We start from the raw sequence: 72,089 nt of genomic DNA, 5'->3' as shown, positions 1-72,089 counted from the left end.
GCAAAACGCAAGATTACAAGCATTCCTGTGCACTCCCAATACTCTTACAAAACCCTAAGATGGAATGTCTCGATTGGGTGTTTATCACATAATTCATAATTGGCTTGGTACCTAGTGTCCCAAATTTCACACTCGTACAACAGTATAAGCTTACTGACAGAACTGAAGATTTCTCGGTCACAATTTATTTGTTGTGTTGAATTAGTCTAATGATTTTCATAATAGAGTTTTTGTGCTTTGTCTGATTTGTTCAGTCTTCTATTGCTTCAAACAGGCTTGTAGATAAAACTGTAAATATAATAATAAAAAGGGTCATTATAATTTATATGTTCCCTTTATGTTTTTAATCATGACCTTGGATTTTTCTGTGATTATTGGCAGGTTTCAAGATTTGCAATATTTTTCAAAGAATCAAGAAAGAATAACAAATAATAACAAATCATTTTGTATTTGTCTCTGTCTTTGAAAAATGGGACAGTTGAACTTTATTTCTATAGGCTTTGTATTTCAGGAAAATGACTTTTAGTGGTATGTTAAGTGTTTAATGATTTTGGACTGCTGTGTTTTAAGGATTCATTTTCTATATCCCATCAGAGCCATATGCTTTTTATTGTCATTTTTGTTCAGTCAGAGCCATATGCTTTTTATAGTCATTTTTGTTCAGTTCTCTCTCTCTGTCAGTGTGTGTGTGTGTGTGTGTGTGTGTGTGTGTGTGTCGTGTGTGTGTGTGTGCGCGCGTGTGTGTGCACTTTCTCTCTCTCAGTGTTTTTCCCTGCTTCCCTCTTCCTTTCTCCAACCTCCCTCTCTCTCTCTGTCCGCCTTTCACTTTCTATTAAGCTCCCCCTCCGGTTGGTGCATGGTTATTGACAGAAGCCTGCTTTGTGGGCCCGTCAGACACTTAGAACATTTGTAATGTTTCCAGGCTGGTACTCCGCAGCATTGCTCCCAGACTTTATATTAGCATCAGCAGATAGAGAGAGATCCTGACCACAATTACTGAAGACAGAGCTATGGGCCATATAAATGTGTGTGTGTGTGTGTGTGTGTGCGTTTGTGCGTGTGTGTGGCTGTGTGTGTCTGGGTGATGGTTCAACAGATACGGATAGATAAAAAAAGAACATCTCAAGACAAACTCGTGTAGAGCAGGAAGATGTAGAAGAAAAAAAAGTTCCAGAGTAGCAGTGTATTTTTTCAGTAATTTCTGTGTATATTCGGTTGTTAAGTCTGACGTCACAGGCCCAAGAGCTTTTTGGTCAAAAAACATTTACTAGCGCAGCCAGCCAGTTTTTGCAACTTATAAACCTTGTCACCATCACCTCCGTTTTATTGAGGGTAAAACAAAACCGGTTAGCTTTAACAGAGCAATTACTACAGCTGTGCAGCCAGATGATACAATCAAGGGTTACGTGCAGGCTTCCGCGAAAAGTAGGATTTTATTAGGTTGAGGCACTAAGTGAGTAGTAGGATGACAATTTTCTTAAAGGCTACACTGAATAGCAGAAAAAACATAGTTTATTTTACTTTGTATGGAGAAATCCGAGCGGCTTTGAAAGCTGTTGGACCCGGAAAAAGATTTATTAGCCAATTATTGCATCATCACTTAATAACCGAATACCATTCAGGAAGGCACCACCACAAGTAGGGGCAGCCGTGGCCTACTGGCTAGCGCTTCGGACTTGTAACCGGAGGGTTGCCAGTTGACAAAGTGCCCTTGAGCAAGGCACCTAACCCCTCACTGCTCCCCGAGCGCCGCTGTTGTTGCAGGCAGCTCACTGCGCCAGGATTAGTGTGTGCTTCACCTCACTGTGTGTTCACTGTGTGCTGAGTGTGTTTCACTAATTCACGGATTGGGATAAATGCAGAGAACAAATTTCCCTCACGGGATCAAAAGAGTATATATACTATACTATACTTATACTTATACTAAGTAACATTAACATCTATTTGAAACAATACCAATGGGAGCTGAAGAGCACAATGGATTTAGTAGCCTGATACACAGCGTGGATATGACCCTTATATGGCACAGATATGACCCTAACGTGGCACAGATATGACCCTGATATGGCACAGATATGACCCTGACATGGCACAGATATGACCCTGACCTGGAACAGATATGACCCTGACATGGCACAGATATGACCCTGACCTGGAACAGATATGACCCTAACCTGGCACAGATATGACCCTGATACGGCACAGATAGACCTGATACGGCACAGATATAAACTGGAGACAGCTGCAATCTGGGTAATTTTGAGAGATTTACTAGTGAACAGCATTTGAGTTTGCCAAAGCTTTAAACAGCAGGTGTGGATCCCTAAGACTACAGCCCAGAAACATCTGCTTCCCCGAACACTGATAGGCCTGTCTAAGTGAGAGATAGAGAATCAATATTAACAGTATTAACCGGGTGTTGAATGCAAAATATGACTGTGCGTGGCAAATGCCGGGCTTCATTTGAGAATGCATTTGTGGTGATTGTGGTGGGGCAGTGAATTATAATAAATCATGAATAAGTCTGTTGGGCTGTGTGTGTGTGTGTGTGTGTGTGTGTGTGTGTGTGTGTGTGTGTGTGTGTGTGTGTGTGTGTGTGTGCGCAAGAGGGGGGAGAGAGAGAGAGAGAGAACTTGCCAAGGTTAAAACAACCAGCAAGATGCTGATGACGAGCCACTTGGCTCTGTGTGTGGACACTGCACAGCTTATTTGTGCAAAATTATGTTGTGGCAGACATGTGAGATACCAGCTCCTTTTCAGGATAGCTGCCCCATGTGTGTGTGTGTGTGTGTGTGTGTGCATGCACATGTGTGTGTGTTTGTGCGTGTAGTGTATGCATGTGTATCTGTGTGTGTTGTGTGTGTGTGTGTGTGTGTGTGTGTGTGTGTGTGTGTGTGTGTGAGAGAGAGAGTCTACAGGAGTCATTGAACAGTGTGGTAAGTAGGGTATTTTCATGGCGGTGCTTGTTGCCCCGGGGCCAAAGGAGGTCCAGTCTCACTCCCTGTCTGAGCTCATCTCTCACATTCCTGCCCTGTAACTTATCACCTGTCACTGACTGGCCATAACCCTGCAAGCCCCCCCCCCCACACACACACACACACACACACACACACACACACACACACACACCTCCACATACCTGATGGATCCATCTCTGTCTTTTACTCTTTTTTCTCTCCCTATCTCTCTCTCTCTCTCTTTCCTGTGCTCTCTCATTCTCTTGCCCCTTATAACTTTATTTTCCCTCTCTTTCTCTCTCACTCCTTTCTATCGCACACACTCCCTGTCTCTCTGTCTCCCTCTCTCTTATCCTCTCATTCACTTACTCTGTGTGTGTGTGTGTGTGTGTGTGTGTGTGTGTGTGTGTGTGTCTCTCTCTCTCATTCCCTCTCCCTCACCCTCTACTTTCTGTCTGCCCATCATCCAAGTCCTTCACTATCTCACTGACAGACAACTGGTAACACTTATATTCCCCCTGCGTTCTTCTCTCCCTTTTATTGATTACTGAAACAGTAAAATAAGGTCACTAAATTACTCCAGCTGTGCCCTCAACCCACCAACCAATGACCTCCAACAACCCCCCACACACACACACACACACCCCTCCCACCTGTTTTAAACATCTCCCTGCTCTGTTTCAGCGTGAAGTCATCTGCAGACTGTTCCTGTCTCTTTCCATTAATCCAGTCCAGGGCACCCCCCCCCCCCCTCCCCCCAATTTCTTCCCTTCACATGTCAGGAAGCCTCAAAGCAAGGCGTCTGTCTGTATTTTGCTGCTAAGTAGACACTAATCCCTCAGAGGAGTGTACAAACTTCCATAAACAACGTCGGTGCGCATCCTCCATCTGTCTGTCTGTCTCCATCCATCCCTCCGTGCTGGCTGTTGCTGGCAGATGACCACTTTTCAGGAGCAGCCGTGCATTTGTGGGCTACCTCACCCCAAAGGTCCATAACAGACAGTAGTCAAACTGTCGTCCCGACGCCATTTCTGTAGGTGCTAATTACCTCTAACACTGACCTGCGGCCAAATAGAACTCGACAGGAGTAGCCGAGCACTTCAGCTTTCTGTTTTTTTTATTTTTAATTTTTGTTGAAGGGCCTTAAAGATGGGTTTAGCTAAAAGATTTGGAATGTTGTGAAGCAACACGATCCGTCCATCAACACCTCTCTGCTTTCCTCCTACCTGCCTTTTTCAGCCAATGTGTGTGTGTGTGGGTGTGTGTGTGTCTGTGTGTGTGCGTCTGTGTGTGTGTGTCTGTGTGTGTGTGTGTGTGTGTGTGTGTGTGTGTGTCTGTGTGTGTGTGTGTGTGTGTGTGTTTTGTGTGTGTGTGTGTGTGTGTGTGTGTGTGTGTGTGTGTGTGTGTGTGTGTGTTGCCAATGTTTCATATTCCTGCCTCTGTCTTATTGATGGTACTGGGGCTGTGGTGGTATTTGACTGTTTGACTGTGATAGTGCTGTGTATTCTAATGTCATCCACTGTGTTCACTGAGCAATATATCAGGCATTTTTGCTGCCCAAAGACTAGATCTTATCCTTTGGCTTGTTGTAAGCCAGCAGTTTAAAGCAAAATCACATTTCTCAGGCTTAGTTAAGTACAGCTTCTACAAACACAATGATTTAAGCTACAATGAATCACATGACATGTTGCTACATGGCTGAACATTGCCAACACGGTCATAAAATCTTAAAGATAAGCTTTCACACTGTGAATTCAGCAAAAAGTAAGTCTTTTAATGCTGAGCAAACTTCAGCTCCACAGTGTAAGCTGTGGTTGAAATAAAGCAAAGTGTGGAAATCAACAGTATCCAATTCACATTGGAGTTCCTTCCCCAATTATCTCCTTCAAGTGAGTCATTGTGGGGGGGAAGAAAAAGCGCTTTGTAACGCAATTATAATCTAAATATATTGTTCAAGAAGACTCACATGGGCAAGGCCTCCTCATGACTTTAATCTGATGTGCCCCAGTGCCAACGAGAGAGAGAGAGCGGTTGCCAAGTCTGGAGCATAAGAAAGAAAAAAGAGAGTGAGGGGTCGGCTAGATTTATTTAAGATCATCTAGATGTGTTTTGCTTTGGGCGTGTGTTAAAACATGATGTAAAGTGTGTGTGTATTCAGTCTGGAGCTAGTTGCATAAACTCCCTCTCTTAGTGCAACTATTCTGCTTTTGAAGCAGTTATAGCCTAGAAACTTCTAGAGAAAAAGACCTTTAGGCTATTGATTTTGGTGGGGGCAGAAGTGTATCCTGCACTGCTGGTCTCAGTGCTAAAGACACACTCATTCGCATTACCCAGCGCGTGATGTATTGGACCGGCACAATAAAAGAGAAATATTTGTTCTCGGTGTGAACGGGCAGCATAAATAAGGTGAGGGGGTAAACTATGCCGAGCTATTTCAGTGTTGCCTCTGTTTTATATTTTCATTCCATCACTGGTGGACTGTAAAACAGATGCGTGATGAGGGAGCCAGGGAAATGCTGCCCCATTCACTTCACTTTAGGACCACTGATGGCGTGAGGGCAATAAAAGTTTTCCAACAGCCAGCCAGGGCAATCCACAGTAAACAGAAATGGACCTGCCTCACACACTTCATTTGTGTGTGCAACAACATGTATGCACACGCACGCACACACACACACACCACACATACACATACACATACACACACACACACACACACACACACACACACACACACACACACACACACACACACACACACATAAACACACACAATACTGTTCATAATATGACACCCGTGTAAGATGTTCGAAGGAGTCCTTTGAACATCTTACTTCCTTTCCCCCATCAGCAGTCTTAATCAGTCCCATGGTGCATTGCATCTGGCCTTTCTTTGTAATCACAAGTAATCATATCATACAGCAGTGCCTAATAGACACCACATCCACATGAGGCCCTTATCCACATTGAGGTATACTTATGTCAACTCACCCCCTTTGTTCTTTCCTTCCGTTCTACCCCAACTCCCCCCCTCTCACTCTCCCTCCTGCGGTCCTCTCAATGGCGCCCTGACATTAATCAAGACAAACCCCATTTGAACTTCTAAGGTGCTCACATCTCCACTTTGATCCAAGGTCAATCGATCCCTCTCTCTATCTCTCTCTCTTTCTCTCTTCTCTCACTCTTTTCTCTCTCTCTCTCTCACTCTCTTTTCACTGGTCTATAGTCTCACTTTTTCCCCCTTGCTTCCGTTATCCTCTCATCTTCTGCCCCTCATGTCATTTTACACACACACACACACACACACACACACACACACACACACACACACACACACTAATACACGTCTTAATGAAAAAAAATCAGCATCTTAGAGTTGCTAGGCAACATAAATGAGTGCAGAAAAGCAGAACGTTTAATTGATTCATTAACCCCTTGGTCAGTGCTAAGTGGCCCCCTAGATGAGATGGAGATACCCCTGCAGCATCGTCTCCTCTCCTTTGATTTCTCTGTCTTTCATTGTCCAGCTTTGAGCCAAGAGAGATGCAAATAAGAGTCCATGCAAGGGTGCATATAATAAGCAGGAAATAGCAAAGACAATGTGCAGGATATGAAGGGAAGCTTCGGACACACACACACACACGTCAGCCCACTAGCGCAGTGCCAGTGCTATGACTGGGACTAATCAGGTGGACACAAATGGACATGTGTCGGAAGCATCTTGCAAACTGTATCTGTTGCTTATCAATGTTGCTTCAAGGCATTTTCTGAGGTGTGAGTGGCCGCAGACACCTAATGTCTAATTTGCATGTCTATTCAAATCTAAGCAGTGAGTCAGGACAAGAATAATCAGCAACAGCAAACAAACCCTTTGCCGTGCTGCTGACGTTTCTTTTTTTCTCCTCTCTGGAAGCTTCGTCTTTTTCGCATGCACTCATTTCTTTTATCTCTCTGTCACCATTTTAAACGAGAGAAGAGAACATTCCTCGGCTTGGCGGCGGTGGAGGAAACAGCTGAGACATTTCTCTGGGGCTCAGAATGCTCTCTCTATCTCTGTCTCTCTCTCTATCTATGTCTCTCTCTCTATCTCTGTTTCTCTCTCTCTCTCTGTCTCTCTCTCTCTCTATCTATGTCTCTCTCTCTCTCTCCGCCTCTCTCCGTCTTTATTCATCATGGCTGCTCTGCCGCTCTCCTGCCCTTGTCTATCTCTGGCGGCCATGTGCACCTGCGGCGTGAGCCATCTGCCTTCTTAATGCCTCTCCGCAGGACCATCTCTTTTAATTAGTACTAGTCTCCTCACACTCCCCCTGTCCACATCATACACCTTCATTCACCACTACGGCCAGTATGGAGTAGGCTAAGTATAGTACGTTTGTAGAGAAATATCTTCTTTTTTCGCGATAAATAAAGTATCTATCTATCTATCTATCTATCTATCTATCTATCTATCTATCACCTGTCTATCTATCTGTCCATTGGTCTGTCTAAACAACTAACTTTTGATCCTCAGTGGTATAGGTACAGGGTGTTGATGTGGCAAACAGACATTTGCCCGATGACTTCAGTGTTGCTTTACAAGTGTACTGGCCCGTAGCCCAGACTGACCACCCCACGGATGACACTGCTTGTCTCATCTTTTATGCACGTGTAGTGGTTATTGATAGTCCGATGGTCCGGGGGTGAACCGCTCCTAGAAACTGCCAAAAAAGGCTACTGAAACCACTGATGCCGTTATCACCGGGAGATGAAAAATGAGCAGGTCTGGCGTCAGCGCAATGAGCCGGCTATGGGGTGGCAAGCCCAGCGCACAGACAGTGAGTGAAGACAGAACTGGGAATATAGCTCACTGCTGACACTGAGGCCTTATTAATTAACCTACGCTCCAGCTATGAATCACTCACCCGCTACTACGGCCCACTAACACCTATTAAAGCCCTTTGGCAGTGCCTTCGAATTAAGAGTCATTCAGGAAAAAGTATGTTTTTGTGTGCATATGTGTGTGCTCGTGTGTGTGTGTGTGTGTGTGTGTGTGTGTGTGTGTGTGTGTGTGTGTGTGTGTGTGTGTGTTTGCATGTGTGTGTGTGTGTGTGTTTGAGCGAAGGCATATGTGTAAGACAGAGAAGGAGAGAAAAACAGAGGAGAGACCATTTCTGTTATTATGAATGTGCATGCATGTTTGTTAGGGCATACATGTAAATGTGTGCATATCTCTCTGTGACCTTACAATGTATTTGTGGGGATGGAGAGACTGGCTTGGCCACTTCAAAGAGACTAAACCCAGGGATGACCGGAGCACTCAGAGAACTTTTTAACTTTTTATTGTGGTGCACAATCGACTGACGTTTCGACGCACTGCGTCTTCCTCAGAGTCAAACCATACTGGTAACATTGCACAGATAGTAAAGACCATTCTCCCCTCCCTTTCCCAAGACATTGGTTAGTAGTAAGGGGTGGGTATTAACAGCAATTACCAGTACGAGCACTCGTAGAAAGAAAAGTAAGCATCAAGTACATCTTTGGTCAGTGTGAATTAGAAATACAAAACAGTCAATAAATCAAAATAAAAGATGACATTGTTAGAGAAAACAAGACATAATACTTCATTTAAACCATGGGGGTCAACTGTGTTGAGTGTGTGGATCCAAAACACTTCTCTTTGAAGTAACATTTTGACAACGTATTTGTGGGGATGTGTGTGTGTGCGTGTGTGTGTTTGTGTGTGTGTGTGTCTGTGTGCATGCGTGTGTGTGTGCGTGCGCGTGCACGTGCGTGTGCGTGTGCGTGTGTGTCAGAGATGGGAAGTAACAAAGTACAAATACTTCGTTACTGTACTTAAGTAGATTTTTCAGATATTTTCACTTTACTTTATTATATATTTTTGAGGCGACTTTTTAATTTTACTCCTTACATTTGTAACACGAATATCGGTACTTTCTACTCCTAAACACAGTTTACAAGTGGCATTAAGTGGCTAAACACAGTTTACCCACCTCTGAAATTTTTAGAAATAGTTTATCCACCTCTTATTAAAGTTTATCCTCCTCTCAAAAGAGTTTATTCACAAATTACAACTGTTTACATTTAAGTCACACTGTATTATCCACAATAACAATATGTACAATACCCTATGAACCACTTAATGCCACTTGTATTGTTATAAACATTGGACAATAACCTCCACCATCATCAAACATGTTCTGAATGCCTTTAGATTGTTTTTTTTCACTAAAAATCTAACACCGCATGGTGCAGTCCACCTTACCGTGATCACAGAATTCATAGTTTAGTCATAGACTGGCACTCTAGCACTCTAGTAACATTGTGTGGTCCAGGTACCGTTGCATAAAAAATGGTTTTCATTCACAAGACTACTTTTACTTTTATACTTTAAGTACATTTCCAAGCCTGTACTTTGTTACTTTTACTTGAGTAAAGAAGTCAAATCAGTACTATTTTTTAACACAAGTATTTCTACTTCTACTTGAGTAAGGGAAGTGAGTACTTTTGCCATCTCTGGTGTGTGTGTGTGTGTGCCTGTGTGTATATGGCTCGATGGTGTTTTATGCTCCCAACGTCGTCTTCCAGGCAGCGCTGCCACCGCTGACTTAAAGGCACCTAATCCTAAACCTAACCTCAACCCTAACCCTAACCTTAACCCATGCCTAACCCTAGTGCCTTTCAGGCAGCTCTGCCTTGAAGACAATGTTGGGGGCATAAAACACCAAGAAACTGTGTATATGTGTGTGTGTGTGTGTGTGTGTGTGTGTGTGTGTGTGTGTGTGTGTGTGTGTGTGTGTGTGTGTGTGTGTGTGTGTGTGTGTGTGTGTGTGTGTGTGTGTGTGTGTATGTGTGTGTGTGTGTGTGTGTGTGTGTGTGTGCCTGTGTGTATTTTGGGTGTATGTGTGGGATTGAAAATAGATGTCCGGAGCAGAGGACGAACAGGACGAGGCTACAGAGGACTTGTGCGCGAGGGGGAGGCTGGTTGGGACTCCACGCCGAGGCTCTGTCACCTCCTGAGTTATGGGACTGGGCGCCCACAACAGGGAGAAGTCATGGCTGACTGATGGGCTCTGTATGCCCACAGGTGTATGCAGGTGTGTGTGTGTGTGTGTGTGTGTGTGTTTGTATGAAAGAGAGAGAGAGAAGGAGGGAGTGAGAGTTTGTGTGAGATTCTGTGTAAAGGCCATGCTTGTGCATGTGTGTGCAAGTGTGTGTGGTATACTGTTTTGTGTGTGTGTGTGTGTGTGTGTGTGTGTGTGTGTGTGTGTGTGTGTGTGTGTGTGTGTTTGTGTGTTTGTGTGTGTGTGTGTGTGTGTGTGTGTGTGTGTGTGTGTGTGTGTGTGTGTGTTGGTATGCAGGTGCTCCTTTACCATTGCAGAGGAAAAGCTCTTGAACACAATGTACCACTCAATGGCCATGAGTCAGTCCTGCAGTCCAGCATGAACTACAGTTTTAAACAGATTCATCAAGTAGCCCTGTATACACAAACAAAATATGAAAAGCATGAGGGGAAAAAAGAAAATGTCTGATCCTCGACCCCCTGTCAGTATGCTTTGCTTCTTAGGACGGTATTAACATCCAGGCTTTTTAGTTAAATTAAATGAGATTTCTAATAACAGTCTGTTATTAGTATGCTCTTGTGAAACAGCCCCTGGCTAACTTGGCAGCAGTCATTTTTACTTAGACAAACTTCCCTGTACTCCTCTTCAAAATATTTCTTGTTTTCCTCTGCTTTCTTACCTCCTGCTTTCAGTTTTAACTCGGAGAAAGAGCAACGACCGCAGTTAAATAAACTAGTCTGTAGTATTTCATCACGACTTTCTCTCACAGCCTCTCTGTTGTTGCAGAGCTTTGTCAGGTTCTTACAAGTGTTCAGTACTCGGACAGTACTGGCACCTTGAGCCAGCGGAGGTGAACATGCAGTTCACGTTGTACCGACAACAGACTATTATTCGCCCCCCTCTGAAATACATGTTCTTCTAAATTGAAGGTTGTGACTTTCTGTGTTGTGACTTTCATAGTTAATGAAGCTCTGACAATCACAGCCATCATTATGAACGCACTATAATGAAAAGCAGCTGACCGCCTCTTCCAGCTGCAATGGTTATCCGGTGACGAAGTAGGACTGGTGGTAAATTGTCTATGAAAATTCTTTCTTGGCCCATTTTAATAATTGCCATTACAGCACATGAGATGGTCATTAAGATGGTTCGCATGATCACAGAGCTCTGTGACTGTGCACCTATATCCCATTACACAAGCGCTGGAGCTAGCGGTGATGTAAGCTCAATTATGTCCTCTAGGCTAATCTTATGAAACGGTCCTGGCTTAACACAATTCTAACGCCACTCAAATAACTGATCTGTGTCTATACCCTTGACCTGGGTTTGACCATCTATTCCGGTACGTAATGATTAGATAAGGAACTATATTTTACTGAAACTACATTTACTTGATAAATTGGTACATTTTATATAATAAATGTGATAAATGAATGTTTAAAGCTATTAATTTGAATCGAAAGGGTCCATTTGGAGACTAGTGGGGTGAAAACATGTAGTTCCAATGAAGATTCCACGGGAATGAGACGACAGAGATTGTACTGAGTCTGGAAATAACACAGAGGCCAAACGGGGGAAAACAAGGCAAACCTTCATAAAGGCAGTCAAACATAGACAACTAAAAAAGCATAACAAATGAACCTGAAAAATGTTAGTGGAAACTCTCCAGTTGTAAGTTATGCTTGGGAAAGACAGAAACAAACAGAAATCCTCAGAGTGAGCATTGTGTCTCAAACCTCTTTCACCTCAGAGAGTTCTACACTTGACCTGCAGTCCCTGTTTGATCATTTGAACTTTTCACCAGGTTGCTGCAAAGACATTGAGAACTTGGAAGGAGCCACTTGTGCACACAGACGAACTTGACTCTCACGGCGACTCAAATGTCTCCAACACACCTCCAGGCTTCATGTCGGCCACAAAGGCCAAGGTCCAACAACCACAACCTGGGCCGAGACACGTTCCCTATCAAAACAAACAAAAGAATTTCTGTGACGACAGGGCATATTTTTCGGTCAATTCCTTTATCATATTTCACTACAACACTTAAGGGGGAAAGCTAAGCTGTGAGAGTGTGTGTGTCTGTGTGTGTGTATGTGTGTGTGTGTGTGTGGGGGGGTTCTGATTCTGCATAATATTAAAAGGAAGTTTAGAGAAAACTTTGGATCGGTCCTTTTCCAGGGAGCTTCGGAGGACACTTATGATGAGAACTGACACGGCCCCTGCACACATTGAGTGGGGGCTTGACACATTGCCAATACCCTGAGTAAGCTTGAGGGAATCGGCCATTCGTCAATCCGTTTTCCTTGAGCCAGAACCATGTGCACGCCAAATGCGGAGCGCTGCCGTCAGGGCAGAGAGAACCATAGTAAAATGCCTCTCCACTAAACGTTTTGTAAACGCTTGGACGCCACGTGTCTCGGGAGGACAGGCGCTCCGGGCTCTGGTCTCTACTGCGTACTGCATCCGCAGATGTTTTTCACTGCTGCTGGATGAACGCAGTCCCATGAAATAATAACAGTGTTTTTCTTCAAAAAATAAGGGGGTGGGGAAATCAAACAGCATCCCATTACAAATGGGGGTCCCTTGAAAGCTTCCCTTTTTAATCAGCAAACAGCGAACTAGGTGAAGCTGCTCTCAGGCCAATAAATCACTGTAAGCGCCTAATGTAACAAAGGGCTGTGATGGAGCTCTGTGCCCTGGCACTCTGGTTCCCTGGAGGTGGCTCTAGCTGTGGTGCTTCGCCTGCCTGCAGCTCTTCTAAAGAGACCAATGCAAAGGTAATTAGAACGGTCGAGACATTTCGACTCAGAGTGCTTGGAGTGGTGGTCTCCTTTGGTAATCTTAATCAGGTGAGAGGATGTGCTGCTCTGCTCTCGTGTCTGCAGCACCCACACTCACACGCACGCACACACGCACGCACACACACACACTCCCAGAGCACACACTCCCCCCGCACATGCGTGCAACATATACACTTGGCAGTCTGTACTGCGATTTTACTGCTGCAAAGCCTCTGTTGTTCTCTCTCTCTCTCTCTCCCTCATCTATCTCTCTCACACTCTGTCACTGGCCCACCATGTAACCTGGCTCTCTCCCTCTTTTTCTCTCCGTTCTCTCCCTCTGTCCTCCCAACACACTCCACTTTTTTCTTTCTGTTACCTCCCTCCCCTATACATACTCCCTTTCTCCTTCTCACCCTATACAACCCTGCCTATACAACTTTGTGTTTCTCTCTCTCTTTCTCTCTCTCTCTCTCTCTCTCTCTCTCCCTCTCTCTCTCACACTCTCTCTTTCTCTCTCTCTCTCTCTGTCATGGTTTTGTGTAAGCTGGACTTTGAAGTGGTAAAGAAGTGGCTTGATCAGCAGAACGGGAGACTGCACGGACAGACCCTCTCCGGAGCAGCGACAGCTTGAAAGGGACTGCCAGGCGTTCAGTTCACACACACACACACACACACACACACACACACACACACAAAGCGGCAAATACCAGCGTGCTTCAGGGGCACCACACACACTGCCCCGTGACAAACGATGGCATTTGGTGTGGAAAGGGACATGAGTTAGATAAGCCTGTTGATGCTGACCCGTTTACCCTCAACATCGTCCAGCACAATGGCTGCAAGCAATGCTCAATGAGAGCTCATTTCAGTGTGTGAACAGGGTTTCTCTATTAACAAGCACTTTATAGTGCTGTGCAGCTTTAGCATATGTGAACGTGCAATTTAGATGACTGCAAGGCACAAGGGTGGAAATGACTAAAACCCAACGGCATGTTTTCATTGGCTCTGATGACTGACTGGGGGCTAACACAGAGGTTCTCAAAATCTTTTTTTTTTTTTTTTTTTTGGGGGCAAAGGAAAATAGAACTGATCATTCTTTTCAAAATAAATAATTCTATCTATCCTGTCAAAATCACAGGTGTTTGAAACATGTTCACAGGCAGAGCAAGAAAATGTTTGTAATGTATATTCATGTCTGACAACGTACCCCTGGCAAACCTCCTGTATTTTTAAAGGGCTGCTAGAAATGATTCATTCTAGACCTCAGTGAGTGAACTAGCACTGCCACCACTGATTGCTGCTACACATAAGTTACAATAAAAACAAATGCACTTGTCTCTCAGTTGCTTTGGAACATTTGGATATTCAGTGATAAATGAACAGTATTCCATTAGTGATTCCGCTGTGATTTCTTGCTCTCTCTGCATCTTCTTCAGTCGTGTTTTCAATCAGTCTGGCTCTAATGAAACTTCTGAAAAGCAAAACCCCACACAGCAAACATCACAGGGGAAGGAGGTGGGGTGGCTATTGTTCTTCATCTCATGCTGGACCTTGGAGCTGGGATCACAGACACAGTATATAAATTGTGGCAGGCGCTGCAACCACCTGGAGAGTGGGCATGTTTGGGAGAAATATCTTACAGAGACTATTTTTCTACTAATGCTGGATACTCTGCATTACACATTAACAATCAATAAACAATCTGTCAGCATTCTGTTGACACTTATGAATAGATATTTGGGGTTAGGGTTGGGGCAAAGTTATGAAAAGAAATATCAGGTTCTGTTTGCTGCGAGCTGACAAATATAAACTTAATTTACAAAATGTTTGTCAGTGAATATGTGACATTGTGAGAACTCATTTTGCAGCTGGATTCCCAGCTGTGAGCATTTGGCATGACATCACCCATGTAACCAGACTAGTACTGTCAGCGCCTTCCATTACAGATGAATGATACATCTGACAAACAAACAGCCAAGATGGAACATTTAACATTTGGAACAACAGTAGGCCTATGTGGAAAAGTAAAGCCACCAAATAGTTCCCATCCAACAGACAGCTTTCTTCTTGCCTTCTCCTCTCTTAATCCTGCCAGTGAGAGGCTACTGGAGTGCTGCATAAAGCCGTGTCTGGACTCAGCCTGACGCAACAGCCTTTGACTTGACTAACGGGCATAGTCATGTGAGGTAGATTAGAATGTAAAAGCTGAAAAGAGAAGATGTGGATATGATGGTTGAGTTCATGCTGGCTGAAATGTCAGAATACCAGTTTGAAGTGGCCAGATACAAACCCCCCTGTATGGCCTCGTAAACAGATTCTGCAGAGGAGGGCAATCTGTGGTGTTTTGATTGCCTGATGAGAGACTAGCCATTGTTATGATGATGACCAGTTTATTTTTTCCTTCAGCTAATAATTATTTATTTATCATAAACTGCTGTCACACTTCAATTTTGTGTGTGTGTGTGTGTGTGTGTGTGTGTGTGTGTGTGTGCAAAGCTACATACTGTACTGTACTGCATGTCTGTAGATAACCTGTGTGTGTCAGTTGCTTGTAGCCAATATTTTGCAAGTGTGTGTGTTTAACATGTGGTAATCCAACATAAAGATGGTCACCATCTTTTTAATAAAAAAAATAATGCCCTCATTTTTCTAAATTGTGCTATGAGCGCGCAATATAGTAGGCTAACCTATAATGAGCGCACTGTTTACTAAAATGAGTGCACACTTAATAAGTAAAACGAGCACACAAATTTTTAAATAGAGCACATAATCTAGTAAAATGGGACCGTGATTTAGTAAAACCAGCACACAATTTAGTCAAATGAGCACATATTCTCTCAATATTAAAAAAACCTTGCTGTGACCATCCCGAGCTCCGTAAAAAATACTATTCTTGTGTTTTAAAGTATAGGCTAATTTATTCTCTCAGAAGCAGGAAATCTTGAAAGAATTTGTGAAGTGAAGTGAAGTAATAAAGTGTGACAATCTTTATTATTTTGAATTGTTGCAACTTTTGGAAAGCATCCATTGGACAAAAAGAGGGAGAGCAGTGTTTTCCTGAATAGGACATCTACTCTAGTGTCATTGATGTGTAGTTGAATGTAACGTGTGTAAACCTGTAGCATGTGTGTGTGTGTTTGTGTGTGTGTGTGTGTGTGTGGGGGCTGTGTCTGTGCTTTATGAGAGTGGGTGGATGTAGCCTAGCCTACCCCAGTCCTATCAACACACAAACCCCTGCACTTTTAGCGTATGGCGCATAGAGGGAGGTGATTCCGCGCTGATCGAGTCCAGTGGGGGAGGAGGCGGAGGAGGGAGGGGGAAGTAGGTTTACAGCAGTAGTGCCAGCGGTATGCGCTTACTCTGTTTAGTTCAGACCGGACTGTACAGAGTCAGAGTGTAGACCAGCACAGCCAGAAGACAGAGAGAAGGGGAGGAAGATGATGATGCTGTCGGATGTGTTTCTGGTTTAAACTCGCCTCTTTCTCTGCGAATGTGCCCCAGTACAGTTACATTCGCAGTCCCGCTTAGAGGCAAGGACACTCTTTATATTCCTGTGCCAAAATGTATGAACGACACTTGCTATTGTACATGCGTATCTATCCGACACAAAGTAAACCAACACAAGGTGACCAAGAGGATTGTAGAACCAATTCAACATTCTGGTAAAAAGATAAATTGACACAACGGGACTACTGTGCAGAATGGATGGACTTGCGTCTCTTTTGAACCACTCCAGAAATTGTGGATTATATTGTTAACCAAGGCGTGTGGTATTTCAGCAGCGAAACATTGTCTACAGGTAAGTTCGGGTTTCGATTTAGTTGTGTACCCATGCTTATTTTGTGACACACACTTTGCTCAAACAAATTGATGTCTATTAATAACAGAAGTCGATGTTGTGTGTGTGAGCAGGTGTGTGTATCCAATGTTTAGAGTCAGCCCTATCTAACATGTGATTTTAGGTGGTTGGCTTGGCAGGATATGGATATGAACGCAAGATTGTTTTATATGCCACTGATAAAATATGACACGGTGTTGTTTATCCATTAATTTATTAAACGGGGACGGGAGAAAAGACCTAAGGCAGCCAAGCAATATGCAAATGTGACTAATTAGGTCCCATTCACAAAAATATCTACATCTGATTAGTTAAATATTTAATAATGTCGTCTGCTGTGTGATTTAGCGTTTGCCAACTTCTGATCTGGTAGGCTATACGGATTTATTTTTCACGTTGCCGTAGTAGTTCAGTATCCATTAATGTTCAGCATGATGCAGGCTTCTTTGGCAAGATTCAAAGGGTAGCCTAATCCTGAATTTTAACACATTTTCTAAATAATCCTTTTAAAGTTCTGAACAACATAGCATAGCCATGTCATATATCGCAAATGTACCGTTTTGAATACAGAAAATATCCTTTAGCTGTCATTTATGGGGTCACTGTCAAGCGCATACCGACAATGGGTAGCAGCCAGGCAGGAACAGTTCAGTGGTCCAATTAATTACGGATTTGACTGCCCTGGTGGTAACGTTTTCAAACAGTGTCCAGCGAAACAAATAGAGCCCCTGCCCTGCGTTATGAGGGCAAACACATAAACGGGCGTATAATGGCTCATTTGGTGACTCAGAAAGCGTTGGGTCAGTCTGTCAACACAGCGGCAACTCTGCTGTGGCGCTGAATGAATGCCACTCCGGACGCGCTCGAAGGCGCAAATTGCGCATGACTGATGCCCTAATCGCAATTGGCAGTTTCCACTTTTCGTTTAATTAGGCAATTAAGCAGATTCCTTAAGCGTCCAGCGCCTTGATATTTATTTTCCAACGTGGGCCCTGCTTTTTGTTTTAATCACTTCACCGAACAGTTGTGTGAAATTGCATCATTGTCCCATATTGTGGTCGCCTCGGCGGGTTTCCCTGATGTACTTTGTATGGCCCAAAATAATAAATTCAGCATACTTAAATAAGGATACAATGATACACATTTTGAATGTCATCAAAATATTCAAAAGTGAAACCTGCTTTTGGCTTCGCCCATGCATGTAAATTCTTCGGTGGCTGCAGAACAGGTATGGCATGCATAACAATCTTTTGTCAGGATGTTGTTGTCCAATGAAAGCGAATGACAATGCGGCCTATCGTGCATTTAAATGCTCGTTGCCTGAACCACAAGCAGGTAATGAGTTTGTTTCCTTAACGGCATTACCCTCCAAGAGGAAAAAATAGAAATATATTTCGACAAGGAAATAATCAGCATCACAGTAATACCATCAGCAATTTAATTGCACAGTTTTCATGGTTTATGTTTGAAGACTCCTCAGTTTCGAGCAAGCTAGGTTGATGATTAATTTAGGTCAGAGCCAACCATAGACATTAAAAGGCGGCACAGCGTCGAGGTTGCGTCGTGGTGAAAATGTAAACCCTGAAATATGGCTATGGAGAAGTCATATATGTATGCCTCCTCCATCTTGGCTTGTAAAGGTTGTAGGCCTAGGTGTGCACTAGAATGCTAACAGATTTCCAAAGTCCACTCTTGGTTGAAGGACAAAGACAAAGAGCAACACCCTGCACACCCACACACTGGCCCCACCACGGACAAACCTGATTAATTACATTAAAGGAACATCACAACTTTTTGGGAAATTAGCTTTGCAGTCTACTCCAGAGTTAAACAACGTGATACCCTTCTCGTCTATGTGCGTCCAATAAGCCAGTCTGACACCCCCTCCCTTACTCTAGTTTAGCATCATTCACTGGAAGTGTGTTAGCCTACACCCAAAAGTGTCCGAATAGAACTCTAAAATGTTCTTATTTACATGCGGTGACTTTTAACCACGTGTAGAAATAAATATGTAAAATGAGACACAGCAATTGTAAGCAGATACATACTCTAAACTATATTCTCATGTTGCAAAGCACCATTAATGGCACAGTATCCTCTAATCTAACCCTCAGGTAAATGGCTTCCAAAGTTTCCCCAAAAGTTGGCATGTTCCTGTAAGGATAGGTGGGGATGTACTTTACTGATACTGGTGTTGCCTACAAACAAAATCATCATATATAGTTACTTAATAAAATGACTCTAGTTCAACTAAAGCAAACTGAATATATAGTTTCAAGAAATACACTGCATTGAATTCAACATTGTATAAAGACCATTGTGCTCTTTATGCCACACTAATGATTTAAAAATGCATTACAAAAAGGCATTTCTGTGTAAAGAGTCACTAGGCTGGGAAATTAATCCACAGATTTGGTTGTGTGGGAAATAGCTATTTTCCTCTGTGTTCCAGCAAGAGTTTTGGACAGATCCAAAGTCCATACTCGGATGAGTTCCTCTGCGTGTCCGTGTTCACGTGTGGAATGGAGTGAACCCAGGGACAGTCAACAGCAGTGTATAGCATTTGTTTGGTTAGTCCTTCAAGGGAAAATAATGTTGTTTTTATAGCTCATGAAGGCGTGTGCGTTGAGAGAGAGAGACAGAGAGAGAGACTGAGTGAGAGAAAGAGAGAGAATGAGGGAGAGAGAAAGAGAGAGAAAGAGCAATATATCTGATGTTGTAATCCCTCGGAAGCGTCAGAAAGAGCTTGTATGCGCAAGAGTGGTTTGTTTTTATAAAAAAGGTATGTCACTGGGTGTAATGTCTCCATTACCTTTGTGTAAATGGGGTCATTTGCAGCACTGAGTGTAACTGTCTGAGTACTTTACTATGTTCTCCAGCAGTTCTCCACACAATTAATTCTGATGTCCCGGCACACAGAATTCCACATTTGAACATATATGCACTCTCTCTTTCAAAGTCACAGGCACACACACACACACACATATACACATCCCTCACACTCAGGTACTCTCTTTTATACAGATACATAAGTCCCTTTTGCACTGTGGAACTTTTTGCAGTTCCTAGAACATACAATTCCTAGAACCCCTAATTTTGTGGATTCGGACAGCGTGGAACTGGGGAGTATTGAGTTCCTCTGACCGCAGTTCCTATAACTAGCTGCTCCCTTGGGGAGGGTCTTTTCCCTGCACATAGGAACCGTGAATGATGTACATGCCAACTTGGCCTGATACCATGAGCCTCGCTTGTCAATAAACTTCAGTAGCCAGTAACTAAATAGCAATGTTCTCTGTTTCATTGTACTATGTTCATGTAATAATTGAGTTGCTAACGTGTGTTAAGCAAGCTTGTGCAAAATTCCAGAATTGAATTGAAACTGGCTCTTAAATTCCAATTCAATTCTTGAATTTCACTTGCATTTCAATTGAGGTAGCAAACAGGAAGCAGAATTGAAATGCGAATTGTGCACAACCCTGGTGTTAAGTAATCTCAGTGTTCCTACTGTGTGCGAATGCAAACAGAAAAAAAGCCCTACAAACTGTGTATTTTTAGGGATAGCCTCTCCAGTTAGTAGTTAATAGAACTGTGTTCTTAGAATTATTGTGTCAGAATGCGCCTATGGACACACACACTTCTATAAACGGACACTCACAAAAACACCTATCCACCCACACACACATTCACACCCTCACACACCTCTATTCAGCGGTGCTCTCTCTCTAAAAGAGATACAGACACACGCACACACACCCAGAATGAGTCTTTCACAGATAAAACCAGACCAGGTGCTGCAATGACATGCCAAAGTTACTAACACTCACGAGGAACATCACCATGAAAACGCGTCCAGCGGCAGGAACCGACCAACCGACCACAGCCCCGAGGCCTGATGGTGTTACACCGCCTCCACGCTGACAGGCTGGCTGTCAGACGCAGTCCAAAGACCAACACAGATGTCAGGCTAATCCAGGGACCTTGAGTCCTAATGGGGGGAAAAATCAACTCTCAGAGCAGGACAGCTGAGGAGGGGATGTGACAGGAGGAAGCGTTCTCCTGCTGCTGCAGACGCAGGTGGGGAAACTGACCCAGATAACCACAGCCAACTCCAGGCCAGAACTACAGTACCTCAGATTTGGCACAAAACAGGCCCATGTTTGCTTTGTTGTTTATTGATTTGTTGATTTGTTTACTCTTCAGGTACTGATCTCATGATATAGAAAAGGCTTTTTAAACTATGTTTTATCATCCTCTGACCTGTGCTCATTGGGGACCTTGAATACATCGGTCTTCAATGACCGGTACATCGGTACATTGGACTGGTCTTTTTCATTTGGATGCTCTCCTGCCATTCAAGAGCACAAACTACTCACTTACTATCTACTACTACTACATAAACACAAACAGAGTGCTATTTGGTCATCACCTCTGGATGTTTCCAGGAAGGAGGAAAGAGGAGCGAAAAGGAGAAAGACAAGTTGAACATTAAAGAGGAGAACTGTGGAACTGGGTTAGGCAAACAGCGAGAAGTAACAGAGATAGAGTGTGAGAGATTGGTGGATCATTCATGTGGGTCTTTTGTGGAGAAATAAAACTCTCTCTCTCTCTCTCCCTCAAAAACACAGAGTATACAAAGTCAGCATTTATGTGTTGCCTCACAACACTCCTAAATTATCCAATGTGAAAATAAATAGGAGTCATGAGATAAAGCCATCTTTATCAGCTCTCTGATGCCGCAAGAGCCTTACACATCCGGTAAGTCTGGGCCTCTTCCAGACCGTACCAAACCGGTCCCTGTCTCAGCTATTTATTTGGTCTAGTGTTGCATTTTTCTGACATCAGTTAACATGTGCCTTTAGCCGGAGATATGACGGTGGTCCATTTTACCTCATCTATTTTACTTGTAGAGAGGTTTTGTGTGTGTGTGTTTGCATGTGTTTCTCATTAGTGGAAACATAGCCATCGTGTTTCGCACGCCATCGAAGTGACAACACAATCAAGCATTACATGGAAGCAGGGTAGGAGTTGGAGAGAAGAAAGCACCAGATGTTAGACAAGATGTTGTACAACCGGTCAAAAATCCTCCTCACATGCATGCATGCAGACATACACACACACACAAACTTAAACACAGTATACACACTCTCACGCATGTACAGTGTACACTACACACACACACACACACACACACACACACACACACACACACACACACACACACACACACACACACACACACACTCATTGTCCACCCCCTGCTTTCTTCTTTCTCCTCTCCCTCCATCCTCCCTGTTTAAAAGTGTCTGTTGTTGTTGTGGAGAGAGTTGTTGAGGTGTGATTTGCCCTGCTGTGATGCATTCCTGAAAAGTGTTTTCAGATGGAGGATTAGTCCCCCTCCTGCCGGGCCTACTTCCCCCAGCACACTCCCCCCCCCCCCACCCCCACCCCCAACATAGCATAGCTCATTGAGCAGCTTAGTCAGGTGGGGGGCTCCCTCTGCACTGTGATGACCTGGCCGAGCTGTCTCCTACCCAGATGTCTCACCCCAGTGCCCAGCTACCCTCCAGTGCCCATGCGTTATGTCACACACACACACACACACACACACACACACACACACACACACACACACACACACACACACACACACACACACACACACACACACACACACACACACACACACACACACACACACACACACACAGAGCTCTTCAGGTCCTAATCTATCACTCATATTTCAGGTCAAAGCAGGTGTGAAGGGAGGAGGAAAGATAGAATGTTTGTGAGGAGAATAACAGGAAGTCTTTTCTCGCTCTGGGGACTCGGAGGCAAAAACAAATGCGAAGTGTCTCTTGCAGAATGAGGAATCTTAGGGGTTGATATTCATTTGGAGTGTCATAAATGAGGAGTGTTAGTTGATATTCATGTTTGGAGTGTTGTGAATGAGGAATGGGGATGTCTAGGACTGGGAGGCAAAGAGAGATGCTGAGGCGTTGACGGATGTCCACTTTGGAGTGAGGCTGGCTGATCCAGCTGATTTAGAGATGAGCTCGGCTCTGGACGGTGCAGATTGTTTAAGTGGCTTGTCACTCTGCTGATGGATATGCATAAGCTGTAGTGGGTCTATAACAAGATGAATAGCTGAGGTTTGCATTTGTCTTTTTATTTGCATTTGACATTTATTATTTCTTGGAAATATTAACGTCTGCCTGTCTGTCTTCGTATCTAAAAACATTAATATATAGGTTATATATTTTACATATTTTAAAAGTTTAAATGGAAAGGAGCTTCCATAATAATCACAGGTGTTAGCAAAAAGCCAGTTGTATCAGTAAAAAATAAATGCGCAGAACATTAAACATTAAAAGCCCAATTATTATATTTTGTAAGTCTCCTTACTGTAAGAAATGCTGGATTTACTGGTTAGCGATTCGGACTTGTAACCGGAGGGTTGCCGGTTCCTGTAATTAGGAAGAAGGGAAAAGAGAGTAAGTGGAAAGGAGAGGAGTAGTGAGAGAAGGAGATGAGTAGTGAGAGAAGGAGAGGAGTAGTGAGAGAAGGAGAGGAGTAGTGAGAGAAGGAGATGAGTAGTGAGAGAAGGAGAGGAGTAGTGAGAGAAGGAGATGAGTAGTGAGAGAAGGAGAGGATTAGTGAGAGAAGGAGATGAGTAGTGAGAGAAGGAGAGGATTAGGGAAGGAGTGCAACAGAGAGAGAGAGAGAGAGAGAGAAGAGGGGGGTGAAAGACAGAGCAGCTTTTCACCATGGGGGCCTCATGCATCCCCCTCTCACATCTGAGCATCCGTCTGACTTCTGACCTGCAGGGAGGAAATCGTGACAGTCCTGCTTTTACAGTGCCCTGTGCTGACCCTGTGCTTCTGTTTGTGTGGGCGTGTGTGTGTGTGTGTGTGTGTGTGTGTGTGCATGCATGCGTGCGTGTGTGTGTGTGTGTGTGGATTTGTGTACATGGTGCATCTGTGTCTGTGTGTATGTACATTTCTGTTTGTATGTATGTGTAATTGTTTGTTTTTTTTATACACAAATGTTTGTGTGTGTGTGTGTGTGTGTGTGAGTTTATGCCAATTGCTCTGACAGAGTTAGAATTCAGAATAAATGGTCCTTGGTAGAGGCTGGGAACCGTGAAATCAGGTCAGGGTGCTGCAGTTGTTGCTGTTTTGTTTTCTTGGCCTTTTTTGCCTTAGATTAGTCATTATAAAAATCACATTGGTATCACAAGGTATTTTCAAGTTGCTAGAAAGCTCCCTGTAGGAGTTTCACTTTTTGCTCTGTTTAAACCTTTATTTATCTCAAGATGGAGCAACACGGGTCTGCGGTTGTCTGCAAGGGCCCAATAAAAAGTATTTTATTGTCTATAAATATACTTATATAATTCCTTTTGATCTCTTCTCCCAGCCTCCCTGTTCTTTTTTTTTTTTTTTTCAATAACTTTATTTAACTCATTCTAAAAATCAATGGCACTGTTTAACAAGGTAAAAGTGTGTGGATACACTGTCTTTTAACACAAATTTTGTGTCCGAAACCTCTTTTTTGTTTGGCTACTTGTCCCATTTATTTGCATATAATACTGAAATCTCTTTGCTCCATGCAGCACAGGGTTTGACTAGAATTCAGTTGCCGACCTCTTTGATTCCTTCCACACTGAGACATAGTCATGGCATTAAATCACATTAATGAGTGAGACCAATCTGTGTAATCAAGTACTTCAAGTGAGTACAGCATTAAAAAGCCCTCAGGATAAAAAAGTGTCTCATGATGCAGCGAGAATTTAGAGGGAAGGGGGATCGATCTAAGGCTAGATGGGAACTGTGTTAACAAGCAGTACACATATTTAGGCCCCAGAAATGGCGAGGCAATCAGTAATCTTTTCAAGTTGAACACACTTATCATCTGTTGCTGTAGGGACGTTGGGAAGGGAGTCAATGAGAATGACAGGAGGATTTACTGAAGACTCACAAAGAGAGACAGAAGGAAGTGGGAAGAGTGGACCACGCTTGTCCGAGCGCTGGTAATTAATGATGTTACTGTGAGCGATGAGGGAAAGTCATGGATCATGACAGATCTGGGGATGTAATGACCGGAACGAATTTGGATACAAACTAGAAAAGCATTTCCTGAAGGAAATACAGTGCATGAAAATGCAAAAATATTAGGTAAAATATCATACAGAGTAAAAACAAGCTATATTGGTTGCTAGGTAGATGAGGTTTAATATAGTTGGAATGACTGAACAGTTAAATAGGTGGATAGTTTATATGGTTAAATTATTTGCTAGGTAGATGAGGTTTAATATAGTTGGAATGACTGAACAGTTAAATAGGTGGATACTTTAAATGGTTAAATTATTTAGGTAGATAGTTGACGATAACTGACAGTTGGAATGGCTCTAATGTTTGCTAGCAGTTATGCTAACTATGTTAACAAAGATAATAATGCTAACCAAGTTACTATGCTAACTAGCATGATAACAAAGTTAAAATGCTAACTATGCTAACCATGTGACTTAGCTAACCTAGCTAATCATTTTTAGTAGTTATGCTAACTATGATAACTAGCATGCTAACATGCTAACTATGTTAAGCATGTGACTTAGCTAACTTAGCTAATCATTTTTAGCAGTTATATTAACTATGCTAACTAGCATAATACCAATGCTAACATGCTAACTATGCTAACCATCTTACTTAGCTAATCATTTTTAACAGTTTTGCTAAAAATGCTAGCAATGCTAACTATGCTAACCATGTTACTTAGTTAACTTAGCTAATAATCTTTAGCAGTTTTGTTAAAAATGCTAACAATTTTTGTAATGCTAACATGCTAACTATGCTAACCATGCTAACTAGCTACAGTGGGTAGGAGTCATAGTTGATGGTTATAATGGCTGAAACTTTTATTTTGAAACAGTTTTTGGCAGAGGAAGCAGTTGAACAGAATGTGTAGTCTTAGGGCCAGTTTGTATGCTTAAAGCCTGAGACTGGCAGTTGATCTAGGTGGCCGGAACACCTGGCATAGGATTCTAATTGCTTAACGGCTCTATTGTGATGTCATCAGCCCATGTTAAGTCTATGGGGAAATTTTGAGTAGTTTTTAATTAATAGTTTAAAAAGTATAAAAGTTACAAAGCTGAAAAATACATAGCCCACATGTCCTAAGTAAGCCCTACGTAACATAGTTTGAATGAAGTTTCTACGTTAAACGGTTGAAGCTGCATTAAATGTTAGAAGAAGAACTAGAAAACGCAATTCCAGGGAATTACCAGTAGCCTGGCGGGCCATCCTATATCATTGAAATGTATAGTCTGGAATCGAACCATTTACCTCGCTTAATCCAAGGGGCGGGCAGAGAATTGTCTTTCAAACTGCCTAGGCAAGCAATAAGCCAGCGCTACGACATATCCGTATCCGGTCGGCAAAACGGCAAATACATCCTTCTTCGATGTATTTGGGAATTACTTAAGTGCATTGTGTTGCTCAACTTTCAAAGAAAAGCACAAGTCCAACTCCTCCAAAGTTGACGCCAACGCCGATTCAAACAACCGCTCTTCGTTAGCCATAGCCACCTTCCTTGTTGTTCACCGTCACAGGACTGTCGTTATCCTGTTGCCTTTAAGACTCTCTAACAAAATAGAGCTGTGATTGGATGAAGTCCACGGCGTCAGCCAATAGAAATCCCTATGGTTTGATACTAGATGTACAGGCTGAGCAAATTAATTTGCCGCCGCTAGGGTGCGTCTAGATTTCTAGGCTAAATTACCAGTGCATGAAAATGCAAAACATATGGTGTGAATTGGCAACCAACATGATGAGGTTTAATATAGTTGAAATGACTGAACTAGGTAGATGAGGTTTAATATATTTGGAATGACTGAACTAGGTAGATGAGGTTTAATATAGTTGGAATGACTGAACAGATAGGTGGATAGTTTAAAAGGTTAAATTATTTGCTAGGTAGATCAGGTTTAATATAGTTGGAAATGACTGGACAGTTAAATAGGTGGATAGTTTAAATGGTTAAATTATTTGCTAGGTAGATGAGATTTAATATAGTTGGAAATGACTGAACTAGGTAGATGAGGTTTAATATAGTTGGAATGACTGAACAGTTAAATAGGTGAATAGTGTAAAAGGTTAAATTATTTGCTAGGTAGATGAGGTTTAATATAGTTGGAATGACTGAACTAGGTAGATAAGGTTTAATATAGTTGGAATGACTGAACAGTTAAATAGGTGGATAGTTTAAAAGGTTAAATTATTTGCTAGGTAGATGAGGTTTAATATAGCCTGGCCACCTGGCCTAGGATTCTAATTGCTTAACGGCAGTCTTAATAGAGCCATATTGTATGCTTAAAGCCTGAGACAGAGTATATAGTTTAAAAAATATAGATAGTGTAATGGATGTTGATAGACAGAAAGTGGAATGGATGTTGATAGGCAGATTGTTTAATGGATGTTGATGGATAGTTTAATGGGTGGATGAGTGAATGGTTTGAAGAGGATGAATGAATAGAAAGTTGGATGAAATGTGCCTTATATCCTTGTAGAATGGAGAGTCACAGAGAGAGTTGGCCTAGTTCAGCAGAAAGCAGTTGATACAGGTGCAATCAGTTGAACTGATTCTTTGATGGGGCCTAGATGAGCAGCTGGAAGTTGATACAGGTGCCAACTGTTAATTAGTCCATTGTGATGTCATCAGCCCAATGTTAAGTCTATGGGGAAATTTTGAGTAGTTTTTAATAAATAGTTTAAAAAAGTATAAAAGTTACAAAGATGAAAAATACATAGCCCAGATGTCCTAAGTAAGCCCCTCGTAACATAGTTTGAATGAAGTTTCTACTGCTAAACGGTTGAAGCTGCATTAAATGTTAGAAGAAGAACTAGAAAACGCAATTCCAGGGAATTACCAGTAGCCTGGCGGGCCATCCTATATCATTGAAATGTATAGTCTGAATCGAACCATTTACCTCGCTTTAATCCAAGGGCGGCAGAGAATTGTCTTTCAAACTGCCTGGACGAAGCAATAAGCCAGCGCTTCACGACATATCCGCGATCCGGTCGGCAAAAACGGCAAATACATCCTTCTTCGGATGTATTTGGGAATTACTTAAGTGCATTGTGTTGCTCAACTTTCAAAAAAAGCACAAGTCCAACTCCTCCAAAGTTGACGCCAACGCCGATTCAAACAACCGCTCTTAGTTAGCCATAGCCACCTTCCTTGTTGTTCACCGTCACAGGACTGTCGTTATCCTGTTAAGCCCGCCTTTAAGACTCTCTAACAAAATAGAGCTGTGATTGGATGAAGTCCACGGCCAGCCAATAGAAATCCCTATGGTTTGATACTAGATGTACAGGCTGAGCAAATTAATTTGCACGCTTTAGAATGTAGTCTAGATTTCTAGGCTAAATTACCAGTGCATGAAAATGCAAAACATATGGTGTGAATTGGCAACCAACATGATGAGGTTTAATATAGTTGAAATGACTGAACTAGGTAGATGAGGTTTAATATATTTGGAATGACTGAACTAGGTAGATGAGGTTTAATATAGTTGGAATGACTGAACAGATAGGTGGATAGTTTAAAAGGTTAAATTATTTGCTAGGTAGACGAGGTTTAATATAGTTGGAATGACTGGACAGTTAAATAGGTGGATAGTTTAAATGGTTAAATTATTTGCTAGGTAGATGAGATTTAATATAGTTGGAATGACTGAACTAGGTAGATGAGGTTTAATATAGTTGGAATGACTGAACAGTTAAATAGGTGAATAGTGTAAAAGGTTAAATTATTTTGCTAGGTAGATGAGGTTTAATATAGTTGGAATGACTGAACTAGGTAGATAAGGTTTAATATAGTTGGAATGACTGAACAGTTAAATAGGTGGATAGTTTAAAAGGTTAAATTATTTGCTAGGTAGATGAGGTTTAATATAGCCTGGCCACCTGGCCTAGGATTCTAATTGCTTAACGGCAGTCTTAATAGAGCCATATATTGTATGCCAAAAAGCCCGAGACAGAGTATATAGTTTAAAAAATATAGATAGTGTAATGGATGTTGATAGACAGAAAGTGGAATGGATGTTGATAGGCAGATTGTTTAATGGATGTTGATGGATAGTTTAATGGGTGGATGAGTGAATGGTTTTGAAGAGGATGAATGAATAGAAAAGTTGGATGAAATGTGCCTTATATCCTTGTAGAATGGAGAGTCACAGAGAGAGTTGGCCTAGTTCAGCAGAAAGCAGTTGATACAGGTGCAATCAGTTGAACTGATTCTTTGATGGGGCCTAGATGAGCAGCTGGAAGTTGATACAGGTGCCAATCAAGTTAATTAGTCCATTGTGATGTCATCAGCCTAATGTTAAGTCTATGGGGAAATTTTGAGTAGTTTTTAATAAATAGTTTAAAAAGTATAAAAGTTACAAAGATGAAAAATACATTGCCCAGATGTCCTAAGTAAGACCTACGTAACATAGTTTGAATGAAGTTTCTACGTTAAACGGTTGAAGCTGCATTAACTGCGTTAGAAGAAGAAGAAGAAGAAGAAGAAGAAGAAGAAGAAGAAGCCTAGGAAGAACAGTACAGTGCATTTTCATGCACTGTAATGACTCTGGCAAGCATGTGTTTCCTTTTTTTATATGTAATATATACAGAACAAAGGAACACGAGCAAGAGCACACAAATCCAGCCCTCACAGATTAATAAACACAGGAACAAACAGAGAGGGGAGAACACAAACACAGAGATGGCCCTCAATCATAAAGATAAACACAAATACACAAGAGCCACTTCACTGCTCTGCCTTATTGGCCCCATGCAGGAAGCTGACTGATTGGTGGTAGAGACATGCTTTTTTGGTTGTCAGAAATCAAAACCTTTTCAGACCAAATATAATGTAATGCTGTAATTTATTTGCTGACTTTTTTTCAAGGTTTTTCTCATCCAAAATAAAAGTTTTAAATGGTGCCTCAAACTTGTTCTGACAGAATTATCATTGCTAATAATTTTATTCTGACCGAACAATGAACAGATAATGTTTGCTATTGTCTTTAATTGTGCGCTCAGAGATATATTATTTTTGTAAAGCTGGTTACAAACCCACCTCAAGCCATTTTTATTCTTCACATTAAAAATAAAGACGGTTAACAATTTTTTTTCTCAGAACCGGTAAAGAAAAGAAAATAATCAATCCAATGATTCATGAGATAAAGAAAGTCTTGCAAGCTGTTTCCTCTCACTATCCTGTGAGGCGTTTGCATTGTAACAAATGTTATAACATTGTTCGCTGTCCACTCCAGTCCAGTCATCATCACTGGTCCCTCCCCTTAGAGGCCCGTCTCTCCACACCCGACCCCTCTCTCTCTGTTTCTCGGCCAGTCTCCACACCCTTCCTTCCTCTAACCTCGGACTTTGCTCTCTCCTTCCTCGCCCCCTCTCTCTCACACATAGACGTACACACACACATACACGCACACACACACACACACACACACCCTTCCCATTTTTCCCTTCTCCTGCTCATCCTATTCCCATTCCTCTCCACAGCCCCGACCCCCTTTATAACATTCCATCCCATCACTGCGTGTGACTTCATTCACGCAACTAGCGCTGTTGGCCTCCAGTAGGATCCCAAGGGGACAATTCTGGGATTTTCACTTTAATCGTTTTTTAATGATGCTTGTTTTTAAAGTGGACACTGGACGTTTGTCTCACATGAGAGAAAGAAAAAAAAACAGAACGTTATCTTGACGAGGGCCTTAGAAATGCAACAAAACGTGGGGTGGGTGGGCGGGTGCAAGAAGCAAGTCAACAACGGAAAATGAATTTAAGAAGGGAAGACAGGGTGACAGGGCAGAAATATGGGGGGGGGGGGGGAGTGAGAGCAACTTTGGAAAAGGAAGAAAAGGATAAGTATGGAATTTGATCACTTTGCAAAAAGAAAAGCATGAGAAGGGAAAGAAAAAGGAGAGGAGACAACGTCAGCAAGCGTTACGGCGAGATGCGCACAGACACAGGAGGGTGAGAGTGTGTCAACGGCACTGACATGCCAAGATAAGCTATGAGAAAATAACCACGGCACGATAAAGGGAATCTCATCACGTACACATTTATGCAAACTCCTTCCTGTTCATTGTATCACAGATAGAAACACACACACACACACACACACACGCACGCACGCACGCACGCACGCACGCACGCACGCACACACACACACACACACACACACACACACACACACATGCAGCAGCTATAGCTGCTTCAACAAATGCTGTGTAAGTTGCTTTTTGATCTCACAGAACTCTGAAAATGTTCAAGAGCAGATCACAAAGCTAATTAATTCACAGTTTGGTTGAGGAAACCCAGAATCGCTCTAATGACAGTTTAATGGGCAAAAACAGCAGCCTTTGTAAATACAAACCCAGCCGCAAGTCAAAAGTGGTCAAATATTTAACATTGTCTTGAGGATGGAGGAGATAGCCTCCTGGGGCTGTACCAGTTTCTTATCAGAATATGGCGCAGATATGGGGCAAATATGGGGCCAGGCCGTCCTATTCCTGTCCCCTGCTGTTGAGTCTGGCCAACACCAGCGCTGTGCTGTGCTGTGGGCATTTTTTGGAGTGGACCTGTCATTGTCTCTTCCTGCTTACTCATCCAGCCTCCACACACGCGCCCTTGTTCCCAGGCCACTGCCGTGACTGTCCCCGCGCCCTCTCCTGGGAAATGGATTTGGGTCGATCCAATCTCACCGGCGGGGGTGGCGACCCCCTGCTGCTGTCGGACCCCCTCTTCCAGGATCACACCAACCTGAGCAGCAGCTACGCAGGCGGAGGCGCCTTCTTCTGGCTGGTGCCGCCGGAGAACAGCACCTGGAGCACGGCCGGTCCCACGCTCCACCCCGTGGTGCCACCCAGGATGCGGGACCTGGCCCTGGCCCGGGCTGAGATTGGGGTGCTGGGGCTGGTTCTGGCGCTGACCACCCTGGGCAACGGCTTCGTCCTGTGGGTGCTGCTGCGGAGGAGGAAGCACCATGCGCCCATGCACGTGTTCATGGTCAACCTGTGCGTGGCCGACCTGGTAGTAGCCTTCTTCCAGGTGAGTCGACACAGTGAGCTCTCTGCCTGTGGAAAGAACTGGGTGTGTATGCCTGCGTATATGTACACACATGACACATACAGACACACACAATGTAACTAATTTCCCTTCTGTGTAAGTAATGGGCGTGCACATACACGCACACAGTCATTCATACACACACACACTCAGCTCGTCACTCATTTAAAAACATAGACATTGAAAATCAACATATTTGAGAAGGGTGGGACTCGTACATGTTAAGAGTCAGCTAAGCCTTATGTAATTGTAATGACCTAGTATACACGTCCTTTTCTGTTGTTACTATAAATAAGTCATACAAAAATACTGTATTACACAAGGTCATTTAGACAGTAGGACTGCATGTAACCAGTACCTTTTCACAGGTGGTAGAGATTCCCTGCACAAGTCTGAATCTCTGATACACCTGTGTGAAACTTCTTTGCACAATTCTTTAATCAGCAATCATGCATTATCCATAAGAGATGCCATGTCTGTTCTGTGTTGCTACAGTATTTGCAAGTAGGCTATGGATCTAAGGCACATTTAGAGAAATTATTGTATAGCCTATTTAGTGAAGAAAACAGTACAAAAGGTGTTCACTGTAGGTCTATTTTGATGAAAAATGACAAGTTGTAGTTACATCTTGGGAGGAATGAATACAATTATTTTTTATTCAGCAGTCTTTTCAGTTTTTTCTGATACCAGAAAAATGAGAAAGAAATGGAACAGACACAGCAAAAATGCTCATTTTGAGAACTATATTTTGCATTTTGTTGTCCAGTGTGTAATGATTGATTGGAATCACACAGTGATTTGACGACCGTATGATGACAGGACAGCAAAATGTGTCATTTTGGCCAGAGTGCTTTTGTTCAGACATGGGTGTTAACTGTTTTGAGAATGTCATGTCAGAGTTGACACAAGCATCAAAACGATCAAGAAAAACTGTAATAGACAACAAATAGACAACACAGTATGAGGTAATGCTATGAAACGGTCTTCTACCTCAAACCATACTGACACTGATTCTGTTGATCCTTTGTTTTAAGGGGTCCATATTATTTTATAACATCAACATCAAAGGATGAAATCCACCCTGATGTCTAGGTCATGGGTTTTAGTCCTATGAAGCACACCTGGTAATCTTCCCCTCATACTCGAAGTTGCTTCCATTGTATAATCCTAATTCAGTTTGCAGGGAATAAACGCATCAGGGCGATGGGATTGTGTACAGCCTTTTTCATTGTCTAATGTGCTCTTTGGCTTGGATCAGAAATGAGCTGAATCCAATAAGAAATGTGCGTAATTAAATGATTCCTCTGGCATTGTGCTCACTAAGTCTCCCACAACACACACACACACACACAACACCTGGGCGCAGAAGCCGGTCTCTCAGGTGCTGATTCTTGTGATCTTTCTCCCCCAATCCCCCCCCCCCCACACACACATCCACCCCAACCTCTCTCCAATCCCCCACACACACCCACCCCAACCTCTCCCCCCCCACACACACACACACACCCCAACCTCTCTCCAATCCCCACACACACACCCAACCCAACCTCTCTCCCCCACACACACCCACCCCACACACACACACCTCTCTCTCCCCCCCACACACACACACACACCCTCTCCTCCCCCCCCACACACACCCACCCCAACCTCTCTCCCCCCCCCCACACACACCCACCCCAACCCTCTCGAGACTCTCCCCCAAGCCCCCCCCCCTCCACCTCCTGTCTCCTAAAAACAGGTCCTTCCGCAGCTGGTATGGGACATAACGGAACGCTTCCAGGGCCCAGATGCCCTGTGCCGCTCGGTCAAGTATCTCCAGATCGTGGGCATGTTCGCCTCGTCTTACATGATCGTCGCCATGACGGTGGACAGGCACTACGCTATCTGCTGCCCTCTGCAGGCGTACCGTGGTGGCGCGCCCTCCAAATGGAACACCCCCATCATGGTGGCCTGGGGACTGTCCCTTGTGCTCAGTCTGCCCCAGGTAAGGCACATGCACTGTACTCTCTCAGCACTGGATGAGGCTGGAAGCTGCACTTAACAGCCTACACATGTATTTTAAGGATGTCACTTGAGTCGTTGTAATGTGCATTATCCCTAAGCCACCACATAGATGTCCTGGGTCCATGTTGTGTGGTAATAGCACACATCTCTTGTATAGTGACCCCAAGCCTCCTTCAGTTAACCAGAGTGGTTGTCCATGCCTTCCACTGTCAGAAAGGCAGTGGACTGAAGGAATTCAGCCGGCCTCTACATGTCTTGGCACGCTGACACACACACACACACACACACACACACACACCATAAATCTTGATGGAGGAGCACTTCAGTGGACAGCAGAGTGGCAGTGGTACCTTGCCATCTGGCAGACAGCCTGGAGCCATTGAGGTGACGATGGGACTCATTTCGAGATCACCACCACAGCAACCAGCGAGACGCCAGCACTCGGGGCATATGATTCCAATCAAAGCCGCCCTTTCAGCCGAGAAGAGGGATGTTTCTATCCCGGGGTTTTGGTGCGTCTGGCATCTGCGGTTTACCCTTGCTTATGACCAACTACTCTGTCTTCTCTTCACACGTCAGGTGTTCATCTTCTCACGATCAGAGGTGGCCCCAGGCAAGTTCGACTGCTGGGGAAACTTTGCCGAACCATGGGGGCTCAAGGCCTACGTCACCTGGATGACAATCGCCGTGTTCATCCTCCCTGCATGTATTATCACCGTTTGCCAGGTCTGAATGGGTGTCTCTCTCTCTCTCTCTCTCTCTCTCTATCTGTTTCTCTCTCTCTCTCTCTCTCTCTCTCTCTCTGAGGTTTTTATATGGGTTGTTTTTATTGCTTGTTCATTTTGACTGATAATAAGTCAAGTCTTTATCTCTCTCTCTCTCTCTCTCCCTCTCTCTATCTCTCTCTATCACATTCAGCCTTTCCTCTCCTTCACTACATAGTGACCTTGAATTTCCCCTGGGGATCAATAAAGTATCTATCTATCTATCTAGTGTTATCTAGTGTTATATAGTGAATAGCCACCATCACTAGCTAGCGGTTATTCACAGTATAGTTCACTGTGTAGTAAAGGAGGGGAAGATTCTCTCCCTTTCCCTCTCCACCCAACAGACACTTTTTTATTAAAAAAAGATTTCCTTAAATGAGATAGGGGTGGGTTGACCCCTCCTCCCCCAATGACCCACAGTCCATAAATAATCTGCATGTGACAGAGCTGGCTTTGCCCTAGGGGGAATTGGGGAGGCACCTCTTGCCACCATACCAGGCGCTGGTGTATTAAGTGGGCTATGCTGAACTGGTCTGTCCTAATTTTTCTCAGAGAAGCCTCGTTCAGATTCACAGCTATGCTCTGCTGTGGTGTCCATCTGGCTTACCAACTTACCATGGGGGCAACAGTTGGTGCTTAAGACTTTAACACTTTCGTTAACAGTTAACTCTCTTTTTCTCTTTCTTTCTCTCTTTCTTTCTCGCTCTTTCTTTCTCTCTCTAATAAACACCTGTTTAGAGCTCCCGCTGTATTGACATTGAGAGGTTTTAATGAGCCTGTCATTGATTTTAGCTTCTTGGGCTCTGTTTTTAAAAAAGAAAGTCAAAGACCCTGTGAGCCAGTGCAGAAGACAATCAAACAATCTAAATAGCAGGACGCCTAATGATGAATATTAATTATCATTAATGAGTAAAACGTTACCAATAATCCCTTTTCCCATAGGTCCGTATCTTCAGAGAGATCCATGACAACATCTATCTGAAGTCAGAGCGGGTGGTGACGGCGGAGTTCAAGAGGAACTCTGTGCTCTTTCACTTCCCCCATCGGGACACCCACAGGGCCAGGGTGTGTACCGCAGGAGGAGGAGGAGGAGGAAGGGAGGGGCGTGCGAGTCTCCCGTCACACCCCCGCTGCAGCCTCTCTCTCCCACCTCCGCCTGCTGCGGACCCTCGGAACTCTTACGACAACCCGCCTCCTTCCCCTCCCTACAGCAATGCTTGAGGTCAGCGACAGCCCCAGCCCCCGGCCCTCACCTCCTCCCTCCAGCTGATGCCAGACCCCGGCTCGCTGACCGATCCTCCGCCTCTAGCTCCTCCACACATCCCCTCCTCCTCCAGCACCACCGCCACCACCACCACCACTGCCTCCTACCCACTGCCCCCAAGCAGCCACTTCCCCCACCACCTCAGACAGGCCGCCCCTCACGCCGGGCACACCGGGCCCGCCATCCCCAACCCTGCCAGCTCCTCTGACCATTGGCCGGACGTGCTACCCGACCCAGTGCCCTTTGCCCTGCCCGCCGGTGGCGGCTACCCCCCGATGCCCCCTCCGCCGGGCGTCTCCAAGGCGATGTCGAAGACGGTGAGGATGACGCTAGTGATCGTGCTGGTCTACACGTTCTGCTGGTCACCCTTCTTCATCGTCCAGTTGTGGGCGGCTTGGGACCCTAACCCACCTGACCAAGGTGAGGGCATAGGTGAGGGCAAACACTTGTGCTCTTTACACCTGGCTGGGACTCAAATCTACTTACCTACACACACACACACACACACACACACACAATATATCCATTTATATGTGGATATACAATGGAAAGAAGGGATAGATGAGGATGAAATGTTCATGCTTTACTCCTGGGACTTATATATGCACTTACAAACACACACATATAGACATGTATACACACACACACACACACACACACACACACACAAATACTTACACGCATCAAGACCTTGCTGACACATTCTAATTCAGTATGCACAGTACTTGTAACATATGCACACCCACACACACACATATGGATCCACGACACAGGGACATAGCTGGTGGCAAGCATGAGCATTTTTCACACCTGGGACTTAGGCAGATGTTAAAAAACATGCATGCACACACACACACACACACACACACACACACACACACACACACACACACACACACACACACATGCACATATATACAGTATTCATACATGGACATATAAGGACAGGGGCATAGCTAAGGGCAAATGTTCTTCCATTCCACCTGGTCTATGCAAAATATATGAACAGACTCTGACAAGCACTTACATATACACTCACACACACATTAATGTACAGGTTGAAGACAGAGATTTATGCCTTACACCAGGGGCAGCCCACAGGGCCTGTCTCATTACAATGGCCCCTTCCTGCTCCACACTCCTGCTGGACAGCACTGGGACACAGACCAGTCCTAGGCATTAATATTCTCAGCTGAAGTTTTACCTCCCGTAATTTTCCAGAAGCTTCATTGTGCTACAAACTTAGTCAAGACACACACAGAGAGAGAGAGAGAGAGAGAGAGAGAGAGAGAGAGAGACAGTTCTTGTGTTCGGAGTATTCATTCATTTACTACATAGTGCACTACATAATGAATATCTGTATAGTGGTTAAAGTGGTTATTCATTATATATGGTGCTCTATGATGTGAATGCAGGCAGTATATAGTTTTCACCACACTATATGCATTTATTACAATGGGTGTAGCTCAACAGGAAACACAGTCCAGCGCTGCTTATTTTCAGTGCTAATCACACACACCTGAATCTAATGTGCAGATGTTTCCTGCGTCCTGATGGCTTGGTGATTTAAATCAGATGCTCTGATTTCTGCTGTAACTCATGTTCTGATGAGTGATATGCCATACGCATGGTTTGAGGAGTGAGGATTTCAATGTGAGGATCAGTGTGTGTGTGTGTGTGTGTGTGTGTGTGTGTGTGTGTGTGTGTGTGTGTGTGTGTGTATGTTTGTGTTCTCATCTGGGCTTAAAGCTCAGCTAGAATGCTTTCCCACTCTTCTGCACTGTCTGAATCCTATTGCCAGAGTCAAACAGCAACACATTTGAACAGGAATTTACAAACACACACACACTAAACAAAGGAGGGCAACACATTCCATACTCAAACACACTCGCATGCAAACACCATTTGCATAAACATAATATCAATGTCTGTAAACAGTTAAGTGCACAAACATTTGTGCAATGCCCATATAAGCACATGCAGAAACATTCAATTTGTCTCACCTACAGTATACAAACATTAAAGGTGCCATGTGTAAGAATTGAGGTAAAAATATCCAAAAAATGAGCTACACGCATCAAAAGAATGAGAAGAAATAAGGGCGATGATGTCATTAAAAAAAATGACAAGGTATAGTGCTGCAGAGATATCAACCTGAATTAGCATGCTAAATTACTAGCCACAGCCCGACAGGTGTCATAATTCCAGTTTCGGCCATGGGAGGCGGTATGCGGGCAACATAACCGCCAGCCAAAATGCAATACACGTGTCTTGGTTGTTACTCTAGGGTAGACCAACTTGCTTTCTGGAGGTTTACTGCCCCAATCTTTTATGGAATGTGGAGTATGAATAGATTTTTTGGCGGACATTACACATGGCACCTTTAAGCCTACACACACACACACACAAAGAGAGAGAGAGGGACACACACACACACACACACACACACACACACACACACACACAGTCAGCTGTTACCTAATTCCACTGTCTAAGCTGGAGAGGAGGGGAGCAGTGTCAACGCCTCTAAATTAACTAGGGACTCCTTGCTCAGTGTGACCTGCTGTTCGCACGCCAGTCATGGCGTGACCAGACAGATGGCCCGGCTCCGTCAAAGAGGAGGCGTGAAAATGACATTCTCCCTCTGTCTCTCGACACCTGACCCACTGCACAAATCTAGTCGCACGGACACATCCAAGAGCCAATCCATTCCCCCTCTTCTGCCACTGCTTGGGATAATGTTCGTCTCAACAGACCCTCCCCACGTGGCAGCTAATCCTGGAGTTGTTCTGGCCCAGATGTGTCCCAGATGAGGTCCTGATCTGGCAGACCCAATCCACACTACGCTTCTCTGTGGATCCTCTTTGGCCCCTGCAGGCCACCTTGTCCCAAGTGTGTTGGAGAAAAAGGCTGCAAACTGTAATTGCTGCCCCCACAAACACTTTCGTTTGACAATGTGTTCAAATGCAATGAATCTGTGTCACCTGTAGTGGACATTCACACAAATCCCCTCATGTTTTCTCATCCTGTCCCAACTGTGACATCTTTTGTGTCCTGCTCCCCCTACACCTCTGACAGTCGGGGTCGTCCATAATGGAGCTCTTTCCTTCCTCTCTCGGTCACTCTCTCCATTCTATATCTATGTCTTCTCTTAACTCTCTCCCTGTTCCCTCTCTCCACAGAACAGCAGATTTTCTCTTAATGGGGACACCCCCCTCCCTCCCCTCCCCTCCCCTCTTCAAGGTCTTCTGCTTGTTCGACACTCATTGATTTTGTTCTGTTGTGGGCAGCACTGCAGGGTATTTTATCTAAGGGGATATAAACTTGCCAAGTCTGAGCCTGTCCTCTGCCTTGGTCAGCATGCAGCCCACGTTTCACTATGTCCAGCTCTGGAATCTCTCTCCATTTTAATTCCACTTTAAAGATGCTCCATCCTGATTGCCCTACTTCACTGGGGATTCATTCAGGGACTTAAAATATGATGTAATATGGGAGATGGCTACTCAAAGGCCATAGCTACAAACCATAGTCATTAGCACTTTCCTTTTCTTTTCATTCATTCAGAATCCGATGATTTTTTTTATCCATTTTGACATACATTAACGGTACATACTGAACAGTGTTTCCCACAGAATTGAATTCCATTTGTGGTGGTTGGTTTGAAGAATTAACTTAAATACAACAGTTTTTAACAATTAGCACAGTGTGGTTATGATGCTAACCAGATATAAGCACAATTTAATACAACCTGGAAAATCATTGTGTGGTGGTCAATGTTGATATTGTGGTGGGCTGCCACAAATAAGTCAATGTATGGGAAACACTGCTGAATATATATTAACATTCATCACTGAGAGTATCATACCAACAACATTAGTGTTGTTAGCAACTTGCATTGACAATTTAATACAGGATCACTCAGAAGCTTGGATCAGGAAGGTTCACTGTACACAATTACCCTCCCCACCCCTATTGGGCTTACATCTCTATTGAGCGTCCATCCCATTACCCTACCCTCCCCCATTGGGCCTCCATCCCATTACCCTACCCACCTCTACTGGGCCTCCATCCCATTACCCTACCCACCCCTATTGGGCCTCCATCCCAGCCTCTCTCACTCCCTTTGCACTGCTTCATTCTCCCAGGTGTGGCTTTCACCATCCTGATGTTGCTGGCCAGCCTGAACTCGTGCACCAACCCTTGGATCTACACGGCCTTCTCCAGCAGCGTGTCGCGGGAGATGCAGGCCCTTCTGCACTGCCGCTGGAGACCTGCGCGCCGCGGATCCCTGCCCGACGACTCCACCACCACACACACCTCCACCACCACCAAGGACAGCATTTACTGACAAGCACAGCGGCAGCGACAATGGTGGGAGCAGCGACCGCCACCACCGCCACGGGGATGCAGAGGCATATTTGAGGCCGAGGCAGAGACTGTGACGGACATGCAGTCTTACGCACATACCACACGACATATACACACACACACACATAAAGAGACACACAAACCACACGACAAACACACTTACACACACACGGTGTGGATGGCTCCTGCTGTTGAATAGCAGTAGCTACCTTTCAGCACTTGTTTGGAGCAGCAGGCACAGGGAGAACACTGCAGGGAACACGTGCAGTCATAGACTTCTTTAGCACATACTAGACAGACACACACACACACACACACATACACGCGATTGGGTGTGACAGCATCATTAAAAGCCTTGGACTGAAGACATACAATGTTTGTTTTACAGAACTCTAGAACACATATACACACACACACACACACACACACACACACACACACACACACACACACACATATATATATATATATATATATATATATATATATATATATATATATATATATATATATATACACACACACACACACACACACTGCATCTTTATCACCTCAGTGACATGCTAAGGAGAGCAGGTACACATAGACCACTACCTACAGCCAAATCTACTGAGACAAAGCAAGCAGACAGAACATTGAACATCTGACAGAGACGGCATTAACCCAAGGCTTAACGAGGAGAGCCAATGTGCTACCTGTGCTTCATAGACTGCAGATGTTGATACAAGAGCTACATCAAGGCAATATAATACAAGACCAAACTCAGTAGACACAAAGTAAAGACAGAAAGTACAATTCTGTGAGGCACAGGAATGTCATGGATGTCATGGATACTAACATGTGAATGTAATCACTGAAGCAGGAATGTCATGGAAATTCCAGAGTAAATGTGACTGGATCTAATTGGGGAATGATCCTCATGATCCCAAGGTCTTTCTTTTATTTCACAAGGTTCTGCGAAGGTAATCCAGTGCATCAAGTCCACATGAACAAGTGAATTGAGACTACAGAGACTTCTCTCACTGGGCTTTTCTCTGTGCCAATCAAGGCTCTCTTTGAACTGGTTTTAATCAGCTCCACGACATGGAAAGTGCAGCATTATCGATGCGTACCAGGTGCCTGTAGTGGAATTCACACGTCTTGTAGCGTGAGACAGAAACATCTTATCCTACCTTAGCCTATAGCTCCAGCTGGGAGAAAGGGTAGATAATGCACAGACTGATAAAAAAGTATGCACGAGCGAAGAGCTAATATTTATTTAAGGTGGAAAGGTTTAGGTGGGCAGTTTACTCTCTTTTGATTTCATTCAAGCTATAAATCAAGAGAATATTTATTTTATTGTATTGTATTATTAATTCTTAAAGGTTCCCCCGTATAGTGTTCTGAAAGTATATGGTTTTGTTGAACTGGAGTTCAGAAGAGGGTTCATCAGTTTAAAAGCAAAGCATTGGGGATGTAATGACCACTTAAGAGAGGCAGAGACTGTAGCATTTATTAAAGACTTTTACATGAGAAGGAGACCATGACCAATTGTGCTGGTAACCTTGTGTCCACCCCTGGAAACATCACCAGAGATGTTGACCGCTCCAGCAGCCTACATTCCAAGTAAAAAAAAAAAAAGACGGCTTAGACTCTTTTCATGACTGATTAAAAAATAAATGTTATTATTTAATGTATGTACAAAAACAGCACAATTTTGAGGCTGAATGTAGTGACAGAATCCCATATAGAGAATGCTTACACAAACCATGGAATGCTCACACTTTGGTAAATGGGTTCACCATGCGGGAGCGTTCTAATGCTTTTAACAGACGTTTCAACTCTACCTCTAGTGTACAACCTAGTCTGTAATATCCAAGGGGGTCACAGTTCTATGCGCATAAATCACCCGGGATCTTGGGACCATGATATTGAACATGTTCTGCCACTTAAAGGGCAAATGTCAGGTTAACAAAAAAAATAAAATAATAATATTAAAGGCAGTCTAAGCGATGTCACACGTTTTTTAGGCTAAAACATTTTATGTCACTTATTGCAAACATCACCTAACCAACCGCTGGCTGTCTGTGTCCTGAATACACTGTAAAAAAACGTGATCTTTGTGGACAGCCCAGGCTCCAAAAACGGCAACAAAAACAACCTGGGCAAACCTAGCCCATAAAAACATAACAAACTGTTCCAGCAAATCACAGGCCGAGATCTGCTTAGGAGAGTTTCAATTTCACGGAAGCAGCACGGGAGGGAGGGGGAGGAAGTAGTGAGCTAGCTCTCTGTTTTGTTTGAAAGTCAACAGAAGTGACGTTACCCAGCATTGCTTAGAGCACCTTTAATTAATGTGTATAAATGAATGAAGACAGGGCCGGAGTGGGGCCACTTTTCAGCCCGGGAGTTTCAGGCCCAAGACGGGCCCACTTTTTTAGTGGTGGTGGAAATTGGATAAATAAGGCAACATTTCAGCTCTTACTATCCTGTAGTTTTTATTATAGGCTAATATTCCACTATTCCACAAGGATAGGTTGATAAGTTAACAAAAACAGGAAGGAAGAAATAAAGCATTTGAAATGTATCCCACAATTCCACTAAGAGGCATATTGAACTACTGTATTGTTTACATGTTTTTTTCTGCATGGGTCAGCTATCATGTTGTTGTTTGGTGATTTGCTCCTTTACTACACCCACTTCTGAGCAAACAAGCCATATAGGTTGATCATGTAGCCTACTGCTGTCATAGCCTACTGTTCTTTCTTCCATAAAATAACTTTAATTCATATGGTTAACTCTATTATCCTTTCTACTTGTCCCTATAGTCATAGTTAATTTCGGGCTCATCATTTTCAGCGGGGGACTGGCTGATCTGCTGCTCAGGCTACTTTTGTTTTTAGGCCTATAGGCTACTGAATACACAGATCAAGCTTGAGTTTTGTTATCAATATTTGCATAATATTGGATGATACCAAAATGCTAATATTTTAATTAATTTAATATGTTACTTGCGAATAGGTTGACAATGCTACAACGTCCAGTAGGTTATTAGCCCACCACGCCGTTATAATCATGGCTATCTCTCTTTACCAGTTGCCACTTATGTCTGTCCTCTTCAAAAAAAATTGGAAGCATGGCACATTTGGCAGCATTTCCCTCCAATACTTTTCGTCTTTTTTACCAGGCCTTTTCAGTCCGTCATGGCATCTTTCTACCATCCATCCTCTGACGCTTATCACTACGGTAGGGCCGGCCCGGCTGGTAGGCCTATCTGAGAAAACTTTTTAGGAAAGACGGGCTATATGGACCCAACCAATGAACTCTTCTTGGGAGGGGAGAACAACCCATGCAGAGGCTGCGGTGTTAGGCTTAGAATGCGAACGTGTGTAGCCAACTTTAAGAGAAGATAGAATAACGTGACAAATGCCAATATTTTTCCCTCGACCGGCCCAAAAGTGAAGCGGCCCACCGGGAATTATCCCAATTCTCCCGACTACCCACTCCGGGCCTGAATGAAGATATGCATTTTTTTTTAATTCTCTAAATGCACTACATCAACATTTACTTAAGCAATAAGAGGCTGTAGGTGACACTGATTCTACAACAGCTAAGAGCCGTTGTTAGGCACGATGCGCTGGCGGAGTGCCTAAAACCCCCTTAGCTGTTGTAGAATCAGTGTGACCTATGGACTCGAGTGGCTTATTGCTTTTCTAAAACTGTTACTATACTGTAAATACCTGGCAAAGTTTCATAAAGTAAAGGCACAGCAACTAGAAATGGAACCGATTTATTCATAGAGGCCTAATCAATCTTCCGCCAAGAAATATATTTCCTATATCTGAATGGTTGCCAAGCAACGTCGAGACACAGCTACTTTAACTTTTGTATCAAGTTATCATAGCGCAGTAATATACAGTAGAACGAAATGCGGTCAAGGTGTATGTTTATGCTGCATTTCACAATGGCATCGAACGCGATTCAGCCAATCACAATCAAGGACCGGAACTATCAGTTTTAGAAAGCCATTTCTACAACAACATTTACAGCCAACAGTTCAAAACACAAATGAGTGATGACATCATAAGAGGGAGTCGTGCCAAGGAAGTACATACATATTAAATGTAAATATAAGTATAAGAAAATATTGAGGGTTTTGAGGCAGAAACAAATTGACAAATTTAACCTGACAATTGTTCTTTAAATATATTGCAGTCTTCCCTTTTATGATGTCATGTCTCAGTTGTGTTTTGAAATGTGATCTTGACAGAAATGGCTGTAAATGTTGTCGTAGTGCATTTAGAGTAATAATTTTAAAAATGTGTGCGTCTCCTCTGATTTATCTACACATTAGTTAACATTAATGAAAAAATGTGTTAACCTGACATTCGCTCTTTAACAATACATTCAACAGTAGAGAATATAAACAGACTTTGTAGAGAAAAAAGACATAGTCTTGCATGTCAGTCTAAAAGAGATCAAATACAGGAAAGCCATCGAAAAGGCGTTTGGATAAGGTGAAAATTAACATTACTGGAGAACATACTGGACCACTGAAGTGCCTGCTCATATTTGGTTTCAAACATATGAACTCTTGCTTACAAAGACCCTCTGACTTTGGTACTTAAAGATGAAACATGTAGTTCTAGTTGTGAATAAATGCTTTTACAGATATAATAATAATGTAACAATGAAAAAATAAAATTTTGTATTATTAAATGTTCCCACCCACTTTTTTTTTTGTTTCAGATTTTTTTTAAAACTGTGACAAATGTAAAACAAATGTAAACAAGTGTTTACAAAAATAATACAGACATTATTGAATGCATGAAAGTGTTGAGAAATGTCATAGCTGTAGTTCCAAAAGCACTTTTCTCTTTCGAGCATATAACTACTTGTTGTACCTCACACATAAACATTGGGCCAAGACCTCCTCTTCACACTCTCCCACACTCTTATGATCTCATTTCCTGAAAAACTTAAAACCAATAAATAAAGCAATATTCTCATATACCCATATTACACATTGATGTGAAAATCATAACTATTTGTCATCTTCAGTGCACTTGTACAGTGATAGCATCTGCTCAACCAGTGTAGTGATACCCTGTGTAGCTATGTTCCTCAAAGTTTATTAGCACTGGACGGGTGGATGCTCTGATGTCTACATAGCCTTATTTTGTGCCATTCAAACCTTTATTTTTAGTACAAAATACACACATACTCTGTCTAGATAATATAATAAACATCTATTTTGAAACATTCATAATCAGTTTGGTTTCTGATGTGTGTGTGTGTGTGTGTGTATGTTGGCTGGGGAATATTAAGGTAAATCTTGAACTAACACTGCTCTGAGGAATACTACAGACCACCACAAAAAAGTAAACATTTGTTTAGTCTTTTGCCCTTGTGTAATGGACTGCAACTTTTTTTCTCAGATCTCTAACAGATCGCAAGCAAGTAAAGCCAGCCTAGACTAATGTGCCATGCAGCTTTTTCTCTTCATTCACTGTGTGCGCGTCTGATCTGTCTCTTTCCATGTCTCCAGTCTCTGTTTCTCTCTTTCTCTCTCTCTCTCTCTCTCTCTCTCTCTCTCTCTCTCGCGCTCTCTCTCTCTTCGCTCCAAGTGCGTTATTGGTGTGTGAACAGTGCTCTGTTGTTGCAGAGGGCTTATGAAACAATAGCACTCAGAAATGGCTCGCATTAGATATGGATTTCCAGTGTAGAGAAAAGGCCTACTGGTGTCTTTTTGGGGATTTAGCAGTCTGCGTGGCGTCCTTGCTGCCAGCCTACGGCGGAGTTTGGGCCGGACACAGTCCAGATGAGGCGCCAGCCCACCGGGTCCAACAGTCGGGCTCAATACAGTTCTCAGCTGTTATTTGGGTTTGGGAAGGAAAAACTGGGCGGAGAAGGGGTGGGGGAATTTCTAAGGAAGTGTGTGTGTGTGTGGGTGTGTGTGTGTGTTTAAGAGATTGAGTGTGTCTGTGAATTGAATGTCTGTGTGTGTGTGTGTGTGTGTGTGTGTCGGTCTGTATTGGAATAATAGAGGCGTTTAGCTTGACTGACCCAACTCATGCTGAGGGATTGATTTGCTATCTCCATCTGAACCACAACAGCAGTCACCCAGTGATCTCTCGGAGCCCGTTCTTTCCCAGCCTCAGGGCAAAAACGCATCTGCTCACACCATGACTGTATAAGGAGCTGAGATGCAGCTGAAGGTGCTCACAGGGCCGGTGGACGTGCGATTACTCTGGCCTTTTTTTGCTTTTATTGATGTGTATGGGTGTTATGATGTGCCTTACCCCTGGCCTCGCTCAGCGTGAGCTTACATGAGGAGGAGCTGTTGATGTTAACATCAGATCCAACCCAGGTGTTGGGAAGCTGTGCTACGGGAGAAAGAGTCATCTCCATCGTTACAAGACTGCTCTTATCTTTCCCCTAACCCGTTTAATCCCAAATTTTTCCCAGACTTGAATATATCAAAATCATGTGTCTTGAGTAACCCTTTGAAGTAAACAATTACTATTTTTTCAAAATTTCCTGAAAAAGTGGGTGAAAAGGAGTGTTTTAGCCTATGCTTGGTCACAATTGTGACCGTTGGGAAACAACATAGTCCGATTTTAGGGATTTTCACATATTTCATTGTGCAATCATCTAATTTTTAAAAAATTCCAGTCAGAGATGATATGGGGACATTGTATGTTGCATGTACATCTGGCCCTGACATTTGTGAACTTAGCGTTATCAGCCTCATGGACAAACCGCAGATTGCCAATGCTGTCAGACCCAAGTTTCCGTCATATTTATCAATTGCAATCTGCCACTTTCAGCTCCCATGACAGGCAGTTTGCGCTTTTACATCATTGCGGCCTGTTTGTAGATACATTCGCAAATGTAAATCTGGCCAGATGTAGATACATTTGCGAATGTAGCGTTATCAGCGTCATGGACACACCGCAGATTGCGAACGCTGTCAGACCCAAGTTTCCGTCGTATTTATCAATCGTTCAATCCTTAGTGTAAACTGCACCTTTCTCCGCCTTTTTCCGCCCATAAACGCAATTTACGAACATCCACAACTGAACGGCAGCGCCTACATACAAGCGCAGTTGAATGAAGTTAACTGATGACAACATTAAAAAGAATCAAACGTTTAGCGATCATGAAATAATGCCATACATGATAAGATGTAAACAAGCAGGGAGATAATGAAGATCGGTAGTTCTACTCAAACTACTTGTGCTCGTAGGCAATGGAAGATTGGTCAAATCTAGCAAGTAGGAACGTTTAAGTGAATGACGTGAAAGTGAAAGTAAGACATTCGAAAGGCCAACGAAAGTTGATTGCTTTTGGTAGTACAAATACTTTCACCACAAAAACTGGTGCTCTAAATAGCGATTCTGTTGTCTTTGAAAGGTTCTCTTATTGACGCATTGAACTGCAATTTGGATTAACACCTGCTTTTACAAGGCGGAAGTATTTAGGCGCAGAATAGACGTGCGCTTTCAGGAGCAGTCTTTGTACATAGACTGCGGAATACATAGGCGCTCTTTACGCTTCCCCTCCCATCTTTTTACGCTAAACTCCCACTTTCCCCTGGATCCTCCCATGAATGCATATGCATGACATGACAAACGCAATCTGCCACTTTCAGCTCCCGCGACAGGCAGTTTGCGTTTTTACATCATTGTGGCTTGTTTGTACATACCTCGCAATGATTTTACACGCACATTGCGAAACAAATACGCCTGAAGTGGGCGCAAAAGCGTTAGTACATCTGGCCGTCAGTGTCGAGAGGATACATAAAGCTAGAGAAAGAACAGCACACATGTTCACACACACACATGTACACACACACACACACACACACACAAACTCACCCCCCCCCACACACACACACACACACACAAACACGTATACACACACATAAGTACACACACACCTGCACAAACCCACACCCACGCACACACCTACCAGAGTGATGAAAGCCTTTTGTGTCCTCATAAAGCAGTGGAATCTTTATGAGTACAGCTATGCTCACCAGTTCCCTGTACAGGAACAAACTTGTAGGAACAGCTGTAGAGTGTATTTTTAGAGGACGTCAGAAAAGTGAAAAAGAAAACAGTTACATCAGAGCTATTCAATGCGCCTCATCCATACACACATTCAGAATACTGTAGATGTCACTCCACACGCACGCACGCACGCATGCATGCACACAGAGTAAGCAAGAGCTCCAGACTCGAATATCTTCGATTTTTTTCCCAGATGCAGCAACAAATTCCCCCTGCCGCCTCCCTGTCATTTCCACACTGCTGCATCAGCGCCGTACATGACAGATGACATGTGCATGTTCATGGGGGCATAATTTCAAGAACAACTCTTTAAATTCCCATCCATCAATCCTGTCTGTTGGCTCAGGGCTTTTGCATGACGGCAGTGGGGATTCGCTGCTCCTGGGAGTCCCTTGTCACAGCATGTGCTGGCGCACGTGTGCATCTTCCCAAAGATAGGCGCCACATCAGACGGGTGTGGCACGAACCTGTAACCGACATTAAGGCTGTTAGGTGTTAGCAGGGTGCGGTAGCATGGCATAGCCTGGTTTGGGGTGACGCGACATAGCATCACCATAGCAGCAACATCACAGCAGCTAAAGTCAGCCTGCATGTCCTCAAAATATTGATGCCATGCTTAGCTTAGCATGGCATGACATGGACTGCTTAACCAAGGCTGTGTGACCTTTGGATCACAACAATAGCCATGCGCTAAGCGTGTGTACTTTCCAGAAGATGTGTGCCAGCTCACTGGCGGTGGCACAAACACCATGTCTAAAATTAGCTCTGATGGGGAGATGGGGTGTTAGAATGGCGTGGCGTGGCATAACCAGTCAGTGGCACATGAGCCCACTGACCTGTATGTCTGGCAGTAGGGTCAGTGGGGAAAGACAGGCGGAACAGGGACTGTTTGAGTATTTCTCCACAGAGATTAGATACCCAGCCAACACAGATTATGTTATAGAAAAAAAGGGAACAAATCAAGGAGGAGATAGAAAGAAATAAAGAAAGAAAGAGGGAACAGGGGGAGAGAGATGAATTTGAATAGAACATACATCCAACCTTATTATGAGTGCAATTTGCAAAACAATCTGAGGTAGAAAGAGAGCGAGAGAGAGAGAGAGAGAGAGAAACTGACTGTGAGTATAATAGGTCATAGTACAATTACAAGGTGAGGTGAGGGCAGGGAAAGCACAATTAGGCTGCACTTCTCCCTAATGGAAAGCAGCGAGCGCACATTAGTGGGAACAGAAAGGGAGCTGGAGAGGGAAAGATAAACACAATGTGTTTTACATTACACACACGCCAGGAGTGTATCAATCACTGTCCAATTACTGGGCCACTGGGTAAGGGAGTAAAGAAAGAAAGAAAGAAAGAAAGAAAGAAAGACAAAAAGGGCAGTGGAGAACAAGGACGTGGGAAAATAGGATGAGAAGGGAGGACCAGAGAGGTGAAGGACCAAGACAGGAGGACCAGGGCAGAGGGATTTGCTGAGGGCAGTGACAGGAAGACTTCTGGGAGATATTTTGCTGGAAAAGTAAGATGCCATGAAACCACCTCTACCACCAGCCCACACACACATTTATAGGAAATGTCAGACACACACACACACACACACACACACACACACACACATTTTAATGCTTTTATTTGGACTTAACACAGGGGAAGATTCACAGATCCAAACACTGAAGGAACGAACACACACACACACACACACACACACACACACACACACACACACACACACACACACACACAATATATCTACAGTAGATAAAAAGCATACAGAAATCCTTGGGAGTGCATGTACGTGTACAAAGAGCAGACTGGTGGGAACGCCGGAATGGCTGGAGCCAGGGAGCATTATCCAGTCGTTTCCGTCTGCTACGCATGAGAGCACTAGCACTGTCTGTAGGCCAGAGAATCACAGACCAGAGCAGAGGAGAGGAGAGGAGAGGAGAGGAGAGGAGAGGAGAGGGGGAATGGAGAGGAGAGGAGAAGAGAGGGAATGGAAAGGAGAGAAGAGAGGAGAGGAGAGGGGGAATAGAGAAGAGAGGAGAGAAGAAAGGAGAGGGGAGGGGGAATGCAGAGGAGAGGAGAAGAGAGGGAATGGAGAGAAGAAAAGAGGAGAGGAGATGAGTAATGAGTAGTGGAGATGAAGGGAGAGGAGAGGAGTGTAAGAAAGGAGAGCAGTGGAAAGGAGAAGGGAAAAGAGAGAAGAGGAGTGAGAAATGGAGAGGAGGAAAGAGGGGGACGAGCAGAGAAGGTATGCACATTCCAGAATCCTCTGCCCTCTCTGCACAGCGGTCACCACCTGTGGTGGGACAGACGGGTGACATCACAAAAGTGTTTTGCAGGTGGACGGCTCTCACCACGTTGAGCCCATCTGTTAGACCGAAAAGGACAGAAGAAAAACAGCTAGATGGTCAGATTCGCATGGGCCCCTGAAAAGGGGCTGACAGAACATAAGACAAACAAGGAGTGCGCATGTGTGTGTGTGTGTGTGTGTGTGAGAGAGAGAGAGAGAGAGAGAGAGAGAGAATGCAGAAAGTGCTCATTCTCTTGGAGAAGCCACTGCTATCACACAGATGCAAAGGAGACCATAAACATTATGAACCCCCTAAAAACTCAATCTCTGTACTCTAAATCTCAAAGATCTTTACGACCTGCCTGGCCCCTGTCCAGTGCACGCATGGGAAGGGGAATGACCAAGTGAGAGGACAGGAGAGTGTGTGTGTTGAGAATGGTTGAGTGTGTGTGATGTGTACGGAAGGTAGTGGAGAGGGGAGAACAACTGGTGTGAGTCTGTGTGTGTTGAGAATGGTTAAGTGGGAGAATGTCTGACCGAGAGGACACAGGAGAGAGAGAGAGAGAGAGAGAGAGTGTATGAAGGATTACTGTGAGTGTGTTGGAAGTGGCTGAGAGGTGGAACGTGTGTGTGTTGAGAACGATAAAGAGGGGGAACTACTACAGTCTGAGAAGTCAAGATTGTGTGTGGAGGTTAAGAAGAGGAACCGACAGAGAAGAAAGCCTGCAGTGTGTGGCTGAGAGGGGTAACGACTGACTAAGAAGCCTGGTGAGGTGTGTGTGTGTGTGTGTGTGACAACAGACTGAGCTGGCGAGGGAGTGTGTGTGTGTATGGAGGGTTGGTGGTGGAGGGTATTTACATCTTGGAGTCTGGCCTCTTTAGGGGTTTGCTTAGCCTCTCCCGTTTCATCCCTTGATCCCCTCTCCTTTCCCGTCAGCAAAGCTCTGTGTGAGGGCAGGGCACCATCGCTGGACTTACCTCTGTTAATGTAGGCCTCCGCTCATCGGATGCAGCGCCGTTGTTTTCATTAGGCGCCGAGGCAAAACAATTACAGCTAATGCCGCTGGGAGGATTTTTTTGATGAGTGAGGATCTTTTGGAGCCAAAGGATATTTTACAAGAAACAAAGCTTTACAAACCGGGATCCTCTCACCCTTTCCCCCCCTCTATCTCTCTCTCTCGCTCACATCAACCAAACACCCTCTCAATTCTAGCGTCAAATTATGTGGGGAATTTTTGGGATTTGACAAGGCGCTCAAGCCCGACCCAATATCCCTGACGTTCTCCACAGCGTTAGAGAGGCACAGTGGGTGTCCCTGCTCCACGTGGCTCCGGCTCACTGGGAAGTGATTTGATGTGGCCCCTGCAGGCAGCCGTGCATCTGAGAGAGAGCGAGGAAGAGAGAGAGGGATAGAGAGAGACGGGAAAGCCGGTTAACCGGCTGATAGCTTGTTGGCGTAGACTTGTGTTTGAGGTCCGGTCCATCACAGCAGGGGCCGGATGTTGGGGAATGCTGTCCTGACCTGATGCGTAGGCAGGCTACACCGTGAGCCACACAATCATCACACACAAGATTAACATGTTTAAAAAACTCTATCCTCTGGGGAGCAAGTCCTATTAATGATGGGATTGCAGTCATGGAGAACAACAGTTCATTCATAATGTAGATGAAATACAAGTTGTTCTGCTTCAGATGTTCTGCTTAAATAATAGGCTAGAAGTGCTATCCAATTCTAATTTGAATATGTCTACACTAAACCGTCTCTGTGTAAACTGTGAATGAATGGGAGTATTTGAGAGAGATGCATTGGAGACAAAAGTACCTTTGTTCTTAGAACAGTGTAGTTAAGCAAGTAATAAATCATACTAGGGACTTTAATGTAAATGCAAATAACATGAAAAACCACATCCTTAAGATAAAAGATCCAAAAGCAATTATTTAATACTTGGCAGCTCAAGACACTGGATGGCCAACAAAGGCAAGCAGCATTAGATCTCTGGTTTTAATCTCTCTCTCCCTCACTCAACTATCCATTCATAAGCTTAGGCCTAATTAGTGAACGTGAACATTCTGGAAAAGTGCACTTCATATTGGGCAAGTTGACTTCTCATTAGCTCATTTAACAGACATAAAGGGTATTGGCCAAATGTGAAGGGTAACCAAGCTTCCAAATGTACCAGACTACAACTAAGTGCTTGTGAAGATATTCATGATGCATGAAAAGCCTTGAAAAAACAGCTTGTAGAATTGTGCTGTTGGCCATCATTGTTGAGGACCACTGCTCCAGGCATTACACGTATATGTTTTTCATGTTCCTTTTTAAGCACACAGTGTACTACAGCCGATGCAGCGGAGCTAGCGGGCCAAGAGTCAGTTCATGTTTCCTTTGTGTCACTGCTCTATGTTCTGCTGCCATCCTTAGTCCAGTTGGCTATATTACAGCTGTGTGCACACAGACTGCCACACACACATATCAATAAACAAACTCCACCGCAACTGCAACATTCACAAATGTGCTAACACTATCTGCAAAAACACACAACAAATATCTAAGTGCACACACACACACACACACACACACAAATTAGCAAACCAAAACACTGGTGTTTTAGAGAAACTGATTGCTTTATTGACTTTGAATGGATGAATTCATGACAGATGATAAAAAAAAAGGCCAAATGTCTCAACCAAGCACACCAGTATCCACCCCATTCTTTTGACTGAAATCAGCTTAACCGATCCCCATTGGTCGGGGTTTACCAGGTTAAGCATCATAAACAGAAAGGGGCAGAAGCTGATGTTCTGCTGTGGCCAATCAAATGGCGAGTCAGGTGAAAGGACCACTCTAATTGGACCAGAGAGAGCTGCTCAACCCTCTCTCTGATTCAGCAGAAGTGCCCAAGTTTCACACATTATGGAAAACATTTTAAATCAAAGAAAAAAAAAAGTATTCAACATCCTATAAACAATTTGTCAATAGTGCATTGGGGATAATGAATCACAAAGCTAAGATGTTGAAAAAAAAAAACTGAAAACCCAAATTTGTAAACATTCCAAATAATTAAATACCCACCCCAAAGAAAAATAGCCTTCTTCCTAACATCATGTAAAATGATACATCAAACAGCCCTGATTACTATGTTTCCGCCACTTCCTCTGAAAGGCTTCACAATGATACCCAACAACTATGGTTCACTAAGCTACTGACTAATGCACTTGGAGATAGTCGCTGCACAACACCGTCATTACATCTGTCTAGGACACTATTCTTAACTCATAGCAGTCAGTGTCTATCTTTTCTTCAAGTTTTTTTTTTTTTTCTTTTCATCGGATACCAAATTGATGTACGGGATGGAAACAAGCACACCAGTTTACTCATATGAGGTGGTACGTTTTTTTCTGTTTATCCTTGTCAGGTAATTTGATGTCTTCAGCATTTTCACAAGATGTTGATTCTCATCCTGGATGTTTTGATTCTCAATTGAAAAGACACAATTAAGTCCAGGAAATGGGTACCATTCAAAGAGTCAATAAATTATAATGCATTGGGTCAGAGGATCCGCGCCTGAGATTCCTATGGGCCCTTCACTTTTTCATAATCACATCATAGTCTCAGCACATTTCACATCACTTTAATCGCTTCCAAATACGTTGGAAGCATGAAAAATAAAACCCTCAACAGCTTTCTCGATTGTCACGGAAGGATTAAGTTCTCGTCTAAAATCACGGTCAATTAAGAAAACTGACGGAATGTTATGATCTCTCACGGTGGAAAAATGAAGGAAGGGAAGGAACGGAAACAAAAGCTTGGCGTCTGCCAACACACAGAGAGCTCCTGACTGAGCTGACTTAGGAGGTTTGGAGCCAGACATGGCTAACGAGCATGACCCCCTCTCCCTCTCCCTCTCCCTCCCTTACACTCAAGACAGGTTCACTCAGTGCCCAGCATTGACTGGTAAATAGGGGTGGGTGGATGGGTGGGGTCAAAGAAGTGAAGGGAGGTGAGTGAAAGGAACACACATTCACAGGAAGACAAACACACTCCTCTTCCCGTTGTCACCCCCTCTGTTAGCGTCAGTGGCTAGCATCGGCTAGCGTCAGTGGTGAGGTGGGGTGGGGGATCCGAACGGTGTACAGATAGTCATTCGAAGAAGGACAAGGGAAACGGAAAGATGACCTCGCAGGACACAAATGCACACCTGGATAACCATACGTCCCCACATATACACATAGTGCGGATGGCAAGAAATGGTGCTTCAAGGTACGGAAAGCAGAGAGGGACATTGGACAGAAGAGGACAGAGGAGAAGCGAAGGGGAAAGTGGCCTGAGTGCTGTCCATTCCGACTCCCACCAGGAAAAAAGAAAGAATTTTTGGTCTGTCGCTCTCAACCCATCGGCTGAACAGGGAGACAAAATGGACAGCAGGTTGAGACCCAAACACAAGTGGCTGTATCAACACACACACACACACACAGAAATGTCAGACAATATCCTCAGTGCACAAAGACCAGGCAAGATGTCTTCTGTGCACTGACTGATGCATACACTCTGGATGCACACAAACGAGCATACATGCAGCCCGGGCATAACACACCCAGAAATGACCACGCGCACACACACACACACACACACACACACACACACACACACACACACACACACACACACACACACACACACACACACACACACACACACAAAAGAGAGGGTGCAAAAAGGGACAGAGGAAGAAATAAGAAAAGACAGATGCCAAAAGATGAGATATGGGAAAGAAACCACTAAAGCATATTAGACTCAGATTTGATGATGACTGATTGTTAAAAGGCTTCTAATGGAGACATCACCCCGTGACTACACAACAGGGAGGTGAGAAAAGCACTTCTACTGCGTTATGATGAAGATGGCAGGATGAGGGAAAAGTGGAGGGAAGGGGGCGCTCCCATGGCCCTAGGACACGGGTGGACTCTGCACAGGGGGTGGGGGGCTGGTGCTGTTGTTGTTGCCCTCGGAGACTGTGCCGCGGGGCGGCACCTCGATAATACGGGGCTTGTCGATGATGCGGGCGCAGCGGTTGCCCTTCTCCACGATGCCGATGATCCAGGCCTGCTGGCCCTCGCCACCGGCATCGGGGCCCGGGACCCCCACACCAGGACCCTGACGACTCGCCTTCATCTCCGCACAGAACCGCGCTGCCTGCTCACGAGGCAGACAGATCAGCAAGCCACCTGTAAGACACAGAGAGAGAGAGAGAGAGAGAGAGAGAGAGAGAGAGAGAGAGAGAGAGAGAGAGAGAAAGAAAGAAAGAAAGAAAGAAAGAAAGAAAGAAAGAAAGAGAGAGAACCAGAGAGATGATTATATATTTGATGGCTATTTGCTTTCAAATCAAAATGTAGTAATGCAAATATACAAGCAAGACCAGGTGAAAAAACTTGCTCAACATCACGCTGGATGTTGACCATTACTGCATTAAATTTTACTTCAAATAGTTAACGCTATGGGAGGAAGCAATTCTTTTTTTTAATTATTACTTCATAGTCGCAGAGAAATACAAGAAATGTATTTAGTAGGGGTGGGCGATATATATCGTCTGCGATAATATCGTGATTGTTGTTTTAACGATGTGCAAATTTTCATTATCGAGTATTTAAATTACTTATGGGGAAAAAACACTCGAAATCACGCATTAAAACCCCATACATTCACTAAATACAGGAGGTGTATGCGAGAGAAGCCCCTTGTTGCAGCAGAGCAAGTGTCACATGATTGCTAGTGGGTCCACCTTGTCACACGCGGGCCTAATGTTTATTTTGTGTAGCGACCGAGACATAGGCCTTACTTGGGATTTTGTGCAGCTACTTCTGTTCTGTTTACGTAGCATTGATGAGACAGTCACATTTTTTCCTACATGGTATTATATGGAGAGAAAACATTAGCCTTTGAGTATTTTAGTAGTCAGTTGTAAACAAAGAACTCTTTTCATGTAACCCTTTTGTAAATGGACTAAAGTTCGCTCTAAATATCTACGTGTATCGATTATGCTAACCGTTAGCACCTCTATAGGATTTCTCATATACATTAGCCATAAGCTAACGCATTAGTTTCTATTCTGTAACTTGGAATGCAAGCCTACATGATTTCTCTTAAACAAAACATCGAAGGAAATAACTGAGATGTACTCTGTTGGTCTGCTTAGTTTTACAGTGAATCCTAAGTAGGCTAAAGGTTTTTGAAAACTCTCTTGGGAAACTGTTAGGCCTATTCATCTTCTCTAATGTAGCTGGCTAGACCATGTCATTGCCACACACACAAGTGGGGGCAAAATAGAAATGTGTCAGAGTGACAATGCATTGGTTGATTTGGTTAAAAAGTCACAGGTTAGGTTATTGGTTATTATTGTATTGATGCTATTCATAAATAATGAGCTGTAAAGTAACTCAGACTTTTACAAAAATGTTTTTAAAGGATATCGACTAATTATCGTTATCGTCAAAATCACAAAAAATATGGTTCATTGTGTAATATTTCTCAGGTATTCGAATTAAAAGCCTTATGTAGGTTAGGTTAGCAGGTGCTCCTGCTAAAATCATTTCCAAATGATCTTGCGGCACTTTCAAAATCTGCGGCCTATGCAAAGAACATTGCTCTTCTCCCATTTTAGCATCTTTGACTTTTTTTCGATAAGTCACCAGTGTGTATTTGACCTACATTGGCCAGATGCTTCCGACGTAGCTTGCTTGAAAGATCTAACTTGGGTGCAGTAAAATAGGTCTTGCTACACTGCACGTTGCAAAACAACACCTGTTTGGCATGTATTCTACCATTAATTTATATAAAACAAAACAAAATCTGCTCCATCCCATAACATGGTGGTAAGATAATGGTGGACAAAAATGTGGTTAGATGAAAGCTGAGTAATACCACTCTATTATTAGCACATACTGTAGTGGGCAAGCGTGCCTTTGAAGTTCACTCAAATCAAGTCTGTTCATTTCAAAATGCTGCATTCTAGATCATGCTTTGAACAAGGAGAGCATAAAAATAGCCTAAACAAAGCCAACCATTCTTTAACCAGAAAGGCTTTGGCTTTTGTTCTCACTGTTATCTAAAATTGTCTAAACAACTTTGCCAACACTTCCATTCAGAGTCCTATCTGAAGCCATGCTGATTTACTGTCTAGTCCATTAAGGTTGGCACGGTTCATCTGAAAGAGCCTTCTGTGCTGGCAGGAATGTGGTCATATACTGCCTGCAGCGGGCAGACTAGAAGCCTCTAAAAATGTAATTAGACTAGAGTACAGGGGCAGAAAGAATCTACACTGATGAGTTTTGCACCAAAGACAAACCGTAGATGGTGGGGGACTATCTCTGGGCGTACACCCAACCCCTCATCAGTGTTTGGAATTACTTTGGGATGTGCAGTTTGATTTTTATTCCTTTTTGATGTCTTTTCCGTTTTTGATGTTGGCTTATATGGCATTTGTACTTCACATTTCTTATATGCACTCTATGCTGTACGTGTGTACTTTAAGTCCATGTCACATGAAGGACCATCATGAAGAACAACAAAAGAGAGCTGGACTGATGTTGTGCGTCTCCGCACCTGATGTCTCGGAGGAGGTGCCCTGCAGCAGGCCGAAGAGGTTGCCGCAGGCCTTGCTGACGGCGGCCATCTTGGCGATGATGGGCAGGTTGTGGATGACGAAGGCCACCTCACTGCGCTGCTGCTGTGCCAGGTTACGGGCGTGGCCCAGGATGCCGAAGCCTGTGATGTCGGTGGCCGCGTGTGCATTGAACTTGTGCATGAGTGACGCGGCTGCACACACAGGAAAGGAAGGGCAGAATGAGGAAGGGGAAGAATGGGAAAGATAAACAGTCAGGTACTTTCAAGAACTTTAATGGAGTTACAAGACTTAAAAGGCAGCAAGTGCAATAGAAGAAAGCACCATGGTCCTTAACAGTTAGGGGATTCAGATTGGATGGATTAAGCCTAGTTCTAGTTCTAAAAGAGAACTTCAAGGAAGATCTCCACCAAAGAAGATTTTAGGATAGGCTTAATCCATGTTCAGGAAACTAGTCCTGCAGTCTTTGCATGTGGATAAAGAAAAAGCATGAGAGTGAATACACAGAGATGAATGTATCCATGGATAAAATCTTCTCAGACAAACAGCAGTACATGCCAAAGATTGTAAACCTTTGTAAACCAGAATGTAAACCTGTTGTGTGAAGCAGCTTACTAAATTCTAAAGGTGACGGAGGTAGGAGGCGGTACCTGTGCGGTTGAGGGTGGACATGTTGAGCATGGCTTCCTGGTAGGCCTGTTCAACTTCCTCTTTAGATATGACCAGTTTGATCTTATTCCACTTATCTGGCTGCAGGATCACAAAACGACACACTTGAGATCAGCTGAGATTTTGTGCATTCATCGTTTCTTTTTTTTTTTTTTTCATGCATCGTTTTCAAGTTTCCCCTTCCTACCCCAGACCTACTGCCCCGAATTAATTTGAAAACTGAACTCCATACAGTATAGTATATGCATTTCAACAAAGCAATTCTGTTTCTTTCAAATAGATGTGAGAGTTTGAAATGGCGCTAGGATAAAAGCATCCCACCAGTGGAGAGACCTTGCATTAACCTCAACCCAAACCAAATTTGGTAAGCTTTTGAAAACAGCTCTACAAAGTTCCTTTTCCACTACGGAGATAAAGGGGCTGAAATGCCTGGGTCTCGCAATCTCTAGCTTTGACCACCAGAACTTTACCAAAAGGATGTAATCTTTTCAAGCACTGTTATATAATTTCCCACTTTCTAAAATGGGAAGCAGAACAATACAAGCTTTGTCTCTGCACAAATAATCTTTTGGTACATCGACCAATAAAGGCTACTGCCACAAGACACAAAAAAATACAGTACAGTACAATACAGATTAAAGTACAAAAGTTAAAAAGTTGATTAAATACATACAAGCTAACTAGTTCTGAGAAAATATAAAAGTGCTTATATTCTATAAGGATTGGTAAAAAAGATTACTGAACATCAAAATGTTTCCACTTACCAGGTCCAGCCATTGATGGGCATTGACTGCCACCTGTGTGCCCAGAGGTTTGGTGAGAACTAGCACATCCCCAGGAACCGCACTGTCTGGCCTACAGAAGAAAACATAGAGGGCTGATATATTACTGTTTCCAGATCAGTGAGAGTGGAATTTCCATGGATTAATAACCAGAATAGACAGACACACTTCTAAATGTCCCAACAGAAAAGACAAGACACAGACGTGAAGTGATCATTTGTGAGCGTGAAGGCCACAATGATTTATGCCACAATGAAGTATGCCACATGATTTTAGGTTATGGGCTTGCAAATTAGCTCTGGTTGCCTAGGGTGACAGGGAAAACCCAGCTGCCTAGCAGCAGTGATGTAACAAAAGACTTCATAGTGCATTTACAACCTGATAGCAAGCCTGCAACATCGCTGTTTGGGATGCAAACTACTCCTGACATGAAAGACAGAGGGGTTGCTAAGGAACACTCACATGATGAAGTCATTGGGCTGGCACACCACGGTTGCCACACCCCCAATGATGATCCAGGGATTGATAACAGTTTGGCCGCCCGTAACGGAAGTCCCGCCTTCTTCTGCGGCGTCACGGAAACCCTTTATCATTAGTGGCATCACCTGCTCCCTCTCCTGAATGCCACAATCACAGACAGGAAACAGGAAGAGAGGAAGAGACAAAAATTCAGGTTTAGGAGCTTGTTTGTTAGGATTCCATAATATCTGATGAACACATACTATATATACCCTGACCTGTTTTGTTAACTTCCTGAAGAAGGCTAAATTAGTGCTGGGCGGTATGACCAAAAATGTATATCACGGTATTTTTCAAAATTCTTATGGTTTCACGGTATATGACGGTATTTTTTTTCCATGCATAATCAGATGTTCACAGCATTTTCTACAGGTTGAGAGAGGAATTGCTGCAGTACATTGACTAAGGATGGTCTATTTTACTGTCATGATGTAGAATAACTCCACACTAGTGGTAATGCAGTTTTGCATGGCCCCAGAAAATGATGCTGTTTACAAAGAGCCACTCATGATTCTAATGAAGAATCTAATCAGCAAAGACAATTGCATTCAAAATACAGAACTTTTACTGTGCAAATTTCACAAACATCTTAAAACCAATACAAAAAGTAGTGCAACTTGCAATAATTATACTTTTTTGAAAATTATACAATTTAAAATAAAACTTCTCTGCTGATATGCTTACTCTGTCAAATAGGCCTATCAGAAACATGCCTTATTGTTATTGTGTGGTTTACATGACGTTAGTGGTAGGCTAACGTTAACTTCATGTGGCCTGCCATGAGCTTCGGTTCGGTTCGCTAGGCAAAACATTAACAAAAAAGTTCGTTTTGGTGCACTGATGACAGTCAGGATAATTTCTAACTAGCCAGCTAGTATTGCTCAGTTCCTGTCTATAACATGCTTTACTTGCTACCTGGATAATTTCTGCGAATATTCTTAAAGTGAGATGAATGATAAGATCATTAAACTTCACTGTGTTCGGTGGGTTGCTAACGAACGTCACCTACTAGCCAGCTAGTTACAGCTGTTGAACAATCTCAATTGAATTTTAGTGTAAATCCCTTTCAATGCAGTATCCCTTAACTTTTTCCTTAACTAAAGAAACAATTTAAGGTATCCTGTGCAACACCCTTAAATAAACCCCTTACCTAAGGAGAAATTAAGCCTTAAAGGTCATACTTAAGGGGAAAAACTTAAGGTGTTTTGTGTTTACCCTATAACCAAAGATGGTTGATTACAAAGATACTTCATGAGAGGCCATTTCCTGTCCCTGGAAATTTATGCAAATGGGGTAGCAGTACACGCCCCCGCACATTTATGCAGTGATCGGGCTCTCTTTTTAACATTGAGGTCTATGGCAGAATCCAAGAACTTCCCAGAATTTGTCAAAGCCTTATTTTTCTGAGCAATGGATGCACATTTCGGACACGGTATCGTGATCTCCAAACCCTCCTCCCTATTTCAGTAGAATGTCATGATAGTATGACCCTCCAGTCGGGAGAAAATCAACATTAATGAAGGTGTACACCAAGTTTATTTTGTACTCCGGCTTGTCTGGCGATGGAACCGAGGCGTTCAAGCGTAAGTCATCGTCAGTGACACGCCCTGTGCAGGCGGGAACTGAACCAGAGCCCGTCTCTGACTGAACTCCACTTTGCCCTCATAGACATGAACTAAGACGACCCATCTTGCTACGCATTCATTATCTTTGCTATAACCAAAGATTGTTAAGGCAGAGCAAGATACTTCGTCGTAGTTCATGTCTATGGGCGCGAAATGGGGATCAAATCCTGTCTGCATAAAGAGGCGTGTCGATGACTTATTGATGAGCGTACTGTACGTTGCAACCGGCCAACAGCAGCAGCATAAATAACCGGCGCACACCTGATATAAAGTTGATTTTCTCCAGACTGGAATGCTCAAAAATGCTAAAAATGTACCTGAAATGTTCAGAAGGGTTTGAGGATCATGAAAACGTGCCGAAATTCACATTCTAACTCTATAGAACCAAGACCTTAGCATATGTGGTAAAATTCTGAGCTATGCCCATAGACTTCAATGGAGCAGTCGCTGTCTCTGCTCTGCATAAAGGGGGATTATGACCCCCCCCCCTCGTGCGATCTGGGTTCCCGGAAGTGGCTCCTGATGAAATATCTTGCTCCGCCTTAACAATCTTTGCTATAACTATGCCTCGCAGTCGCACCATGCGTGCGTGTGAAAAAAGTCCCGTCTGAAACACTGTCGCGCGGCGCAGCGTTCCAAACGTTGTGTAATCAAATACACATGGCGGTATATTAAAAATTCATATCATATGAAAATATACACCAGTATACGGTGTGAACCGGTATACCGCCCAGCACTAGGCTAAATGCTGAAACGCGTCGAAGGACTGTTTTTAATGTTTCTGCCCAGTTAAATAAAGGCATTTGAACTTTTTTTGCCTTTAGACAAGTGCCCTGGCATGTTTCTTTACACGCAAATGCTGTTTGGGCATACTGTGCTGAGGCAGCAAACCAGTGGCCCAACATTTGTTCAGTTGCCTGGCAGTAAAAGTTACAACAATGCAAAATGATTTATTTCTATTACAGCATTACCTCAGGATAAAGGAAAGGTGTTTGAAATGTTAAATGCAAACCATCATGGAACTGCTTCTACAGTAGATGACTAATCCTGTGTTTGGAGCATGCACTCATTTTCAACATTGTGCACTGTAATATGCTGACAGTGTCATAGCTAGCATTTGTATATATGCTATTATATAACTATATGGTGGTTATTCAACTTTACAGCGCACTATAGTGAAAGAGTGGACATTCGGACATATGCTAACAGTGACAACAATGTCACATGACAAGGGTGAAAGAGGGGAGGACAGGGGAGGACCGAACAGAGAACAGGGGTGAAGGGTGAGGGTTTAAAGTTCACCTTCTCATTCATCTTCTGACTGAGACTGAGTAACATCAGCATGTTGTCACACTCTGTGATGCCCATGGCGTAGAGGTCACTCAGCACATTAGCGCACGCTATTCGACCCTGAAAGAGACGTAAACCCCAACACTCATTTAAACATTTGTATTAGTCATTTTCAAAAGGTTGATGTGTGATGGAGTAGTGTATTACTTGTCATACATTATATACATTTACATTTACTCATTTAGTTGCCGCTTTGATCCAAAGCGATTTAGAAGTGAGGAGCGACATTCAAGCTACTGTGCAATTGGACACCTTAAAGTAAATAATTCATCCTGGCTTTTACAAACAAACAAACAAAAACAAACTAAAATAAATAAACAAACAGATAACCAAAGGATTATAGTGCAGAGGAGTTGAGTTGATAGTAGAATAACCAGGATAGACATAAAATACACAATAACCTGTTCTTAAAAAATAATGACTTGTTCTTGCTTTTTTCTACTTAATTTACTATTTATGCACATATCTTAAACCTTTAATGAGCAGACATGCAACAGAGCACTAACAACTAAGCAGCATAGTGAACATAATCCAATATATCGGGTGGAAAACATTGCACAGAATCATGCCAATAACCAACAGTACTTAGAGAAAAGGACTACGGAGAGTAAAAGGGCTGGTTTGAACAAACATCTGGTTTGGGCCTGGTTGGGAAACTGTTTTTCCCCACTGTGCGCATGTGTGCATGTGTGTGTAGGGGGAGGGGAGGTTTTGTTGTGCAATATGGTGCAATTCAGGTATGAATACTGTGTAAATCAAGGGGGCGGGGGGGAAGAAAAACAGGTAGGCCATCACATTTTTTTGTGGAAGGACAATGAGCCTCTATGGCAGGAATGGACAGAGTGAACAAACAGCACTGACCATCATGTATGGGTCCTCTACCAGGGGGTAAAAGAAGTCTGTGGTCTGGACCAGGGATAGACCCCCATGCCTCAGGGGAATGACACAGGAGTCCAAGCCAATACCTGCAACCAAACACACAAAACAAGGCTCGCAGTCTCAAGCATAGTGTTGAAATTAATACTAATAATCAAGAAACACAAGCCTGTCACAAGATACAGAAATAGCTATTTTTAGGAAGTATTTGGAGCTTAACAGTGGATGAGAGGATAGTGTGATGTTATTAGATGTTGTAATGTTACATTGTGATCCACAAAGCTGGTAACTTCCTTATGTTAGCAATGGGCATTACCTGCTATGGCTCACCTCTCATCATGTGCATAGCTACTTCATACCAAATTGAAGAGTTTGTAATTCCATTCAGTATTGAATGGGTGCCTTAACACATTGGGTCAGTTCAGTATTAACTAGTTCCCGAGTGGATTTGATTACACAGGTCAAAGTATAATTCAAGAGCCTATCTTGAGATATCTGATGGGACGTGATCCAGATATAAAGCACTGTTCTTGCATGTGCATTAATTTGTTAGCTAGCTAGCTAGTTAGCATACGCTTGCTATCAAAACATACTGCTGCTACCCATCTGTCATTGCTTTGCTTTACTGAAATAGAGAAGTAGCATTTTGTCATGTATTTAGCCACAGAGCAGTTGCTGAATAACATAGCAACTCATTCATCGCACAACAACACAAACTGGAACGAGATAATTTGCAAAAGCGAATACGAGAACATTATGGTTGCGGTCGGCATGGTTGCGTGCCTAACGTTACCTAGTCGGGGTCCATGAGCAGCAGAGAGCTGACCGAATTCCGACGTCTCATCGCCGGCACCTGCCGCCGGGCCGCCGTCCTCTCCGGTCGCTACACCCGGACGATCGGGCTCAAGTCCCTCCAGGAGTTTGAGCAGAGCCTCCTGAGGGACTTTACAGCCTCATCCTTTCAGGTCGGAGAAGGCCGTTAGCCGAAAGCTGCGGTCTAGGCCATGGTCCTCCGGTTTGAAGGCTTGATAGCCGGGAGGAAGAAAGGCAGCCAGCCTGCACGTGTCAGAGCCTTCGTCCGGCGGGGTTGGAGGTGCAGAGCCAGACATTTTGTTAGCGTTACTGTGTAAATGTATTCATTCAATGTTTAGGCATACTGCGCTCGAGTGCCGCGAAATACTATGACAAGAATGAGTCAATTGTTTGAAGGCTAACTGGCTAATCATTTGGTGCTTCCTCAGCCTGGGACGGGCGCGTAACTGTAGGAGAATGTACCATTATGCTTACAGGGGGACTTGCTCATACAGACACATACTCTGTCCAGTTTTAGGAGCAAGTGTGGCTATATCTGGACGTATCTTGACCTCATGTCACAGAATATAATCACTATAAATAATTTAAGTCGTGAATGTACAAAACTGATATTGATGGCAACATTTTATAATAATTACACTCCAGCCATTTTCAAGTGCACGGGCTTGACCATGACCGCGTTCGTTTTTTACAGTCTATGGGTTCAACCAAAGACTCTCTGATTCAGTCAGGGCTCAACCAATGACTGTACAGTCACTGGATCCGTTTTACCTTTTTCATTTGGCTGCCAAGAGACGTAACTACTTTGATTTCGCTTTACCCTCCCTAGACTTACAGATCTCCACGGATCTTAATCACAGATTTTCTATATTTTATAACAGAAAGTTTTTATATTTCCAGTCACTATACTTTTTTCATACACAATTTATAATTATAATAACGAAGGCAGTAGCCTAACATGTCCAACCAGTTAAATTAATGCTTGGTTCTTTGAATATCAGATAACTGAAAAGCAGTGCAAGCAGTGATGAAGGTGCTAAGCCAAGCGAAAATTCAATGGAAATAGCTGTACTCAGCAAGTTTCATGTGTGATAAGGCAAGGCTGTAATCACAATACTGCCAAAATAATTTACATAACTTTACATACTAAAAAGTGGTATGCTGAATGGTTAAATATCTGGGAAATGGTATTCTGAATGGTTAAATATCTGGGAAATGGTGCTAAATGGTTAAATATCTGACAGAAAAAGGGAGTGGAGAGGTGTAGAGGTGAGATTATCTCAGATAGGTGGAGAAACTTAATTACAGAGAATTGCCAGGAAAACACTTGACTTGCACAATAATCCTCTGTTAAGCCATCACTTGATGGAATTATATTTAAAAAAAAAAAAACTATTGGGAAAAGTGGATGTACAGATTGGTAATTATTTCTGAGAACGTTACCTAGCTACCTGCCTTCTATCAGTGTTCTTTTAATGTTGATCTAGGGTGGTACTTCTACCTACTACAAACTAATGAATACATTGTATACAAGGCCACACAAAGGCATACCCAGAAAGCACATGCAGATGTTGCACAACCAATTTTTGAATATTTGCTACTTTGACCACAATATCTGGACATAATTTCTATACCAATGCACAGATTATTTATGTTCATAATGATTATAGTTGTGGTTGTAATTCGTTCAACCCTCAATGGCATAAGATAGAATGGCACATGAAAATAAGAAACACATTATTAGACATTATTGTTTAAAAGAAAACATATAAACATATCACCCCGTGTTCGTGAATTTGTATAATAGAATAGCAGGAACTGATTTCACCCGCCATGCACATTTGTCCTCCCCCTAATGTGTACTGGCTACAGCCATGATAAGGTCACTTCCTGTTTGACTGCTTTTGTGATGCTTTGTTTGTTCTAGAGAATGAGAATTTGTGACTGGTGAAATGTTTTTCATATGCCTATGATTTTTAGGAATTGCAGCGCCCCCTTGAGGTCAAACACCACCAATTTGTGTGTGCTTCCAGAATGCATCACATTTAGCCAGATCAGATCTGCACCGCGCTGCATGAAGTCGACCGAACCTATTGTACCATATTTGGTTTTGGGTGTCATCTTCAGGTTACCACTTACAGAACTGTCTTAAAGCAATGCATGCTGGGATTCACACAATACCAATTTAAATCCCAATAGAGGGTTTGGTTTTCTTACATGAAAGAATTGTGGAATTATTAGCTCACTTCCTGTTTGGCAGCTTTGTCTCGATCAATCAATTTCAATTGGCTGTGATCCATCCAAGACATCCACTGTAAATGAGATACGGCTACATTGTTTTCCACATACTCTTGAGAACTTATAATAAATAGCTGAAACAAGTGTATATAAAGTTATTTATTCAATTCACATATTCAGTGAAATTTAATGACAACATTTCATATCCAGAATGGTATTTTCCTTTCTGTCAGTGCAGTTACCATTTTCTATCAAACTGGATGACATGATTTTACCAATGTTTTAAAAATCTGCTGATGACCATTCATACTTCCTTAAGGAAGAATTTGCTATTTTTACTTTTTATTTGTACAAACACTTGCACAAATATCATTGTGTGTGTGTGTGTATATGTGTGTGTGTGTGTGTGTGTGTGTGTATGTATGTGTGTGTGTGTGTGTGTATGTATGTATGTATGTATGTATGTGTGTGTGTGTATATATGTGTGTGTACCAGCTCAGCCTCCATGTCCAGATGGAATGACTGTCTTCTGCAAATGTGTACACACATGGTGTTACAGAAGGGTCCCACCACTAAACAACAGTGTGTGCTCGTTCAGTCTCAGCAGATATGCTGATGCATTTCAATGCTCAGCAGACAGAAAGAAGGAAGGAAGAACATGGGCTGAGTTGAGCGCAGTTCTGCTGCTGTTATTATGAGGTGAGTGGTTTCAGGCCTGGATGGAGCTCTTGGTGCTGTAGGCCAAATAGTAGACCACAACGCCAATCACGGCCGCCAGAACCTCAGTGGACACCCAGGGGCCATTCCATGCTCCCTGGAGGTGGGGGTAGAGTAGGGTAGTATGGGGTGGGGAACATGGATAAATAAATGGAACGTTAGAGTCAGAAACAGAGACAAGAGCAAGAACACAAACAGTAATAGCAACTGAACACCATCACAGAGAAATTTTTTGTTTGCCTGCAATGTTTAAGTTTTGTGTCAAAATATATAGGACTTCAAATAAAAAATGAGTCAATCTCAAGCAGGAAAGGGCAATTGATTACAACAATGAAGACACTGGCAGAATCAATCATGGTTACTTTAACTCTCTTAATACAGAAGAACCTGTCATTATGAATGACTAAATAGACAGAGATGTGTATGAAGATCTTAATGAAGCACAGTGCAAAGCATAAGAGCATACTCACTCTGTGGTCCACGTTGACAGAGAACAGAGGCTTGATGGCAGCAACATCTTCATTGTTCCTCTGAGCCTAAAACAAGCATACACACACGCAATACAAATCAATTTAAGTGACTGAACGGCAATCTATTCATGGACGATTCTAGCCACCAAGTCCACAAAACTGTACACTAAAACACTGCAATATGCACAGAATGCACCATACCTTGCGCAAGGCACTGTAGGACTCCTCATCGAAGAATTTCACCTCATAAGTGCCCGAGCTGGCCTGTTTGTGGGACAAACTCCAGGAGACCTGCAATCAATCACCAAGGGGGAGGTTATGAGCATAGCCTCAATTTGATGTTAAAATGCCAAGCAAACAATAAACTAGTGGAGATGGAGACTGTGAGGAAGGTCAGACCTGGTATTTGCCGACATCTTGTCCACGGGTCACAGGGAACTGCTTCCCATTGACATCTGCATACAGGGCCACGCTCTAAAGGACACAACAGAATACATCATGAGTGCTGACTGATTAAAATACACGGGTTTCCCGTTTACCAACAAAACTAGATGCACGCGCAGCCGTGGGGCAGAAGACACTTGGTGGCCGTCCACAACGTTAACCCAAATAGTCGGCTGCTGTAAGCTACAATCGGAATTTTTTGTATACCCCTGTTGTCTCAATGATAACATCTCATTTCAGACTATATTTCAGAGTTTACTGCTTATTGGCATTATTAATATAACATCATATTTTGTCATTTTTGGCGAAGACATGCATTCCATTAGGGATATTGAACATTCTTGAACATGTGATTTCGAATTGGTTCAGTTTATAGCACAAAAACTCATTTTATTCTTTTCATGGACAGCACTGCTCTGCTGTTCTATGGTGCTTTCTGCCACTTAGTTGCGCACACATGTTTTCGTGACGTTGCACAGAAATCCATGTATAGATAGATAGATAGATTACTTTATTCATCCTCAAAGGGAAATTATGGTGTTACGCCAGCAATTAATCATATAAACATGTAAATGTAAATCAGGTTTCTAGGCCAAGTATAATTGCGTATACAAGGAATTTGGTCTCTGCATTTATCCCATTCGTGAATTAGTGAACACACAGTGAGGTGAAGCACACACTAACCCGGAGCAGTGAGCTGCCTTGCTACAGCGGCGCTTGGGGAGCAGTGAGGGGTTAGGTGCCTTGCTCAAGGGCACTTCAGCCGTGCCAACTGGTCGGGGATCGAACTGGCAACCGTTTGGTTCCAAGCCTGAAGCCCTAACCAGTAGGCCACGGCTGCCCCCTAAACATGTATCACACATATACATACAAGCCAAAAATAAATACAATTAATATTTCATCAAATGGTCAACGATTGAACAATGGATATTTGATCAATTGATAATTGATCAAGATTAGATAGCAGAGCTATGCTTTTCTCCATGCTGTACTGTAGAGGGACTATATAAATGAATGACAACATTCTTTACCTGGACCCCATTGGAACAGGCCAAGCTGAGCTCCACAATGAACACAGTCTCAGAAGAGATGACTGCATCCGTCGTGGTGTAGGTGGAGGGGGAAAAAACAGGGTCTGTGCAGGTCTCAGCTGTGGGGGAACAGAAGAAAACAGACGGCATCAGTTCCAGTAACTGTGTAGTAACAACGTTACCCTAAGGGTGTGTTCATCAACGACAAAACTAAAACACATCGTTTATACCAGTTACATGATCTTCTCGAGCTTTGTGTAAAGCAACACATGTTAACGTTACTGTTAATTTGACAAACTGTCATGGCCGGCGAGCCACCAACAATTTATACAGTAGCAAGAAATAAAGAAACCCTTCAAACACTGATATTTTACACACCTAGAAGCTACCTATTATGTTTGTAAATGTTCATCTAAAGCAGCCAAACGTTGGAGTGATTGCTGCTTCAACAGTGATTTAACGTTACTAGCAAGCGAACACTCAATTGCTAAGGCTAGGGCTAGTTTGCTATCCAACTGGACCACCAACCTTAACCTGCGAACGTTTAAATGTTTTATGGATGAATGTGAATTAAATCTTGATGAATAAATGAATACTTACCGGCACAAAGGCTCAAACAGAGAGCCAAAACTGCTACAAAAAGTCTCATGTTGCTGCTTGTGTCTAGTCTAACGCTATGCCACCTCAGCTCTCCACGGATGTTGCTATCAAAAGGGACGTCAACCTATCAGGACCTCGCATTCAATGAAAGACACGTCAGCGTACAGACTTAAACAGAGGTGTGTGCGACATCTAGTGATAACCGCCAGTACTACATAAACCCAATCAAAGTATATTTAGTACGTATATGGGTACAGGACGCCCCATCAGTAGAATTGTGTGTGTACTGCGAAATAATTTACTACCTCATCACCTCCATTACACATACAAAACCAACATCAATTCATCCATGGAAGATACCCTACTGTTGCAAAATGATGCATTATCTAGTCACAAAATCTAGTCACAGAATTACATGAGAGACAATCAAGATATTTACCGTTATATTTATTACTTTAAACTTCTTACCATAACAACAGTCTATACAAAGTAAAAGTCTCTTTCATCTTTTAATATAATGAATATAATAGACAATATTCACATAGAAGACTGGCATTATTATCCTCAAAGAGTGAGTACATCTTGACAGATGGACAAAAAACCACAGGCAGAAAAAAACATGGCCACAGACAGACATAATGCCGAGAAGCAGACACACATCCATACGTGCATTACATTACAATATGCTGTCACATAGGCAGTATCCTACATTTTCTGTCAATAAGATTTACATATCTATATTCATGTAAGTGTGTAAATCTTAGATATATATTTATATAAAATATACACACAGCATTTTCACACATACAAAGTTTAATGTAATTTTAGATTTCAACAGAAAATTTCATGAGCGGTGCTCATTGTCAATGTTCCAGCGGTTTCTTGGCGCTTCGCCTTCAGTCGGCAGATTGTGTGCAACAGCGTTCAAAAAGTGAAAGGTCACGATCAGTCTTTTTTCACCTTTGCCCCTCTCTCCTCCAATCAGAAGAGCAATTGGCTTTAAGTTCAAAGTTCATCAGCTTGCCACCAACCAACCCTCCCATCCCACCCCATAACCTTCTCTGCAGGGGGAGGAGGGGGTTTCACTGGATGCAATCCATGACGTGGATCTGCAAGGTGTCCATGTCGGGGGCCTGGTACCGGCACTTTGGGCAGCGGAAGTCCGGCTGCTCCTCAGCACCGCTACGGAAGGATGGGGGCGGCTGGGCTGGATTGAATGCTAATGGGGTGAAGAGGGGAACAGGAGATGAGGAGAGAGAGAGCGAGAGAGAGAGAGAAGAAACGTATCAGAGGAGAACTTGCCTAGTAGTGCTGCCTAACTGGTAGAGCAAATGCTACGTTCACGCTAATGTCACTGTGGATAGAAGCATCAGCTAAATTAATACATGTAGATGTCATATGTGAAAGGTGCCTTTCACTCAGTCACAAGGTCAGTGAATAGCATGTGTATACATGACGTGTGTTATGCAAGGATTTCTGCTTTGGGAAAAAAAAAAGTCTTGGCCCTATTGAATAAATGTGTTGTGTGGTGGAGGTGATGGAGTGAAACTTACGTGCAGGAACAGGGAGGTGCGGGTGCTGGTGCCTGTGCTGCATGGCCTCCAACCGCGCTCTGTAACACACACACACACACACACACACACACACACACACACACACACACACACACACACACACACACACACACACACACACACACACACACACGGTATTAAATATAACATCTGCTGTACTAATACAAATCACTTTGACATGTTCAGCATAAACAAACAGCAGCATTTAATGCTCAATCCAAACCTTGTCATTAAGACATCTA

At 43.2% G+C, this 72,089-nt stretch overlaps 4 protein-coding genes across 7 annotated transcripts in view; 1 reads left to right on the top strand and 3 right to left on the bottom strand.

The window, feature by feature from the left end:
- The first annotated feature begins 16,152 nt into the window (after positions 1–16,152).
- Positions 16,153–40,600, top strand: avpr2ab (arginine vasopressin receptor 2a, duplicate b). The gene is made up of 7 exons (XM_048242397.1): positions 16,153–16,600; positions 31,343–31,752; positions 33,512–33,757; positions 34,357–34,503; positions 35,487–35,662; positions 35,933–36,228; positions 39,954–40,600. Exons 2-7 carry the CDS (start codon positions 31,381–31,383, stop codon positions 40,154–40,156), a joined length of 1,440 nt encoding a protein of 479 aa, XP_048098354.1. The 5' UTR covers positions 16,153–16,600; positions 31,343–31,380; the 3' UTR covers positions 40,157–40,600.
- A 12,526-nt stretch (positions 40,601–53,126) lies between these two features.
- Positions 53,127–65,234, bottom strand: sephs3 (selenophosphate synthetase 3). Its single transcript, XM_048241930.1, has 8 exons — positions 64,754–65,234; positions 63,946–64,049; positions 63,037–63,144; positions 60,053–60,207; positions 59,573–59,663; positions 58,790–58,889; positions 58,121–58,333; positions 53,127–55,746 (listed from the first exon to the last, which is right to left on the bottom strand). The coding sequence occupies exons 1-8, from the start codon at positions 65,067–65,069 to the stop codon at positions 55,469–55,471; spliced, it is 1,365 nt and encodes a 454-aa protein (XP_048097887.1). The 5' UTR covers positions 65,070–65,234; the 3' UTR covers positions 53,127–55,468.
- A 1,921-nt stretch (positions 65,235–67,155) lies between these two features.
- Positions 67,156–70,397, bottom strand: ssr4 (signal sequence receptor, delta). The gene is made up of 6 exons (XM_048241399.1): positions 70,274–70,397; positions 69,674–69,792; positions 68,598–68,672; positions 68,400–68,489; positions 68,199–68,264; positions 67,156–67,825 (listed from the first exon to the last, which is right to left on the bottom strand). The coding sequence occupies exons 1-6, from the start codon at positions 70,320–70,322 to the stop codon at positions 67,721–67,723; spliced, it is 504 nt and encodes a 167-aa protein (XP_048097356.1). The 5' UTR covers positions 70,323–70,397; the 3' UTR covers positions 67,156–67,720.
- Positions 70,398–71,313: 916 nt separating this feature from the next.
- Positions 71,314–72,089, bottom strand: part of ikbkg (inhibitor of nuclear factor kappa B kinase regulatory subunit gamma) — a 12,942-nt gene continuing 12,166 nt past the window's right edge. For all 4 annotated transcript variants that reach the window (XM_048241968.1, XM_048241970.1, XM_048241971.1 and 1 more), the window contains 2 exons: positions 71,827–71,885; positions 71,314–71,492 (listed from right to left, as the gene is read on the bottom strand). In XM_048241968.1, coding sequence (XP_048097925.1) covers positions 71,356–71,492; positions 71,827–71,885 — 196 coding nt within the window. In that variant the 3' untranslated portion in view covers positions 71,314–71,355. The remainder of the gene's footprint in view (positions 71,493–71,826; positions 71,886–72,089) is intronic.

Source organism: Alosa alosa, chromosome 4 (genome assembly GCF_017589495.1).
Source record: "Alosa alosa isolate M-15738 ecotype Scorff River chromosome 4, AALO_Geno_1.1, whole genome shotgun sequence".
Classification (NCBI taxonomy): Eukaryota; Metazoa; Chordata; class Actinopteri; order Clupeiformes; family Clupeidae; genus Alosa; species Alosa alosa.
This window is presented reverse-complemented; position numbering and strand designations above follow the sequence as displayed.

Coding starts and splice junctions, on each gene's coding strand:
- avpr2ab (XM_048242397.1), top strand. CDS start 31,381: ATGGATTTGGGTCGATCCAATCTCACCGGCGGGGGTGGCGACCCCCTG. Junction 34,504..35,486: donor GTATTATCACCGTTTGCCAG/GTCTGAATGGGT, acceptor CTTTTCCCATAG/GTCCGTATCTTCAGAGAGAT. Junction 36,229..39,953: donor CCCTAACCCACCTGACCAAG/GTGAGGGCATAG, acceptor TCATTCTCCCAG/GTGTGGCTTTCACCATCCTG.
- ssr4 (XM_048241399.1), bottom strand. CDS start 70,322: ATGAGACTTTTTGTAGCAGTTTTGGCTCTCTGTTTGAGCCTTTGTGCC. Junction 69,793..70,273: donor CTGTTTGAGCCTTTGTGCCG/GTAAGTATTCAT, acceptor GTTCCCCCACAG/CTGAGACCTGCACAGACCCT. Junction 68,490..68,597: donor AAGATGTCGGCAAATACCAG/GTCTGACCTTCC, acceptor GATTGATTGCAG/GTCTCCTGGAGTTTGTCCCA.